Raw genomic sequence first — 72,089 nt, forward strand, 5'->3', positions numbered from 1 at the left:
GTTCACTTTTGGGGAGCTATAGAAATAATAAAATAAAATCATCCAACTTTAAATAAAATGTATGGTCATCATCAGAAACTACAGGTGTCGCTCAAACAACCAGGACTGAAGGTTGCCCACCTTAATTCAGTGCATAACTCAATTAAATGTCCATATTTAGTTTTCATCAATGGAAATGTCTTAACTACTTACAAACAACTATTTCATATGTATTTTATTATTGCATCACTTAACTTTTCATAGGCTCAAAATGTCCCTGGAAAACAACTGACATCATCAGACCGCAGCTGTACTTTATGTGTTGTGCAAGTTGCCAAATGTTAGCACGCTAAACAGAGATTGCGGACGTGGTTAACATTAAACCTGCTTAACAATAGCATGCTAGCAATGCCACTTGAGAGCATGTTAGCATGCTGGTGTTAGCATTTCGGTCTGAGAGTCCACTGTGTTGAAACACAGAAACAGGGCAGCTGGAAGGGCCTGAGACTCTTCACAGGCTTGTGGACTCTCCAAAGGTCAAACACCAGTCGCACTCATTTTTGAATGTCATTTACAACATATTAACCAAGGAGCACACATGCAAACTCTCTCTGAAGCAGCTAAGAAACAAGTGCTCTGTTCATAGCAAGATGGTGTTTTTCCCCCCTCCCTTATCTTCCTACCATTCCATCCTTTCTGGCTATTCAGAATCCATGTTGTTGTTTTTCAAACGCTTACCTCTCTTTGCCACATGGAGCTGCCAATATTTAAATGTGCCTTGAACAGCTTTAAATATTTTTTTTCCTGTGCGGTATATTTTGATGTTGCATAATCAAATGCACCCCCCCCCTCCCCCTCCAGTCATTTGCATAAAGTATTTCAGCAGGGACATACAGAAAAATTCTAAAGCGCTCGCCAGACACCCAACCTCACATTGTTAACATCCTCAATGGGAAGAAATAGGCAATACTGAGCAGTGAAAAGCTTATAAATTAGATATGAAAGGATGATCCTGATAACATGTATAAAATCCCTATGTAATCATCCCTTGAGGGGGTAGCAGTGACCTTGACGGGCTAAAAATTCTTTTGTGAAAACTCAATTTGCTGCACACACAATGTTGCTGGAAATAATAGAGGAAAATGCACAGTGTTTGCAGAGAATCTCGCTATCTTGCCTCTTTGCAGTCAGACAGCTCCTTGCCACAGGGTAAAACGGTATTATATGTAGTGTTTGTTACAGCCAGACTGTGTTTTTTCATCACGATAGTTTCACGTTATGATGTAAAGAGGGAGTTTGCCTGTTGGAATAAGAATTAGGCTATTTTTTTCTTACCATCTCTTGATATTAGCAAGTCTAATCTCCTCTGCTTCTTCAAGGTGTTTTTTTCCAATTCATCCCGTGGCTAAAATATTGTTTTATTCATATACTGTTTTGGAGAGTTTAGTTTTGAGACTGCAGGATTTTTGCATAATCCACAATGTGGCCTTCAATCTGAACCGTCGTTTAAATTGTCACAGCACTTTCTATACAACTCCTATAACGATTAAGATGTATCAATATCTTTCTCTCAAATATTGAACCAACCCTCTCATTTGAGATTCTTAAATTGATGTGCTGCCACTCTGACTGAGCATTCGTACAGTGGCAAATTAAACTTTTACATCTGAGAAAGATTTGTATATTTTTAGCCTGAAAACGCTCTGTCACCATCAAACAATGTCATGTCATACTCAACTCTTCCCTCGTACTCAGACAGGTTTCTATTAGCTTGATATTACAGTTGCAGGCTGATGAAAGGATGTGCTCGGTGAAAGAGAGCAAACTCTCCTCACACATTTATGTGAAATATAAAATTCAAAAATATCTCAAAATGAAGAAAAAAAACAGCTCGTCAGATGCATTTTTGAGAAACAAGACGGATCTTTGAGCAGACACATTTTATTCCACTTTGATGTAACGCTGAGGGGTTCAATAACATTTATTATCAGTCTTTCATGTGAAAATTTAGACTAGGAACCTGTAATATTCCTTTTGGATTAGCAAGACACCGATGGGACTGCTCCTCTAGCACACACTTCACGAATTTCAGGTTGTTTCTGGGGGAAAAAAAGGGTTATAATATTAATCACACATATCTGAAACAGCAGGGATCTGTTTCCATGGTGATTTTATGACATTTATTTCAAACCCCAGTCGTCTCTCAGGGTGATGATTGTTCCTCAGATACAAACCCTCCTCCTCTTTCTCTTATGTCATGATGAGTCAGAGATCAAATCCTGCTTGCAAACACCTTGACATCAAGGTAAAACAGCCGAGAGAGGAAAAGTGAGGACTGGAGGAACACATACAGTATGTAAACTGAAATTCACCGACTGATTTACAGAGGAGGGGCGTGGGATATATAGTTGCTTCAGCAGGAATCTAAAGAAAGTTTTTACTGCCTGGTGCGTCACGGACCCCCTCCTGGACTGAGGTGCTGAGAGAGGCATTAACAGATTGCTGCCTGAAAAAAACCCATATCCAAAATAGAAGTGTTGCCCCCCCCCGTCACCAGTATTCCAGACATAGAGTGCCAGCCTTGAGTACAAGCGGAGTGCCAAGGCCGAGCCTTGATATCTTAGACCCACTGTTAAGTGGACTCATGGGACACTTGCTCTGCAGGGTCAGTTGTGGCTTGTTGTTGGTGGTTTGGAGAGACAGAAGCTGTCAAGATGTCGTCATCGTTCATCTCGGGCTCAGCGTTTTAATTTCCATTACTGTCTTAGCTGTAACTCTGGCAAAGTGAAACCTATTTTTAAAAGCATTTAAACAGGGGTCGTGATGAGGGAACAGACCTGTGAAATTAATGAAATTGATGGTTAAGATATGAATGCTGCCAAAGTTGAATTATTACTGTGCAGCCAGGCGCTTTAGTTTGTCTTGCAGACAGAAACATGCCTAATCTGCCATCTCATTAGACACCCTTGAGCTTTTAAAGTAACCTAGATCTGGGATCCTGCAACTTTGATGTACTTATCCTATCAGAAGCATTTTTGTCTTAAGGCCGCCACTTTCAGAATTTTTAAGCCCAATTATTCCTCATGATCTGTGAAACAACTTATTATATTTATCTCAGCCTCACTGGTTCTGTAAACCATCTGAATAATGCACTATTCCCCTGCTGAAATCCAACATTCTCTCCTTTGCCTGAGGCAAACCCTACAGAAATCAAGAAGCTGTGCACAAAGCAAGGTTGCATGACTGTAGCTTCCATGTGCGGGTGCTTGTGAGTGTGTGTTTATGTAATTCAAATTAAACTGTTTGTTCTAAAGTGCATTATTTCCACTGCTTTGTGAAGGTGTGGGATTTAGAAACGCTTAGTGGTTGTGTGTTCACAGTATAGAGGAGAATGCACACATGTAAAATAGCTTGATACCTTAAAAAAGCATTGTAGAAGGATTCAGTGACGAACAAGTGCCCCCAGATATGTGTCGAAATTACCATGATTTTACTTCTCCTGAGGATTCAGATCACAAGCTGCCGCTCTTTAAACAGTTTAGAGTCCCCACTCTTGAAACTGTGACTTTCTTAACACTATGCTGCTGGTGTTGCATGATATGAAATAATGAGAATGTACAAATTAATTTACATAATTGTTGTTTAATTGCAGAAGCCAACGGCGATATGGCTCCAGCAGCCCCTGCTGGTAAGTGCCTTGATGACATCTAATCTAAGGCCACAAGCTGTGCTTCAAAAATCCAATTTATTTTTGAGTTAGACGTCCACTAATCAGCAATTATACAGTTAAACTATAATAACCACAGCAATACAAATGTTTGAATAAAAGCTTCCCATAAAGGGTGTTTAATTTGCTGATACATTTTTCTTGTTTCTGTCATTTTCAGAAACGAAGGGTAAGAAAAACACACTTCAATCAGTCTCTGTGTTTGTGTGTGTGTGTGTGTCCCATTGATGTTACTGTCTGTACGTCACCATCATCTTCATCATCATCCTCATCATCTTGTGCAAAATAATGTGTCTTTCCCCTTATCCAGAGAATCCAGCAGAGGAGGAGGGTAAGATGTAGAGAGTGAAACAAACACAGAAGCAGTGAACTTCTGTGGTGATGGAACTGTGTGTGGAGATGCATGATCCCACCTGTGTCACTGCCGCACACACACACACACACGTTTTTTTTGTTCTTTTATTGGCATCGAGAACATGTTATAGGTTTATTTTAAGCACCAGAGATGATAATTAAATTAAGCGCTAGGAGCCAAATAGAAGGTGTTTAATTTATGGGTAAGCACCGGGGTGTAGGAACACATATCATACGTGTGTATTTGACTTTGAAGTAAGAGCAGATCGGGTGCCATCAAATCTGTGAATGCATACTGTAACACAAATTAATCTTTTTGTACTTCAGCTCCTTAAAAATGACGAGAGCTGAGGGTTTTGTCCGGTGAATCCCTTTCTTTACAAAACAAGAGTTGTTTATCACTTTGAGACAAGGTAATCGATTTACAGAGTACGTTTTACTCATCTTATCATTTGACCATTAAACTCACACCAGATTGCACACACTCAGATTTTTTTCATCAAGATCCATTATTTATTTTCTGAGAAATCAACAAATAATGCTCACCATGTTAAAGAAATCCGCACCAAAATTGTAAGAGTTCATTCTTGACCCTTTACCACATCAGTGATAATCTGTACATCTGTATATTTGGTTAAATCTTGAACTTATAAACAAACCAACAAGCGGAAGGTTATTTGAGAAAAAGTTGAAGTAAATAAAATGACTATTAAAAGTAAATGCATTCAAACCCTAATGTTAGTAATAATGCAGAAATAGTTGCTATGAATGTATAAAAGGTAAAGTCACAGGCAGGAGAATGATCCCTGTCAGTGTGATGTTATATCATTGACTTATTACCGATGCATGTGTTTGCAGCATGAAGCAGCAGCAGCAGCATTTCTGCCGACTAAAGACAAGACAGTTAACTTCTAATCAGTTTGTCGATGAGGTTCAGTGTGTTACTCAACCTGGTGAAGGTTCGGAAATTATGCGGTTTTGTGAATGTGAGGGAGAGGTCTGAGACAGAGTGAGGACGGCACATTTTCTCTCTCATTTCAGTTTCCACTGTGCCTGAAAAATATTGACCTTTCATGTCCCGATCCATAGTTGAGGGTAATGCATTCAGCTAAATGTTTGAAAGGATGCTGCGTGGGTTTAGCATCCCACAGCAGAGTATAGCTCCGTGATATGTGAGCCATGTACATACATCGCACATGTATGGATGAGGCAGAATCACGTACCGCACTGCAATGCTGCATGTTTTCAATTTGTCAGGCATTAAAATACAACATATTAACGTTTATGTAGATTTCTTCTGCCAGAAGCTTGTTAAAGTTATAGGCAACGAGTCCCCTGTGAATTTATTTTGTTGTACATTAATGTGCAAAGTGTATTTGTTGGAATAAATCAGTTCATAGTTTGGAGCAACTGCGTGAGCAAGAAAGTTGTACACGTGTTTCTGTGTGTGTGTGTGTGTGTGTGTGTGTGTGTGTGTCGCTGTCAGTAATTTTTGTGGAATTATTGCATAAACTTTATGTGGCTCACTGATTAAATGTGTGCGTGTGTATCTGCAGGTGCAATTAGGAGGTAGAGCAGTGAGTTATACCAAAGCTGAAACTCAAGTTGTCTTTGAAGGGGAAAAGTGGCAAAAGCACAGAAACGCCCCCCCACCTCACGGAAATTTATGATGGACCAAGTATCAAGGACAAAAACAAAAAGCCAACACCTGACCTGAAAAAACATGGCCGACAAGATATTAGTTCGTCACAGCTCATCTCATGTTTCAATGACGACCTAATCAGGCACTTTGCCAACATTTGTAAATCCTCATATAAAAGTGCCTGTTGTGTTTCAATAACTTCACTTTCTTCAGGGAGAGTCAAGAGCACGTTTGTGTGAAAGACACCTAACATGGTGGGGGGAGCATATTGAGAAAATTGAGGAAAACTAATTCTGAGACTTCTTGAAAAAGGCCACAATATTATGAGATTATTGACATGATTAAGAAGAAAGTAAAAATAGGTTTTATTAATGTAAAATTACAACTTATGAAATCAATACAATTTGTTTTTCACTTATTATTATTTTATTTTATTCTTGTAATATTACAAAAGTTATTCCTGAAAAGTGGATGGCCTGAATGCTGCTTTGTAACATTGCGTTGTTACTTCCAAGAAAGTATCTATTTTGAGAGAAAAATGTACCTGAAAATCTGTGCACCAGTCTCAAAAGTAACATTGCTTATTCAATTTTCTTACAACACACATCATTTAGACTGATTTTATTGTTAAAATTTCTTTTATATATTTTTTTAATTGCTGCTGTTTCCCTTTCACATTACATCACTTTCAATGGGGTAGATGCAGTTGGTTGTAGAGAGTGAGCGCTGCCCTGTGGCTTAACCGTTTTGTCAGTGTGTGTATGTGTGTGTGTGTACGTGTGTGTGTGTGTGTGTGTGTGTGTGTGTGTGTGTGTGTGTGTGTGTATGTGTGTGTGTGTGTGTGTGTGTGTATGCGTGTGTGGGTGTGTGTGTGCGGGTATGTGCTCATTGTAGCTTTACTCATCTGTTAAACTAACCTGCATCGATTTATCTCTAAAAGGATCAATATACCTCACAGAGCAAGTGCTGGTTCATGAAGCTGAGTGTTATTCTGTCATACATGAGTGTGTGTTTATGTGCCGTGTGTACACATGAACGCTTGTGTATCAAATGCATGCAGAACATTAAACTCATGTTGTCCAGTCTATCTGCTTAACCTGTGCTTAGTCTTCATTAGCAGAGGCCCAGGCTGCTGTAGGTGAGGGCTTTGCTTTGTCAGTAGAGTGTTTGTACTGTGTGTGTGTGTGTGTGTGTGTGTGTGTGTGTGTGTGTGTGTGTGTGTGTGTATGTGTGTGTATGTGTACATGAGAGAGAGAGTGTGTCTGTGTATGAAGATATTGCAGTTGTACATATAATTGGACTTAAACACTGTCTTTAATCAAATCTTTGTTTAACAGCTTTTTCATTCATAATACAACACACACACACACACACACACACACACACACACACACACACACACACACACACACACACACTAACACACACACACACACACAGGAAACCACAGAACTACTATGGGAAGAGTTTTAACCCTCCATTGACTGATTTCCATATGCCGACTTTCTTTTCATTCAGAGAACAATGACCCTAGGGATGGTAAGAAAAAGACATAAATCATTATTTCCCAGCCTGCTTGTGCTTTCCATTTTTCTGCCTGCAACTCATGTGTTTGGGCATCTGATGGTCTGAAACTCTTCCTTCCTGAAGCCTGGGATTGCTCTGGTGACGGCCAGTACTTAGATCATCTTCTACTGCGCTGATTTAGTAATTATGAGGATAATCATATTTGCAGGGACATTGATTTCTGGACATCGAGAGCATAAATAACCACAAAATTAACTTTATTTTGGTAACAAACAAATGTGACAGAGTGCATTGCAGCAAATAGATGAAGGGAAGTAGAAGAAAAGGATGAAGGCAACACAAACACACAACTTAAAAGCAACTCAAGTCAAAGTCAAATGAACTGTCACATGAAACAAGTCGACAGTAACATAAATACATAAAATACAAATATAACACACAACAGAGTAGCCTGTGACAGCGACTTGCAATTAAAAATAAAGCTTTCAAAGCGATTAAAAGTAAAGTGATTTAATTGGTTTCACCAAAGCATCCAAGGGTACGTTTGAGTGTTTTAAATGGGAAATGAACTGATGACGTCTGGTTTATGAAAAAAAGGAGATATATCCTGACTTGTGTAGGGTATATATCATGTTTGTGTTGTGTGGATTGAGCCTGACTGACTGTCAATCAGCCAATACGACACTTTTCACATACATATTGGTGTCTGCATTGGATTTTTCTGTTATCAAAAAATATTTTTTAAAGAATTAACAATGCAGAAAAAAGGTGCATTCAGGCATAAAATGTATTAATGTTGTGATATATAAATATATCGGCTGATATATTGGTGTCTGAATTTGACTGGGAATCTATATTGGCTGTGCTCAACATGTGGATTTACTACATCATCTTACTGCTGGAGAATATAGCAGCTCAGTGTAAGACTGCAGATTTTTTCATTCATCATTTATAACCTAACGTGATTGAGGGAATTTGAGACCCAGTGTTTCCTATCTTCTGGTGCTCTGATGATAAATTGATGATATACTGAATAAGTAATAACTGTGAAATTATATTACTATACATTCTATGTATAGGACTATCATTTATGGATGGAATGGGTAGATGTTACTATTTCAATACCGCAATACCCAGCGTGGGGGTTAAGTATTAAATTACCTGGTATTTAACAGATTTTCTGAGTCCATGAATTTCTGATCTTTTCCTAATAATTTCCTAGAAGCAGCTGTGTAATTTGGATTTAATTATAAGTCAAATACAGCGTTTAAACAGTAACCAGACAAATAATCAATTTCAATTACATGCTGAGTTAGTGCATCCAAGATTGTTTTAGTCAGTAAACATGCAATTCGTGCATGTACATTTCATATGTAGCTCTACGTGAAGAAAAAGAAGATAATGTTTTTTGGGGAGCATAAATGTTCTTGAAAATTTCCCCTCAAATCAGCGACTGCTTTTAAACTAGCTAAAAGTAATTTTAAATGATTTTTCTGGTCAGATAACCCTTTCAGCGGCTGGTGACACGCACCATACCTGTCATGTATAAAGTGATGGTGCTGTGGTTATGATCAGTCAGTAGATGATAAGTTTAGGCCCCAAACTGGGCAAGGGGAAGAAGCAGCTGTGTAATTTGGATTTACACAGCTGCTTCTGTGTAAATCCAGAATCCAAAATAAGTTGGTTAAATAAACCTTAACCAACTTATTTTGACCCATGATTTGGGTCAAAATAAGTTGGTTAAGGTTTGGATTAAACATTGTGGTTAGGATTTGAATGACCATCTCATTCAGGTTAGGATTTGAATGACCATCTCATTCAGGTTAGGACCTTCATCATTATATAATCATAATCATTTAACCTGACTTTTCCACATGCTGTAGGAGGGTTTCGTCTCTTGAACATAGACAGTATGTTGTTCTTGGGCATTTGCTTTTGCTGCACTGAGGAAGTCAAATTCCAATTAACTCCAAACTTGGTCTCTGTTTTCCGCAAAAATAGAATTACTTCTGAAAGTTTCTTGAATGGATCACTATATTTTGGGAAATTAATGATCCCATAAAAATAAAGCTTTCCCACTTAGTTTTTTTTGTGGGTTGTTACAAATCACCCGAAATATGAATAACGTTTGCACAGGGTTTCAGTCAATTAGTCTGGGTGGGCTTGTCCAAAAAAGCCAAACGTTCCCAGAGCCAAGGACAGCGGAGTTAAATTCACTTAGCAACCCTCAGCCAGAACACAGCCAGTGTCCAATGTGACATAAATAAATAAGAGTGCAAACATTCAAAAGTGCCCCCCGGATACCATTCCATGATCAGCTTCACCCACTTAGCATTCTAACTGAAACCTTTTAAATCATCCTGAACATCTGAACTTGGATCTGTCCTCAGGGGCACTTTTGATTAAAAGATCAAATTAACTGAGCCCATAAAAGCAGAGAGAGAGAGAGAGAGAGAGAGGAAGAGGCGCAGACAGTGTGGCTCTCTGAATTTATGGAGGTGCATGACCTTATTTGACATGTGACCCTGGATCCATTCTCTCAGAAACTGTGCGTGTCCAATGGATGTCCACCCGGGGTGCTACTCACTCTACTTGATTGGTGGTTCAATGTGGCATTATTTTGTACCTATTGCTTGAGTATAAACACTTTGTTATGAAACTCTATGTATAAAAGAAACAAGAGAAAACAGAAAGACTGCAAACCTCCGCCACGGCCCAACAGTCCCCTTGTGAAACCACATTTAAATTCACTGTATCTGGATTTTTATTTTATGAACACAGTCATAGATATCAGGCCCTTAAATATGCCAGACTTTTTTTCATCCAGATACATTTATTATTTTTGGAGAAATCAATGAATCAACAAAAAAAATCTGAATCCGCACCCTGATCCCGATCCGCACAAACATTCAAAGAGTGGAAGGCCGTGCTGTAGTTTTAGCATAAATCCTTCAAACTCATAATCTCCTTGGCGGAGGTAAAAATTCATGTAAGTTACAAACTCGTGAATTCAGCGCAGACTAAGTGATATCTGAACACAATGTTTGAAGATGTTTCCAATTAACAGTTGTGTGGTTTCTTTTTGGTAAAAGGAAAAAACAGGATTTGTTAATTGGAGTTGGAGGAGTGTTTTTTGGAGTGTGAGAGCACGTTGATGGAACGTGTGAGTGTTCCTCACCTCAAGTCAAGACCATCATTGGGCCAATTAATGTTTAACAGCGCAGCACAGTTACTGCACAGACTGACGTGTTCCCCCGCTCTCTCTCTCTGTCTTTCTTTTTTTCCCCCTTGCGATGCAGAGTTGCCTCCTGATGGTAAGAGAAATTGATACGTTAGCGTTTTGTCTGTAAAGCATCTCAACTGACAAGCAAACACCTTACAGAGGTTTCATCAATTTACTTGCAACAGAAACAAGTGAACGGATAAAAGAGCTGCTCGTTTTTTTTCATCGTCAAGATAAGAGTGTACAGCTTCAGCGTATTCTGTCAGGGTGGCAGCAGATTGCCGAGTCATCTCTAATGTGATGTCTTCAGAGGTGATCTGAGGAGTTTCTTTATTCCCTGGGGCCAGTCTGTTCCAGCGGCTTCCTTAGTCGCCTATCACACGTCAGATGGTCCCAAATGGTTTATACAATGAAACAGCAAAGGCCTTACGTAGACACGCTGTATGGTTGTGCCTCATGGAAAGACTGTTGCTCAGTTTCATTGTTAAATAACTATGCAAAATAAATAGATCCCTGTGCTCAGAGGGTAGGATTTAGTGATTTAAGACTTCTCGTTTTCAAATAACACTTTTTCCCTAACGATCAGCAAGTGTCTATTTTAAATGTTAAAGCACCAGGGTTGAGAAAACTGCTGATTTGGTGGTTTGCTTGATCGCCTCGTCTTCTGTTGTATTTTTCAATCTGTTTGTCGTGTCTTTATCTTGGTGTTGAACCAGATTGTGTTTTTCTTGCTTTAATTTGTCCCCTGTAATCCCTCCATATAACACACATGTTACAGAGCTTGTACCGGGGGAGGAACCTCAGACGGGCGAGCAGACCGGCTTGTTTGTGTTGAAGCCGGAGACCATCACGGCAACAAAAGGTGATCTGCCGTAAAAATCCTGAATTATTTCCAAAATGAAGGGAGTGGCTGACTTCAGGCCAAATAGTAGCTGGAATTAAGACAGTTAATCAATTTTAATTAATCGCTGCATTTCATTACTGTTCTTGGCAGGCAAGGACATCACGTTTGTTGCTAAAGTGGACTCCACCAAATTAACAAGGAAGCCGACGATGAAATGGCTGAAGGGGAAGTGGCTCGACCTTGGTAGCAAAGCTGGAAAGCACCTGAAGTTTAAAGAGACTTATGACAGGAACACCAAGGTGGGCATGTTCGCACTGAATGTGTGTCTGTGCATTCACTGCTACACGTAGATGTAAGGCTGTGCGAGCTGTGTGGCTTTGTGGATGGCAATGTGTGTGCAGATCAGTTGGTCCACCACTGGGTCCAGACAACAGACTGCATTTAAAGATGGACAATATGAAAGCTCTAATACACGAGTGAGGCAGAAAATATCTTGCGGGCTAGCTGCAGTGTTCGCCTCCTCCATGTTAGCAGATAAGATGGGATATGACATTTAAAAAAAATCACACAGTGTTTTTGTATCACACTGATGTATGTTCAACTGTTTGGTTTAAAGATGAACAACAGCTAAAGACGGCAGCACCTGTATCTGAACAGTAAGAGGAAGTAGAGACATGTTGTCCATCTTTGTAAACTGATACACTTTGTTGGTACAGCAAGAAAAAATACATTTAATGAATTGTCATGAACCTTTGTCCTATAAGGATGTCACCCTAGAGCAAGAAAAGGACCCAGATGCAAACTTCACCTGTAGAGAGATCCTAAAAACAGTCTAAATAGAGAGTCAGTCCAGACAAGCAGAGGTATCCGAAACAAAAGGGGTAAAAAGGCGAGATCAAAAAACAACAGTGGGTCATAACCTTACTCAGGATAACACAGAGAAACTGCTGTGTCGCTGACAGAGAAGTGACGCGGCGAGAAGAGAAGAGAAACACAGAGTAAACTAGATAGAGGTGAAACTAATGGAGGTGGGCAGGTAATCAATAAAGGGTGGGAATGCAACGACAGGTAGTGAAGTTCACTGAAATGAAACACGGAAAGTAACAAAATAAAACAGGAACAAACTGTAAATGTACAAAAACAGAAAAGAAAACACAACTTAACTCGGACTCGACAGGATGAATCTTACCGACCTTTTTCTGACATCACCTAAAGGTCAAGGATTTGCACATCCTCAGGGAAATGGTTTTAAAGTTTGTTAAATAATCAGGAAAATTTGATGGTTTCCCAGTTAGCATGCTGAAATTAGAATTATGAGCCATTGTGCTGCAGCCTCATAGAGCAGTAATTATGGCTTTAGGCTATTCATCTTTTTGTTTTGGGATTTCTTTAACTGAAGCTGAAATTCTTCGGCTCAACAGTGTATTCATCTCTGCAGTTTTTTCAACAACGCAAATGCCAAGTATTATTGTTTGAAATACAAAAAGGTTTCTGAAACCACATTGCCACAAATGCAGAGTTCCTCGTCAAAGCCAAAAGGATATTCTAATATTGCATTCATGTATGCTTGTGCAGAATTTCTTCAAAATGAGAAGAGAAAATGGGAATCGATAAACAAGGACTTTCCCAGACAGCTAATATAGTGTAATTGAACAACTGTACAGCTAATGAATCTCACAAACAAAATAATTGATTTTACTATGGCACTAAGAACCATCTAGATTTTGTAATTATATTAGTCAATATTTGTATATAGAACCTCAAACTAAATATAAGAATACAAAAACAGTAGGATTTTATTAACCATTTTCCTGTCCACCACAAGAGCTGCTTAACATACAATAACATACACTTTATCACACTTAAACAAAAAGATACTCCCCCTCCAACCATCTTGTATTTATAAACACACACGTTAAAAGATTTGCTGAATTGTAAAAAAGTACATTCATAAAGATGCAGATGCCTATTTTCTTGTTTTTGCATTGAATTTCGAGAAGAATGGTCGAAAGTAAAATGGAGGGAATGATGAATACATAATCAAACAAGCTGCAACGACCGTCCTGCTGACTGAGCCATGTTGGAAGAATGGCCAAAGTTGCTCCTATGCCTTAATCAGCAAAACATTATCAGTCAATCTGTGTTGCCTTTATAAAACTGCACATGTTTGTGAGCACGTACCGCATATCTCTCCATGTACTGTATGAGAGTGTGTGTGTGTATGGGTGTTGATGGAATAACATCCTATTCTCTTTCCGTCAGATCTACACTTACGAAATGAGCATCATCAAAATCGTGGATGGAGACGCAGGTGGCTACCGCTGCGAGGTCGGCGCCAAAGACAAGTGCGACGTCTGCTACTTCGACATCGCCGTGCAGGGTAGGTCCTGAGACAGACACTTAATCCCATCGTTGTCATCTTCCATTCAGCATTTCCGCCATTACTACGTAACTTGCGTTGTCAGCCAAGAAGTCAGTGAGTGCGATACACATTAGGTCCTATCATTTAGTGGCCTAGCCAGGTCGTCAGTCCATTATTCCCTTGCTGCTCAAGCCTGCTGTGTAATGAATTAACCTAGCCGCATTCTCACCAGCCTTTGTCCTTCTGTGTGGTTTCAGCTGCACAAGAGGAGCAGCAGGACAACATCTTGGAGTCGTTTAAGCGATCGTGAGTGTCAGTGCTGGCGAGGGCCAACTCCACATGTCACCCGTCACACTGTCTCCCTTATGCTCCTCTGTAGATCGCTGCCTCTGGGCATCTGTCAGTCTCAACGAGTCTCTGCGCATGTGTTTGTCTATCCCTCAGTTGTAGCTGACTTTGTACGAGTCAGACTGTCTGCCATCTTTCTCTGTCTGTCACGTCTGGGTGCGTCTCCCGCCTTGCTGGTTTGCTTCACCTGGAGTCCCTCATGGTTTATGTCTGGTGTATTTCATCACATCTTGGCGACAGTCTCTGAAGGGACTTTTTTTTTTTTTTATATGTATCTGTTTCACTCTGTTTCAGTCTATTTCTGTCTCTGCTTCTCCCTGTGCAAAAGTGTCTCTATATGTTTCCTGGGACTGTGTAGCTTTTTATTTTTTTTTATTTTGAAACATATATTTATTGGTTTTATACTGTTTTATACATTTACATCAATTTACATACATACATGAACCTTCCCCAACCTGAACATATGGCAGTATCAAATGTCAGTAAATAATACAAATATCACAAAAATGGCTAAATTATGATTAAAACATCAATTCAAGGACAAAGAATTACAATGAAAATACTTATTTAGTTTAAACTAAATTAAAACAAAATTAAATATAAATATATATATATATATATATATAAGTAAAATAAAATATAGTCACAAACTTGGAACAGAGCACAGCGCACATTCCTCACACCAGATTAGTCACTTCACATTTCCAATGCCTCTTCAATGTCACCATTCTTAAGTCCAAAAACATCTCCCAGATACAGTAAATTTGAGAAGCTTTCTTCCTAACTACATATGTTACTGTGTAGCTTTTTAATTAGTTTTTTTATTTTAGCTGTTATGTACTGTACCGTGTGCTGTGTGATCGTAAATCAGCCGACAGCTTCGCACTGACAGCTCGAGTCTCCATATTTGTAATTTGTGTTTAAAAATATTATTTCCTTTCCTCATTAGAGCTTGATCATATGGGCACAGGTAAGATGAGAAAAAAACAATATGCAACAAGACAGCATCATATTGTGCTTTGGACAGGATGTCAGTGTGCGTATGTGCAGAGTGCTGGTATGAGGGAGAGAGGGAGAGAGATGAGGTCGGTGTGATAAATGAAAAGTGAAAAGTTGGTTAAAACTCCAATATGTTGCTGGAGAGAGAACTGATGAGTGTGTTAAACACCTCTTATGTGGAGGTCATGCAGCTCAGTCTCCATATGGTAAGTATGAAGGTTCTTTTTTCCAATTTGGAAATAAATCCAACATCTTTGTGTTTATTCTAAAATGTATTATAGCAGTATAACCAAATACATGTGGTCTGACACCATTCTTTACGACAGTGATTCCTAACAGGGGCTACTTGTACCCCACACACCGTATATATGTAGTTGCCAGGGGGTGTGTGGATAGATCGTGAATAATTTGACAAAGTAGAAATATTCTATGTAAAAGATATACTCGTATTGAATTAGATGTAACACTATCTGTTGCGATTAAGAGAAATGTAGCAAGTAATCAGACTAAATCTAAATGTTAAGGACATAAAAAAAAGTTTGAAATATATCATTAAATTAACAGATGAATTGTTAAAAGCATAGGATGATTAAAGGTTTCCATAGCTAAAAGTAATGGATACATATTTAAAAGAGACGTAAAGGGTTGATGCTTAATATATATAGCTAAAATGGTATAGAAATCTAAGATAATGGATATATTGGATCTTTTTTTGTTTGAGCGTGTGAAATGTAACAGACAGCTAAAGGTAATAGGGTCGAACTTGTTAGCTAAAAGTAACAGCAGAATAGGTTAGCAAAAAACAGAGAGTAAATAATTGACGCATATCATGTATAAATTATTGAATGCTAACGTAAAGGATACATTATTGAAATGAAGAAGTACTGGGTAATCTGTCAAAAAATCTAAATTTAACACATACATGGGTGAAGGACATAAAAGGTAGTTAAAGGTAATATGTTCAGAGTAATTAGGTCAGTAAGTAAAGTAACAGCAAAAGAAGTTGGGTAAAAAGGGCAACATAGAAGTAAAAGATAGATTCAATAGTTAAAAGTAATGATTGAAGAAAAACAAGAGTAAATGTAGGGTTAAATCAATGTTGAATAAGTGATTGAAATAGACAACAAAAGTATGGATCTGTGATTGTGATGGTTCATTGGAAGGGCTGGATCAGACAGGTTGGGAACCACTGCTTTATACATACAGCTTATTCACTCATTATTCATCTGAGGTCTTTCAAATCCAGCCTTTAATGTATATGTCTCATGTCTGAAATAGCCCAAGCTCTCCGTCTCATGCCTGGGGCATATTGGGCTATTTTCTCCTCTTCTTGTTGTTGTTTCTCTGACTGGTTGTGGTGGAAAAGGCTTCAAAGGGAAATAGAAAATATTCTGTGGACTACATAGCATTCTTTGGCACTCGTCTGTTCATTTCTCCCAAAGTGTTTAGAGCTGTGTTTTTGAAAAAGTATGCATTGAGTTGTGAGTATGCTTGCAGGCTTGTTAAAGAACATGCAGGATTTAAACTTTAACAGTCTTACGCACGGATAAATGCCAAAAAAAAGGAAACACAAAGTGGTAATCATGTGGGAGCCATTGTGTAGACAACTACTGGAGTCAGCAAAGGCTGCAGTCAATACACTCAACCATTTGATGAAGTGAACCATGTGAGCGAGAGCATTATCTCCCTGGGAATGTTTACTTCAATCTGCATGGCAAGGATAACATGGAGGGATGTTATCCTTGGGTGAACCCTTCTACCATAGAACAAACATGATCACTCAGAAATGGCTTTGAATTTAATGGCATTTATCCTGCTCTCTCCGAGGGGTTCAATGAGCCTCAACCAGGCAGGGGAAATACATTCTATACTGTAAAGGCGCTGCCAAGCCTGTTCACAGTGGAAATCAACAATCACTCGAGCCTGTAGACCTTTATTGGTGTGTGCCACATATAGTAGTTGTCACCTTGATGAGTACGAGAGGATGACTGATGACGTAAATTTTCCCCCATCAGTTGCAAACGTGCATGTGAGGGAAACGTCTTATGCAGAGAAACTCAACTGTATCCCCTCCCCACCCGTCTGTTAAGTTCTTCTCTTGTTATTCAGCATGTAACTGTAATCTTTTCCCTTTAATCAATGGGGGGTCCTTCCCATGCACTGATGCACATATAACATCACCTTGGGCGACATCTGTGCTAACACACTTCCCACTTCAGCCATCTTTAAAAAAATTGCAGAGTCAGATTGCATTTCACTCACAAAGAGTCACTGAGATCTTTTGGATTTGAACCATAGCAGCCAAAACACAGGGGTGCCACAGTACGTCTGAGGATTTTTATACACAATGCTAATCATAACGAAATGTTACTTTCCTATACACACGCTTTCATGAGGAAGTGTTTTTTTTAAATGTCCTGTATCTCTCATATTTAAGTTTCTGTTCAAACATGTTTCTTATGGCTTATTTCTGTTATGTCTGTTGCTTACGTGTTGCTTTTCTGTTGGGATCTCTGTCACTTGAATTTAGGGCATGATGGTAACTTCATCAAATGCTGTGCTCTGTGTTCTCACACATGCTATTTTTGCATCTATCTGAAATAGATGATGAAAAAGGGGTAGGCATTAACAATAGGCACTGATTCTTGAGAAGACAACTGTGTGCTCTTGTATCTGCTCATGTTGCTTTTGTTGGTGTTATAATTGTGTATTGTAATTTCTGTGCCTATTGATAGGTATGTGGAATCAAATGGAAATCGTTACTGGAAGTACATTATCAATGCTGCTTTATTACTCCCTATAAAAATACCATGCTAATCTCCCAAATCATTCTTTTTTTAACTCCAGTGGAAATGCAGATGAGGATGCTGGTGATCTTGACTTCAGTGCGTTGCTCAAGAAAAGGTAAAGTCATTAACTTTTTCCGAGAGGCATCTTTTATCCTGAACTGTCTTATTAAATGGGATTTCATTCACATTATCAGGAAGGAGAAAGATCAGGGGCCCAAAGAGGAAGTGGATGTTTGGGAAATCCTAAAGGACGCCAAGCCCTGTGACTACGAGAAGATTGCCTTTCAGTACGGCATCACAGACCTGAGGGGCATGCTGAGCAGGCTGAAGAAAATGAAGAAGGCGGTGGAGCCCAAGAAGAGTGACGGTGAGGATTGAGGGAAGAGACAAGAGAGGGGTTATGAGGCAAAAGCAGACTGTGTACTAGGAGTGAGGCGGCAGACATGAAAGGAAAGCTCTCAGTGTTTAAAGGCCTCGGGGGACAAGTTTTATAGCTGGGACGACAGGTGGAATGTGTGCTTGCATATGCTCGCTGCTGGGTTGGCACTTACGGATTATTTGGCTATAAAAGCAGTGGTTGAACTACACTAACTTGATACTTTACTGTCAGCTTTCATCAGGAAGCTGGAACCAGCCTACTCAGTGCTCAAGGGCAAGAGGATCCAGATCAGTGTGGACCTGGCTGACCCCAACGCTTCAGTCAAGTGGCTGAAAAATGGAACGGAAATCAAGCCATCAGCCAAGTGAGCCAATTACTACTGTTTGGGAGGTGTATATGTAGTGTGTATGTGGAATGTGTTTGTGTAGTGGACCATGATGGTACGGAAGTATGTGGGCATGTTCTATTTAACAAGCAGCCTCAGTGATTGGGTACATGGTTGCAGACTGACAGCCAACTGTCCAAATCCAGCGTTTCACGAACTTAACTCCCTGATAGCCTTAATATAAATCTAAACCACTTAATGCACAGTATAAAAAATCAAGACAATGATATAAAAGTTCCTGTCCATGAATAATGATGACTTTGTGAACATGGAAATAAATGACTAGTTCATCCATCTATTCAACTAAACGCTCTCCTCTAAAGTGTCTTTCCTCCAACTTTCTAGTCATGATCTTTGCCATCTTAAAACTACAATCCTTCAGTCTGGTCCGTTCCTCAGACATGGCTGGAAGTAACTGTGTCCAATTAGCTCACTCATTGGCTTAATTTTTCTGTCGAGCTGTGATCTGCAAAAGTCTAGGACTTGTGGTAAAGCGTGTTCCTTTAAAAAATAAAACACAACAAAAACAACTTTCCTAAACTTAACTGTTTAACTGTGTATCAGTTATACATTATTTCCAAATGTAATTGCTAAATGATAACGCTAACACAGGCTAATGGCTAACCATGCTTGACATTGATAATTTAGCAAGTTAGCTTCATGATTTGATTATGTAGCTAATGTTATACCGAAAAATGCAACTAGTCATTTGTTGGACTATAAGTTGTATTAGAGAAAAACGTATGTGTCAATATGCCATGAAACTTTACAGTGACTTAACAGTGCTGTGTAAATGGTTTATTAAAGCTCTGACTTTGGTATATGACAAACGGGAGATATATATGTTAGAGCGTCTTTAGCTTGCTGAGCTCTTACCAGAGTCTGTGTCATCCGCCTCTTTGCTCTTTCCCCCTCCTCCTTCAAAGGCAACCATTGGTGTTTTATTGAAGAGAGTACAGCTGTCGCAATTGGCATTTTTTTCAGTGACTCCGCCATCTGCCATTTTGAGGCGCTTCATGCTGTTCATTGAAGTGAGGCAGGCCTCTTCCTGTTTTGATTAAGACAGTTACTATGGCAGAGGGGTCTTTTCTTGCCCTGAATGGAGCCTCAAAGGAGGAGCTTCCAGGCTTTGCACTGCGACCATCCAGCTCTAACTAATCAAATGTTCTAGGTTACAGACAGAGACAGTGGTTTAATGATTTCAATTCCCTAAAATGAGCATAGAGACAGAATTATACAATCCTGGTCTTTGTAGTTTAATTTCAAACAGAAAACTTTGGGATACGTGTTTGTTTAAGACAATAAAATACGTATGAATATGGTCCAAAAATACTTTCTATACACTTTAGATCTACTGTTTTGTTATTAATACTGAAGCTCACCTTAGACCGATGTAACTTTTGAGGAGTGTCCCATTCTAATAAGTCGGTTTCCAATGCAATTTCTCCCATTTTACTTATACTGATAAAAAAAACTATTCCATTGACAATTCTTCTACTGGTAATTTCTACCCAGTAGTTGAGTTAAACTGCCTTGTGGATGAAGTAGGTGCCAAAATTGTTACATTCGTAAATGTCTGTTTAGTAAAAAGAAGATGCACATGCATGCACAAACGTGGATGCTCTGACTTACGACAGTCTTTTACAGGGTCTAAGCTAGAGTGGCACTTAAATGTCTACCTCTACTAAGGCCGAACAATCTCCATCCGCACCAAATTGCTCACACGCTTAAATCAGTTTAGTCAATTTGCATAAACCTTCCGACAAATAAACCAACAAACAGACATGGGTGAAAATATATCATCCTTTTACAAAACAACTCAACTGTAGCTCAGCCTTAAAGCAGTTAACATTAAGTTTCATACAATTGTGTTCTCTGATATGAAAGCTTGTAAAGAGCGTAACCATGGAAATCGTTCCCATCACTACCTTTGTGAAGAGAGAAAGGCACTACTGTAGTCTTTTGATATTTGTTCACTATGTGTGTTCAAAAGCAAAAGCACCACATACAGTGCTTGTGTGTTCTGAAGCTCTGTGTGAATGTGTGGATTCTCTGTCTTGGTCTAAAACTATGAGTCACTCTGTTGTCGACAGGCCCTTTGTGAATGATTGTGACTCGGATTTACAGCAGTTATTCTCTCTCTCTCTCTCTCTCTTCTCATTTGGTCTTTATCATCCTCATGTAATCTTCCTCCATCATCCCTGTGCGTCCAGGTATGTGTTTGAGAGCGTGGGCAACAAGCGGACACTGACTATCAACAAGTGCAACCTTTCGGATGACGCCATGTACGAGTGCGTGGTCGGGGAGGAGAAGTGCATCACGGAGGTTTTTGTCAAAGGTATATGAGTCACTGTCTTTGGAGGAATCCTCCTTTCAGGAGCAAAGGTTTTTTTTTCTGCTCGGTTTAGCAAATGCTGTCATTTGAGCGCTGAGAGGTTGACAGCTCTGTTCCCTTCTTGTGTCTGTGTTTGTCATCTATTTTTTTCAATGCTTTCATACCACTCAGTAGCATGCGGCGCTCTGTTGTCTGCTCACTCCTTTTTAATGGACATGTGGCGTGTGAAATTGTTACGTTTTGATTATTGTCATGTATCACTGTCATTGTGCTGTATCTATTAATATGCTGTCTCATTTATTTGAGTTTGACTGGATTGCATGTTTTCAAAGGCCAATTTTAATATTGCTCAATTTAAATATTAATATTTTGCTGTCAAATTTTATTTATTTTAGTTTGTTATTATATATTATATATAAGTTCGTCCTATTCTGTTAAGTTATGTTTGAGTTTTATTGGAAAATATTCAACCGCTCCAAAAGATTAAGGGAACACTTAATCGTCACAGTATTAACACCAAGTCAGTAAAACTTCAGTTACAATCAGATATCAATCTGTGCATGTAGGAAAAACAAGGGATTGAGAATAAATTTCACCTGCTTTGTGCAAAGGAAAATGACAACAGGCACAATGAAGAGACACCTGCCAAAAAGGGAATGGATTTACATGTGGTTGCCACAGACAGCTGCTCTCTCCTTATCTTTCCTGACAGATTATTCTCTAGTTTTGTGTCACTACTGGTAGCATGAGGCGATACCTGCAACCCGATCAGGTTGAACAGTCCAGCTTTATTAGGATGGACCAACCATTTGATTGTCGCAAGATGGTTTGCTGTGTCTCCCAGCACAGTCTCAAGAACATGAAGGAGACACCAGGAGAACGTCTGTTACATGAGGAGAGCTGGACAGGACCATAGAAGGGCATCAACCCAGAAGCAGGATCGGTATCTGCTCCTTTGTGCCAAGAGGATCAGGAGGGGCACTGCCAGAGCCCTATATAATGACCTCCAGCAGGCTACTGGTGTGCATATTACAGACCTGTTCTATAACAAACACCATGAGGGTAGCATGAGGGCCTGATGTCCTCTTGTGGGACATGTGCTCACAGCCCAGGACCCAGCAGCTTAATTGGCCAGGGAACACAAAAATCAGCAGACTGCCACCGTTGCCTATTCTCTTCACAGATGAGAGCAGGTTCACACTAAGCACATGTGACAAGCTTGAGCCTGGCAATATAATGGTGAACATATTGCCTGTAACATCATCCAGCATGACCGGCTTGTCGGTGGATCAGTGATGGTCTGGGGAGGCATATCGTTGGGGGGTCACACAGACCTCCATGTCATAACCAGTGGCACCCTCACTGCTGTAAGGTACCAGGATGAAACCTCAGAATGATTTTCAGACATTATGCTGGTGCAGTGTGTCATGAGTTCTTCCTGGTGCAGGACAATGCCCGGCCTCATGTGGTCATGAGTGTGTCGTTAGCTCCTCTTCATCAAGATCTAATGTATGATTTAAGTGTTCCCTACATTTTTTTGGAGCAGTGTATATAAAAACAGTAACACTATTACTTTTGGTGAAATTATTTTAATACGTAAATTATATTATATTATATATGACACATATGGCCTACAGTATGTTAACAAACTAACTGTGTGTATGTGTATTGTTAATGATGTATCTGTCTCTGGTTGGTCTCTTTTTTTGTGAGTGGGTTTTAATAGATGTAATTGGGTCTACTGCTGCTATATTAATCCCATGCTTTACTCTGTGTGCTCACTGCTGCCAATCCTGCTTTTACACGATCAGAGGGTAAACTCTTCACCACAGGCACTACTCCCATGCAGCTACGGCCTCTATCTGTGTTTGTGTCTGTGAAGATATCATTCACGTTGCTGTTTGCAAACATCCACATCAGTACCTTTTATTGCTGATTCATCTTGACATTACCGAGGGCATTGGAGGGTTCACCTTATGACAGCTTGACAAAACTAGCAGTCATCGCCCTCAGACATGAATACTTGGACATGAAGCTGGGGCTTTTAAGCTGATGTGTTGTGAAGTGATTCTTGGCTGACAAGTCTTTCACCACATGTCATCGAATGCTCACAAAGCTTTGTGGAATGAGTCGTAAATGTCAGCTATAGATTCTTGTGATATGTTCCTGCATTAACTAGTCTTTATCTAAATACATTGCAGGACTGTTTCCAAAAGTTAGCCTTTATTGATAATAACCCTTTAATAATTACTAATTAAATTTCTTGCTAAGAGCTTGATACCAACCTCCAAAACAGCTACCTTGTCAAAACAAAATTGGTTGATGAGAATCTCTAAGTGTCATTGATTACAATATACCTCATTTGTTACAAAACTCAGGTATACGATGAAGAAATGTTTTGGTTTTTCAGACGATAATGTGCAGGACTTGATCTGCTTCATGTGCAGGGACATTCTCGAGTAAGAAGTTGTTACCCAACTTTTTGTGCTGACTTCAGGAAGTCACAATAGCCAAGCAAAGAAAAAACAAGGGGATTGTTGGCAGCCTTGCCACATTTGGATTAGCCAGACTAACTGTTATCTCATTTTCCGTCTTTGTGCGAAGCAGTGCTACACTGCCTCGAATACATATATACATGTTTTAACTTACTACATGAATATAAAGCAATAAGTCGTTGGAACACATGTTTTGGTTTAAATTGACGATCCATCCTTCCATCCATTCCAATATCTTTACCGCTAATCCTTTGAGGGTCACGGGGAACTAGAGCCAATCCTGACATTGAACGAGAGGCAGGGTACACCTGGACACGTCCCCAGTGTCTGCAGTAACAAACAACCATTCATACTTACAATCACACCTACAGTTTATCTATAATCTCCATTTAACCTAATGTCTTTGGACTCTGAAAACAAGCAGGAGCTACCCAGAGAAAACTCTTGCGGATACGGGAGAACAGATTTACTCTACACAGACCCCATCCGAGCTGGGATTTAAACAGGGAACTGTCCTTAAAATGATGATGTCATTCATATTAGAAAACATTTCAGGTATTTAGGTCACATCAGAGCTGAAAGTAAACTTTCATTCCATGTACCCACTGTTTTCTTTCCACTGCTTTCTTTTCCAGTTGTGTCTCCTTCCCGTATTCCTGAGGGGAATGAATTCCTCATAGTTTTCTCTAACGCAGAAAAGCCCCGAATTACACTGTAGAACTCATTTCACAAAACTTTTGTGAGGCCCGCTGTCAATTTGTGCATGTGACTGCGGTGCTGTGACTGTGGCTCAGAGAGCTTCGGGGCGCACCAGCTGAGGTTGGAGAGAATTGAGACATCCGGAGGGGGACTGGATGGTGACGATGACAAATAGCTGAGGCTAGCGGAGCATCAGGCATCACGCCATGTGGTTACACAATGTGACTCGCACCACCCCAGGAGACGCGAAATACCTTCCACCTCTACGAGACAGGTGCGGTAGGTGGCATTGATAAGGACTTCAGGGGCGTATCATGCCATTATTCAACCTCAGAAGACTGCGCGCACATGTTGTGTGTGTTTTCTGCTCATTGAGAACACTAATATACATGCCATCCACCACCCATCTACAGCCGGGGAGAGAGAATACCTGGAGTTTGTGCTTTTACAAAGCCAACAGTGCTCGTATGGAAGAACTATCAAATTAAATTGAAGCTGTAGCTACTCCTCGATGGAAAGCTTGAAATCAATATCACAGAATTAAAATATGTATTTTTCCAATGAAATTAACAAATTGATGCTCTGACTAATTCTAATTGATTATCATCAATGTAGATGTTAAAGTAACCGTTTCATTGCTAGAAACGGTTACTTTAACATCTACAACAACGGCAACTTCACATACCAAACAAAAATACAACTGTATTACTTTCATAGTCTTCAAGTTGTTAACTGGACAGAAACTATGTGTCCACTACCACTAAAAATTCATCGTAGTAAGTTTACTGTGTTTGACTATAGACAGTCGATAGTTAAGTCCCAACTTAGCCCCAGGATCAAACATTTACAGGACTTGCTGTTTTGTCAGGCCGTGTATAAATGCATGACTCACTCTGCACAAGTGCTGATGCCTTACAGCTCTGTTTTTCCCATGTGCACCAGACTTTTATTTTATCCTCCACTCATGTTCTTAGTCATCATAGCTCTGCTGATTTAGGTACAGTACAGTGGGTCATTTTGACAATAAAGTGTAGTACAACTGACTCAACACCTTACTGCTGTTTTGGGGGTGTGACCTAAGGCTTTCTGTTTCTCCGCAGAGCCTCCAATTACCATCACCAAGCATCTGGATGATGTCCATGCTGTGGTGGATGACAAGGTGGAGTTTGAGGTGGAGGTGTCTGAGGAAGGAGCCAACGTCAAATGGTGAGCTGCTGTGCCCCGTTGTTTAATTACACATCAGAAATGCATTAGTCACTGTGGCAAGGGACGATGCCTCGGGGGTCTACCAACTACAGCCAGGGACCAACCACACACTTTCTAAATATTTTACTGAGGTAAATGTTACAACAAACATAAATGGTCAGGCACATGAATTTTCTGGTAGCAGCTCAGTTCAGTTCTCTGGCTCAGTCTCCCCTCTCCGTGTGTGTCAGCCTCTTATGTGTTTCTCCCTCATGTGGCAGCTCTCTTCTGCCTTTATAACCAGGGAAGTAATCAGCCACCTCCATGCCCACAGGCCACAGTCATTTAATAATATTTTGCTAAAGGTTCAGAACTTTTCCTCAATAAAAGGAATAAACATAAGCCGTTTTCAGAAATGGCACAATGCGGCGGGAGGTTGTACGGATCCTATGGACCTAATGCAGACTTTATAGTAGGGGACCAGGCGGAGAAACTCTGCAGATAATCTGGACGCTAACACTCGGACATTTGCATTCACATGCGCGCTTCCTCCGGTGAGATTGCAGAGGATCTCTTGGGTTCAGTGTATGTCTGAAAGCATCTACAAAGACAAAGGTTTGCCAATAAGGTCCTTCGGTCCGAAGAATTTTATTGGTTGAAGTTTTCACTAAATATTATGAGAGTGAAATAATTGTTTGTTTTTACTCCTGGTGGGTCTGTCTTGCATTTTAGAGTGTCATTACCTTATTAATACCAATTTAACCTTATCCAAAAAAAGTGTAAAAATGCAACAAAGGTGATTGTCCCGTTAATGTGCCAGATTTTTTCTCATCAAGATGCATACATTTTCCTCTGAGAAATCAACAAAACTGTAAAAATGCCCAATCATGCAATGTTAAAGAAAGTGAAAAATGACTCCTCAATCTGAGGCCAAATACTGCATTGCAATAACATGCAGAGGTTATTGCATTATCTTGCTTATAATCAAACCAACAAATGGACAAGGGTTAAACAACCTCCTTCACAGAGATAATAAAATAGATCTAGACAAGAACTAGGGATGCATGTATTTTGCATTGGGAGCAGCTGTTCCTCTTTGACAACTATATTGCATGTTCTGAATTATTTAAGAGCACAACATTCAAACCTTGTCTGTGAGTTTTAGGATATATATACAAGTTTGGAAAAAGTTTGATGGACTAGAAAAGTGTCTTCATTTAAAATTATCTTTGAGCATGACATGCTTCCATTCACACATTTTTACATGCTCATAAATGTATATCAAAAACATTATTTTTCTCCCAAAATTTTTTTTTTTCTTTTTCTGCCGAAAGTGAATTTTTCAGAACTATTTATTACAGTAGCACTCACTGTATATTAGAAGGACTGATCATTTAAACACTTAATGTCCAGAAGACAGACAAGGACTGAGGCATAAGAAAATCCAGCGCAAAAGCAGACAGGGGTCACAAGGACAAATATCAATGTTGAAAGAAACTGAAGTATAAGGAAACTGAAACACAAGGACAAGGCCATAGATGTGAGCAGACAAAGTGACAGAGGAGAGGCAGGGATAACTGAACTCAGGTGTGACACGATAGAGTATATCAATATGCAGGGAAATCAGACAGACTAGGAGAGAAGTTTCAAAGTAAAACAGAAAATAATTAACTCAAGACGCAAACAAAGATAAAAACTAAAGGTCCAAATACAAAAGGTCACCTTTTCCACCATTTTTTTAATGTTCCAAAACCTTGTGATCCTGGAGGCTATATAGCCAAGTAGCACAGAGCAGACCATTCAATCAGCTCTTTCTCACCTCTGTTTGTCTGGGTCACCACAACGTATATGTCTGTGTTTTCTCCTCAGGATGAAAGATGGAGTTGAGCTGAACAAAGAAACTGCAGGTTCAAGATACAGGTTTAAGAAAGATGGAAAGAGGCACATTTTGATCATAAATGAAGCTACGAAGGAGGATATTGGGTCGTACTCTGTCTTCACCAACGGTGACGAGTCGAAGGCAGAAATGGATGTTGAAGGTAATTTCTCTTTGTGTAGCGTCCCTGCCAGTGATCAACATGTGTTTTGATGCCGTGCTTCCTATTAGAAATCATAACACTGAAAATCAACCTGTGATTCAAGAAGGTAATAACATCAAACCAAGATTGAAGAATCAAAATTCATCGAATGACCTGACTTTTTCTAAAAACTATTGAATAATTCTGTATATTTAAATGCTCAAACATGATGTATGTGTTTATGAAGTGCAAAACATAACGGCACATCACAAAACACAATAAAAGAAACACAACAATACAAAAGGGCGTAAACATCTACTGGAAAATGCTGATTGGAGCCACCGTAGGGCAGTGAACATAGAAAATCAATACTCTTATAAATCCAAAGCTAGATCTAACAGTAACAGAGGCTTAATGTTCCAAACATCAGCTGGTCTATCAAGTTTTTCAGACATGGTTCCTTAATTAGGACCTTAAAGAAAATTCACACATCAGCGCATCTTGATGTTTTCCATTTTGACAAGCATGAAAAGCAATAAATTAGTCATTACTCATGTCAAAATTAATATTACTTCATTAATCCCTTGTATCAGTTGTTCATCACCCTATTCGTCATGCTAATTTGCTTTAGCACCTCGAAAACTGATGGCGGCGCCTCATCTCTCGCTTGTTCAGCTGTCTAAGTTGCTGCAAACCTGCGAGCCAGACGAATCTCCTAAATTGATTAGAATGTGAAAAGAAATCTGTCTGGACTCCCCAGTCATAGTTGGAGTGCACCAGGTGGCAGATTTAACCAGAGTGTTCCAACCTAAATGGCTAAATAGAACGCCTGCATAGGGGGAACCACAAGTGTCTAAAAGGACAGTGTGTCATGTTGTGCCTGAAATCTACAGGAGTCAAGAAAACTTGCTGGAGGGAAACTGCTGCAAGTAATACTCTCACAATTAGTGAAAATAGAAATGTTTTCAAAGCTTGAAGTATGTTTTAAAGAATATTTGAAGATTTGAAGATGTGCTCGGTTGATTTCTTATCAAGAATGTCATGAATGATACCAGTTTTGCCAGCAGCCTTCTTAGCTTAGCTTAGCACAATAAAGGCTGGCTCCATGAAAAAAACATGTATTTCCATCAAGATTCACACATCTCTGAGAAATCAATGAAAATGTTAAAAAATCTTCCTCTTTCGCGATGTTAGAAAGTGAAAAAAAGAGAAATCCTAGATCTGCCCCAAACAAACAAAACAGTAGCTGAAAACAACCTCCTTGGTGTAGGAGGTAGCATTTGAATTAGTGTTAACTTTGGACAGAACAAAACAATAGGTTTCCAGTCTTTGTGCTCAGCCAAATGAAGTGTGTGCCAACAAGTGCAAAAATTGAGTTAATATATTCTCAATTAATATGTACAACTCAGTTCTGTAAATAAAATTACTGTAGTGAAAACCTGTACCCACGCATTCATGACACTGGTCAAATGTAACATTTCATTGTGTAAATGCTGCACTATCTATCTATGTTGTTGTTTTTGCTACAGATAAGGAGCTGCAGATTCTGCAGAGCATAAGTGACCTGACAGTGAAGGCCGCTGAACAGGCTGTGTTCAAGTGCGAAGTGTCTGATGAGAAAGTGACGGGGAAATGGTTCAAGGACGGGGTGGAAGTCCAGTCCAGTGATCGCATCAAAATATCGCACATCGGAAGGTAATTTAACTTCACTTGTGGGGGTCCAAGTATGAACGTCAGAAAGCATTTGCCTTGAGCTCTCGCTCCCGGCCGTCACGCACAGATACAGACACACAATCACGTACAGACATGCACGCACACAGACTCACAAAATCATATCACAGTAAGCAGTGTCTGTCACATAGCTTGGCAAACTATTACGAAACGCTTTTCTTAGTCGTTTGACCCAATTTTTGGATTCTGTAAAGCTCTAAGGTCCAAACACACACGCACACAGACACAACACACACACTCCCCGAGGGCCTGGTGTTTCTCTCAGTAATCCCTCAGTCAGAGCTGCCGATGGTAGGAGGCAGCAGCGGTCACACAAGGTGAAAGCCATTTTGCACGTTTCTCCCTCTGCACTGTTGCCTCATGAAGTATGTTGCCTGGGCAACTGTCTTTTGCATAATTGTGGATCACAATAAGTGTTGTCTCCTTGCTTACATCTGGCAACGTGTACCCAGGATCCACAAGCTAACGGTTGACGACGTGGTTCCTGAGGACGCCGGAGATTATACTTTTGTCCCTGATGGCTACGCTATTTCTCTCTCAGCAAAACTCAACTTCCTGGGTGAGAGCGACCCGACAACCAAAATGAGAAGCATTTGATACATTTTCTGGATATCAGCTAACAATGTTTACATTTCTATATTTTTCTCCCCAGAAATCATCATTGAATATGTTCCCCTCGAAGGTTAGTGTTGTTGTCTTATTTTATAGACCTGTAATTAACAGTAGACAGCGCTGAAGAGCAGGACACCTATTGCCATCACAGATGTTATCTTTAACCTTTTACTCTGAAGCTTTAACTCTGTAAAACCTGTGAGGTAATTTCCCATACCTACAAAGCAGACAAACACCATTCAGTGTTTTACTTGCGGCTATAAGTCCACCTTGTAGAGTGATGTCACACACTTAAGGCCAATTTATGCTTGAGCGTATTTTGTAAAACGGATAGATAAGACCGCCCTATCCGTCGTGAAACGCCCTCTCCGAGCGCTACGGAGAGCTTTTCGTACAGGTCGGATTTTTCTAACTTCTCCGTGTTGTGTCGGAGAGCCCACGGACAGCTCTTGGCTGTGATTGGTCCGCGAACGACATCATTTCCGTATGTCGTCATTTCCGTACGACGTCATTTCTGTTCGACGTCATTTCCTGACCTGTAACTTCCTGATTCACAATAAATACATACACAACTACGATTCTACGATTAATGTGACGTGTGTGTTAAGCCAGGGGAGTTGTCCGGCTGACGGTGGCTCGTTAGAGCACTGACGACATATGTGCACGGTCACAGACGGTTAGAACGAGCTTTCAAAACGGCCCTAGCAGGCTAGGCTAGCGGGCTAGGCTAGCCACCATGCTAACTGCGGTGGTAACAGTGCATAACCCCGCCGTCACGACTTTAATTCCACTTCTATCATGACACTGTTTCTATAATACCGTCAGGTTAGAAGCAAACACTGGGTAGTAGTTAGTGTCGGGAGTCCCTGCTGACTGTGTGTGGAAGCTGGGGGGAAAGCTAGCTGGGAGGGGAGCTAGCTAGCTACATGTAGCCTCAAGCAGATTCAAGCTGTGGAATCAGCAACACAGTTCGGAAACAAGACCGGGGAACCGCTGCGCTAAGAAACGATTACATCAGCATCTTGACACGCTGGGTGTCACTTTATTTAGTTCTGTTAGTTGCCATGGTTCAGTGTTTGGGAGGCAGGCTAACATGTAAACAGAGACACGTGGACTTCTTCTTCCCAAATGGGGTAGGCTTCTCTGAGCTCGTCTTCCGTTGCGCCACCTATGGGTTTGGCGGTGAATTTTTTCCGACGTAGAGTGTCGGAGAAGTAAAAATCAAAAAGACTCTTTGCCCCCCGCTGAGACCTCTCCGAGAAACGGACACGTAGTAGTATATAAGAGCCTTTACATGCCCTGTACACTATGAAGTGCTGATGACATACATAAGTTATGTATTGAAATCTGTTGCACTTCACCCTAGTGGGCACTGGAGTGTAGATACCTGACAAAGGCCAGCTTTGGACACATTTTATAAAGAGGTAATCTGGGTTGGATCAGGTCGGTCACATTGGCTGGGGATATTTTTGACACTGCACATGTGTGTAGTCGGGGGAAACAAGTAATAACGATGTGTATCAGGGACAGAGTAACACAAAGTCAGTTCAACTTACATAAACTGCATTGGGCTTTGGTCATGTTTGGTCACAAAAGCAAAAATGTCTTTCAGGTTTGGGTCATGTAGGGTTTGTTTCCTCTTGGGCTGAGACAGGTTGGGACAGAAAACCAAGCCATCTAGTGGACACACACCCTAACTTGCTTGTTTAGCATTACCCACTTCAACAAGATGCTAATCCCAAAAAATCATCCATGTGACGCAACAAAGCAAAATCATGTTGGTGTATTATCTCAAACTTGGTATCTTTCTAACCTGAATGCCTTTTCATGAAAGAGCCTCCCAAGATCCACCTGGACACCAGCGGCATCGGCAACCAGAACCTCATCACCGTGGTGGCTGGAAACAAACTTCGCCTTGACGTTGAGATCACGGGAGAGCCAGCCCCCACAGTGTGCTGGATGAAGGGAGACCAGGTAGGGAAACGTCTAAGAGCAGATCCTCACAATTCACCTCATAAAGGCTGGAACACACGTCAGATACTTTCTACCTTTGTGCATCAACCAGCCGTTAGTCACTGAACAGCACAAAGGAAGAGTGAAACATGAACTAGAGTGGGATGGTTGAATCACCTGTCATTGAAGCAGCTGTGCCGTCATCGCTCCCTTCAACAGTTTCCTTTTTCCTGTCCGACTCTCTCTTGCTCTGTCCTGATCTGTCTGGTAGGTGGTGGCTGCAAATGAGGGACGAGTTCGTGTAGAGACGGAGAAAACCACCAGCAGCTTTGTAATGGAGGCGGCGGAGATAAGCGACGAGGGCCCCTACTTCATCACAGTGACTAACCCTTTTGGAGAGGACAAGGTTGAACTCTTCATCAAGGTCGTGGGTCAGTGGCTGGTTCTTGCTTTGTCCTTTTTCACTTGATTTTTATTTCTTTGGTTGCTCCCATACTATTTTCCATGGCTCAATTAGAGCTGCAGGATGTTGATGTGAGAGTGTGAAATGGTTCTGTCAAAAAATATGGACATAAATAAGCGAAAATCATAGAAAACTACAATAGGACTCAAAACAGTGTATATCTCGGCCAAGGCCCAAGTTCCTTTAAATTCAATCGAGGCTCTCCAAATTTCACACACTCATAGAAATTAGTCTCTTAAATATCATCTTTCATCTTGATCCATTAATTATTCTCTGGGAAATTGCTAAGAACATCTCAAAACTCTCATAGCGAAAAAAAAAGGGACTACTCCTGAATCTTCAGATAGAAATAAAAATCATGTCATAGTCTGCTTTTATTGCTTTGAAAGATGGGCAGTAAGAGTTACCCTGAAATCATGGCAAGTGTATTTCATTTAATTAAAATTAATTAAATTAATTAGGTTTTCATAAAAACAGAACTCATTTTTAAATGATTCCTCATCATCCTTGTGAATAAAAGATTGTTATAATTATACCACAGCAAATCCACTTGACATGAAAATTAACTAATGGCCTGAATGAAAAACAAATTATCTATAGTACTAAAGAATGCTTTTTACATTATAAGCACCGGGACTGAAAATAGTGCCTTAGTATGTATATGATTTAATGTACGAATATAAGTTTTCCAAGTCGTGAATCTGTGGCGTTTTAAAATACTGTATGGCTAAAAAAGATCTGCCATCTTGTCCTCTCTCAAACTCACGACTTCTCCCATTTCTCGCTCTTTTTCATCTTTCCTCCCCTTCCATTTCCAACTGTAACCTGCCTCTCCAGATGTGCCCAATGCTCCTGAGAATGTCAGATGCTTATCAGTTGGCGAGGACTCTGGCACGATCACATGGGATCCTCCTGCATTTGATGGCGGAGTTCCCATTAAAGGTACCCCTGGAACACACAGCGTCTTATGTTCACATCTGATGTCGTCCTCCCAGGAGAAAACAGCAGTTTAGAAGGCTCTCTGTTTGTCGCAGTGCAATGTTTTTGAACTCCCTTCCGAAGAAGACTGAGCTGTTTTTTAATGACTTCCCCGTGTGTTGATACTGCTTTCTCCAGGGTACCTGATAGAGAGGAGGAAGGTTGGCTCGACCAGATGGACCAAGCTCAACTTTGAACCTTACGAGTCCACCACGTACGAAACTAAGAAGATGATTGAAGGTGTTCTTTATGAGATGAGAGTGTCTACAGTCAACGGCATCGGCGTCTCGCAGCCCAGTGGAAACTCAAAGCCCTTCATGCCCATCGGTGCGTTGCCATTTGTCAGCAGCAGAATGGTTAATTAACAGAGGTTTCTCACACAATGCTCATGGAGGCAGCTTAACCTGCCTCCCATCCAATTTACACTGGGCATTAACGTATTAATTAGCTCCTGTCTCTCTCAGCCCCCACCAGCGCGCCCACTCGTCTCATGGTGGATGATTTGACAGACACTACCTGTTCACTCAAGTGGCTTCCTCCAGACAGAATCGGAGCGGGTGGCATCGATGGTTACATCATTGAGTACTGCAAGGAAGGAAGTAAGTACATGCAGAAATATGTACCACTTAATACTGAGTTGTTATTGAGGGTTATGGTAAGATTAAATCCATTGGGTGGTTGGTTGTTCATTTACAGCATAACTTTAAGGGGCTTTTCGGTGTAAGTACCATTTATAGCCATTTGAAAAGATGTTGTGATACTGCAAAGGTTGTTTGTGGAAACTCAATCATACAGTAGCTTAGTAATCCTAAATTTTGTTTAATGATATGTTGAAGTTTAAAAAGTTTATATATTGACTTTTTTTTCTTAATTCTTAAAACCAAACACACAAGAACAAAAGTGTCAGAAAGGATGTAGATTTTCTATAAAAGTTGCAAACATTATCTTATCTGTCCAACTTTCCAACTAACAATAGAGACCAAGTTTTACTTTCAAGGACACCACTAACTAGCACTCAGTACAGTCTCCTTTAATTCAATGAACAAAACCAAACACAAAATCATCAGTCCCCTGAATATACCTGATTGATTTCATCACGATTCATAAATTATTGATGCAGAAATTATAAAAATGACAAAAAATGTCTTATTTCGCAATAATTTCTATCTTTACGTCCAAATATGCACAAAATTTAAATGGGTTCTTTCTTGACCCATGCCCAAATCCTTCCAACGAGTTTTGTAGAAATCTGTTCAATGTTTTTTCTGAAATCCTTCCAACAACAACAGTTAAACAAGGGTGAAAACAGAACCTCCCTGGCAGATAGAATTATTATTACCTCATGGAGCTAATAACTATACATCAGTCTACGAAGTTAAAGGGAAAGACTTTGAAGACTTACAACCAGCACATTCATTTTGCATTATTTCAATTATTACTGGTGCCCCCACAATGGTTTCGTATTAATATTGTCATCTTAATTAGCAAAGTCAACTAGGAATCCAACTTTTATCGACTTCTGTCAAAAAGAAAGGACCAATAGTTTTGTGACTAGAATCAGGAGTGGTAAATTTGCCACCATTGTCATGGAAAGAAGGGAAATGTGGTGTGGCTTGGCAACCAGTCAAATAGTGAACATTGTTATTATGTAATGTTATTACAGAATTATACACCCGATGAGTTTCCCAACTTTATCCTGACATCTTTGGATTGGTTGTGTTTTTCTGATCTGTTCCTTGCTCGCCTCTTCACTCATCCCTCAGGTGACCAGTGGGTGCAAGCTAATAACGCGAAAGTGGAAAATAACCACTACAAGGTGAAGGATCTCCCAACGGGGGAGAAGATGCTGTTCAGGGTAGTGGCAGTCAACATTGCAGGCCGCAGCCTCCCTGCCACTCTCGCCCAGGCTGTCATCATCAAAGAGCTCTTGGGTCAGTTATTTGTTTGAAGTCTTTTTATCACAGAAATTCAACAGATGTAAAGTGGACCACAGTGCTTTTGGTGCAAAATCTTTTTGAACTCTAAGACTCATATGCCATTGCTATTTTCCGCCATTGCTAAAGAATAGTGCTGCTTGCTGAAAAAAAAAAAAAACATTTATCAAGCTTACCACTAGGTCTTAGTTATAATATAATAATCACTGTAAATCTTCTCAAGGATTATTTCTTAAACATTTGCTGCATTTGAGAAGGAATGATTCCACTCTGTATTTTCCTGCCTCAATAATTTATACTTCTGGCACACACATCCTTGCTCATTAACATGACATATTAACTGTACATTTTGTACATTTTAAATGTCCACACTCTTCCACACCACCCACACATCCACAACTTCTACTCATCTCTTCCTTTGATGTTTCTCCTTTGTCAACCACACAGAGCGTCCAAAGATCCGCCTGCCGCGCCAACTGAGAACCAAACTCATAAGGGTTGTGGGCGATAAGGTCAACTTGGTCATCCCCTTCCAGGTTAGTTAAGGGTGGCCAAACTCTGGCTTTTTTTCTCTCAGTTAAATTGTGGTTACGATTAATAATACAGGCTAGGTTTGTAATAGCAGAATAAAGTGTTATAGGTATGGAAACGTTTGGAAACGATGATGTAAACACTCACAATTGCTTTCTGATTTGGTGTTTTCGGTCACAACGTATCCTAGCCAGTCAGTAACAGTTCCACCTTGTCATTGGTCCAGGTCCAAGCAAAGCAATCCTTGCTCTTATCTGTTTGTCGCTATGGACGATACGGAGCTGAAACGCTTGTGTGGATGTTGTAGTTTTCAAAATGAAATCAACTTTTTAGTTTGTTTTATTTGAAAAGTTTACAAAAAAAATACCATTTGGCTCGAAGCCTAAAAATTCTCTCCTTGCTGCTGATAAAACAGTTATTCACAGAGGGGATTCATGTGATCTCCTGAGTGACTTATTTCAAGTATAAACTCAACTGGCCTAAGAAGACAGGCAAAAAATATGTTTAAAACACCCTATTTTGAGGTTTGGGTTTCCCATTCTGGGACATCCGCTGGCACTTTGTCTGCATTTTTAGTGATGGAAATAAGACATCTGTTTTGGTGGAAAACTACCCCTGCAGTTTGTTTTGTGTTGCTGTTATAGAGGCATTTCAGGAATCTGCCTTTCAGATCTCAGCACAATGCTGAGGGAATTTCTTCAAATTTGGCACAAACAATTAATTACTTAGACGTTGGTGGCAAAAGATCAAGACCTCCCAAAAGAGCTTTTTTTTTTACCATAATTTAAGAAGTCAAAGGATAGTAATCATAAAAATAAACGGAATACCTTTTATCAAATTCCTTCAAAGTCTCCCCTATATGGATGTGAATTTCATTTTGACTGGTGTGCAGAGGCTTCCAGCTGCGAGGTGGAAATTCTAGTTTCTTCTGAAATGTAAATCCGATATGTAAACTTTGCTAGCAGCAGAGAGAGTGAGCACTCAAAGGGCACAAGAATCATCACAGCATTTGACAGTAGCTTGCAAATGATTGTAATGGGGAAAATAAGCTAACCTCAAGTAGCAAAGGGGAAGCAACTGTTATAAATAAAAACAGACAACAAAAAGTGAGACTCAGCGCTGTCTGCTTTTGAAGAAATGGATGAAAAGCATGTTCTGAGACAGAGGACGTGACTACACGTTATTCCCCTGGGAGGGAAAGAGTACCCACCGTAGAATTCTGTGGACAGACTCGATTCCAATGGTTGTTTCATCACTGATGGGGTATATTTTCTAACAGCAGCTGAGACAATTAAAGAGGATGGTGTGCCGAGTTGAGATGAATTTCATAACACAAACAACTGAAAAAAGGCTACGGTCCCAAATCAGAGAACATCATCACGTTTCTTGAGGGCCTTTTTCTTTGAAATCTTTTCCTTATTGGATTTTTTCGTCCCTCTAACCACAGGGTAAGCCTCGCCCTGTTGTGACCTGGTTCAAAGAAGGTGTTCTCCTGGAGGACAAGACGGTGGGAACTCGTACCAGTGAAGTGGACACCATCCTCTTCATCCGCACAGCAGAAAGAATCCACTCCGGAAAGTACACACTGTCTGTCCAGATCGAGGACATGGTGGACAGCGCTGACATATTCATTCAGGTTGTAGGTCAGTCCCGCCCCAGCACCTACAACCTCTCAGCTTCAACTGGAAACACTCCTGTTGCATGTTCTCTCTTTAGGATTAGAACCCCGTGCATGGTTCATACTTAACAAGGTAAATGCTTAATAACCTGTGTGAACGGGATGAGGGCTTGAGCCCAAATCTCTGACATGTCACAAGTTTTTTCAAATTTGATGATAATTCCTAATTTCATACTGCTAAGGATCGGTGACTTTAAGAAGCAAATCATCAAAGCGCTGATTCCACTCTCTCTAGCATAATCCTGACTCCAGCACTGCCACCGTGGCCGCCAGCTCATTCCTCAGCTTATGGCCTGTCTCCCTGGGTCAGGCTACTGGTTGGATTATTTGACAGGGGGGGCTCCGCTGGGATTATTTGCGTTTAGACTGGGATTAGGTTCGGATTTTGAGGGCTACTCTGTCACTTCTTCTGCTGAGAAGGTTGAGCTAATGAGAGGCTGCGACTCCTCGGATCAGGCCCCCCTCAGCTGATCTGTCACCCTACTGTTTCGGCAAGAGATACTACATGAAGGATTAACGTGCAGAAAGCTGTTGCGCTGCACACACTTTGTACTGTACTCCACAGAGAGCACTCCGAGCAAGATTAATGACGAATACATGACTATGTTGTACAGTATTTCTGTACTGCACTGTCTATGATGCAGGCCACACAGAGGGCCTGATGATAAACACACTGCATTTTTCTGCTCTATGTACTTTGTCACTTCTATGCCAACACAGTTTTTCTATGAATACATACAGCTATCACCTACTTTCCTTGAACCTTTGTCTTCTGCTCTGCTAATCTGTCAGTCTCCCCCACGACTGTTGATTCCTTTCCCTCTATGGGACTTCCCTGCTCCAGATCTGTTCATCACCACCCCTCTTTCTCTACTTCTAATAGCGTACCTACATTTCTACCCAGGCAGAGAAACAGAGTTAGTTAACTCAACTAACTCTTCAGTCTCTTCTTTTCTGCTCATAATTGTCTAATAACTCATTTTGCTCCTAGTTTCGTGAAAAATCCTCTCCATTTCTATCCCAAACGTTGTCTCTTCTCACATTCCCACCAGATAAACCCGGGCCTCCCACTGATGTGCATGTCACAGACGTCTGGGGCTTCAACGCTGCGCTGGAGTGGAAGCCGCCCAAAGACGACGGCAACTCTGAGATTATCGGCTACACCATTCAGAAGGCTGACAAGAAGACTAAGGTATGCACGAAGAGATGTGTATGGGAATAAAGATGTGGGGTTCAGGTGAGGCAACTCCCTGGCTGCCATATTGGAGGTCTGCAATAATGACTCTGACACAAAAATAAATAAATAACTACAGTGCTTAACAGAATAAAAAAGGTTCATGTTTGTGCAGACTCGCCTTCTTCATTTAGTTCGAAAGTCATTAAAGGCCGGCGCATGCTTCTGCAACGGCGTCTGCGGCTTTTCACGCCGCTGTGTCGACGGACTCGTTTTCATTTATAGTTCCCCAAGGGTTGCGCTTGATGCGAAGCAATTCACTGCCAGACCACTAGGCGGAGTAATGTTTTTTGTCAAAGTCGGCTCTTCTTCGTGTGTGGCAGTCTTCGTCGACTGTTTATGTACATCGCCACGGCGGCTCCTCAATAGCCTTTTTCTGGCAGACAAATCCGCCAGTCAGTGACGGGTTATACTAGTGGTCATAGTTTCCGATCTCTTCTGCCAAGTGCTCTTCTATCTGGTCCATATTCGTTCTTCTAAATCTTCTGTGGTTTCTGCCGGTATTATGGGGCATGAAACCAGAAATGCGACTCCGGAAAGGATGTACTTAGCAGACCAATTACAGCCTAGCGGAGCTTCGTGAGGCTTGCGGAGCTTTGACGTCTAGTTAGAAAAATTGGGTTACACACGTAAGCACGTAAGAAGGGATACGTAAGCACGTAAGGGGCCCGGAAGGGCTCTTGCACTTGCGGGCCCCTGAAAACGCAGAAGCCTTTAGTCTGTTTCATGTCACCATGCTGGTCTGCTATCTGCTTATTAGTTGTATCTAATATGGTCAGATGTTAGTTATCACAATAATTTCAGATTTTATATAATCGTACGTGGAATATGTGGAACACATGAAATTTGGGGACATTTTCATGGTTTAATGTGTGAGACTCATCAGTGTCCAAATGTATCTACTTCTTAACTGGACATGCGTGTTTCCTTCATGTGATCACCATATACTATAAAGACGACACGTCTTCACCTCCTCTCTCAATACAGAGATGGAGCCAGAATATCCTGCATACAAACGCTACCATCTTACACATTGAGAGCCAGAGTCTGCGCAGTAGTGTTAAACGGATGGAGGTTTGGTGACACACAGGCTCGAGTTGCGAGTCAGTCTCAGCTGTCACAGCGTTTTATAGCATCAAATAACTAATTAAAACCAAACTTATCAGAAACATTTAAACTTTAACAAACACCAGTGAGATAAAACGACCTACAATGACAGAAAACATCTTTCAATGTATTTGTATAATACATTTTAATCTTATTTGTGTGTTAGATGGATAGAAATAGAGCTGCATTACATTGCACAATTGAAGCTGAAACTATGAGCTCTGACTGTCTGCGAGGATGGTAAAAACTTTATGGACCATAGCAGTAGCGCGCAGTAGCACATGGAAGCACACGCGATAGCAAGGTGGCGCAAGCGAGCACACAAACCATGCACAAGACAAAGAGATGTCTTATGTTAGAGTAAAACATGTTTTGGTTCATAATGAAAGTGTGGCGGCACCAATTAGAATGGCGGGCCGCCACGGTCTAGATAATTATTGGGAAACATTGTGATTATATGCTTAGAACATCCTGCCACTTCTCTCCATGTTGTTTTAGAGAAGACAATATTTATAGCCGCATACTGACAGGGTAAGAGGGACAGTGGATTTAAGAAATGATTGTGAGTCTGATGAAATCTGGTATTTTTGAGTTTTTTATTTTAAATAAAAAAGGAACAACCTGGTTGTTGTATTGAGCAGAAACTTGCATGATTGCTATTTTCCAACATCTTTAAGTGTCCAGTGGACTTTCAGGATGGTTATATTTGTGCTCCTGCTTATAGTTTTGTCACGTAGCTGCAAAAGCCTCACTATACTGTCACGGTCATTATGTTTCATGCTTCGACAGGAAGGTGGACTAGAGGAACATGGATGGCAGGGATAGGAGATTCTTCAGCTTATACACATCTCAACCTCAGCTATAAGCCTTTTTCAACCTTTGCCTCTCCTCTGTCTCTCTTTTTGTTTGTCTATCTGTCTCTCTCACATCAGGAGTGGTTCATGGTCTTTGAGCACAACCGCAGGCCCAGCTGCACTGTGTCTGACCTGGTCATGGGGAACGAGTATTACTTTCGAGTGTACAGCGAAAACATCTGCGGCCTCAGTGAAAATCCTGGCGTGAGCAAGAACACCGCCATCATTACCAAATCAGGTAATGAAATCCCCGCAGAGCACGGTGCAGCATAACACAATGGCGTGGCTTTTCATGCCAAGAGGCATCTAATGCACGCTGAGCTGTAGGCCACAGTGTATTCAGATAAAACATAAACTGAGCATTATGAAAAGAGGAAGTTATCAGGGAGGGTGATTAACATTTCACATTCAAAAATGACTAAAAATACAAACTCTAATAAGACTTTTAAGTATAGAACACAGTAATAACATCCAAGCAAGTTGAGATAAATTGCCGGCCGTGATTAATTGCTTGAATCTAATTTAAAAGAAAATTAATTCACTCTGATTATGCTAAACAGAAATATTCTTTGACAGAGTGTTAAATAAAATGTAATACTGGCCGCGGATTATGAAAGCAACTAGGCTGGGAAATTAACACCTGCCACCAGCCAAATGCTGCCTCTGTTGTCGTGTTGTTGCATTTGCTTACTCTCCCAGAAAACTTGGCAGTCAACCAGCCAATCTTGTTTGTGGGAATTGTTGATCACGGTGCCCACCTGACCTCAGGATGAAACAAAAGTCAGCTCTCTGTCTCCATAATTGAAATGGTAATCGGCAAATTAAAACAATTTGCTAGTGTAACAGAATGTGGTATGGCTATTAAAGGCAAGACAATACACTGGGTTATTAATTAAGCCTTTCAGTAGAATGTTTCACACAGTCCTCGATTAGAGGCGGCTTCAGAGGTGTGACACAAACCAGCCAAGTACTTCGGTGAAGGTTAATTTAAGTCATGTCCATCAAAATTAAGACAAATATTGTCCTCAGTGCCCAAAAATCGTTTGCCATCTTTTGCTTGATCAGGTCAAGTCATCAATCTCCGGCTAGTTTCCAGTCTGGAGAGTTTCAAGGGACCTTGGGGGCCCAATGCCAAAGAGACCATGGGGGCAGGGGGGGAATAAACCAAATCTTTTTGTAAGGATTTTCTGAAATTTCAATGGATGGGAAATTTACTTCTAGAAACAGAGCCATTCTAAAAGTGGGTAGTGACATGCTCCTCAGAAGTTTCAATTTCGTGAGTTGTAAAAATGGTTGATCTAACGAAATTGACACACACACAAAGACATTGACATCTCTTTCCAATATTAACATAATAACAAAGAGCAAGGACTGAGAGATGGACAATTTAAAAGGGACTGTTTTGCGTAAAATCATGTTGATTAGTTTATGGTTGATGATTCGCAGCTCTACAACTTCAGTGCAAGAATTTTCTCAGACTTTCCAAGTTGTTCCAGCTTGAGTTGGCATTCACACAAATTCTCCAAGTCTTAGACTCATTTTTCTTATTATTCCAACACCACAGGAACACACAAACTGTATAAAACTTGCCTCCACAACATGTGCAACATTTAGCTAGCCTGCAAGCCAAGTGGTCTCAACCATATCACACACAGCGTGGTATCTAATTTGCCGCTGGAAGCAGCTCGTTTCACATATTCATGAATTTTTTTAATCTTCTTTGAGATAATCCTAACCTGTCTTTTTGTTATGTTAAGAGTACAAGTGGCATTTCTAATTTATTCCTGTGTGCTCTCTTTCCTAATATAATTAGCATGCTAATATATCTTAACATCATGAGCTACAATCACTTACTTACCGGGGTATCAAGGTTCACAGTTGTTGTTCCTCAATAATGAACTTCAACCCAGACTTTAGCTTTGATTTCAGCTTGAAAACTTTTCTATGACTGAACCGTGGAGGAACCGAGCAAAAAAAAAAAACGCAGCCAAAGCATATCAAAGATTGTTTGGCGAGAGGGATGGTCACTCAGAGCGCTTTCTTTTCATACTGAGGTCAGGTAAACCTGTAACTATCGACCTCCTTTTAAAGGACCAGCAACATTAAATCAATTTGGGTTTACACCTTACACACATGTTTCGATGTGAAACAAAACTTTTCAGAATATTCTCTTGACTCATCAATTGCTAAAAATAGGTTTAATATTCATTCACACAAGGAAGCTCATGTTTTATTCTCCCAAACTCACATACCCTGTGTAAGGAAAGTAGCAATGTACCTGAAAACATTTGGTGCATTAAGTTGTGTGTGTGCATTTTGTTGGAATAAATAAGAAATAACTTGAGATATCACTTCTCCATCTGTCCAGGCTTGAACTATGAACCTCCACCCTTCAAAGAGAAGGATACATCTGCATCCCCAAAATTCACAGCGCCCCTGGTGAACAGATGTGTGGTTGCAGGTTACGCCACCGCCATCAGCTGTGCCGTCCGCGGCTACCCCAAGGTATTTACATCTATCGCAAAACAGTGCGTGTGTGTTTGTTTGAAAAGGTGATTTAGTTTTCACTTTACTATATTAAAGTAATTCAGTTAAGGCAGAAATAAATATTTGATTTTTAAAAATAATATATTATATTATGTCAATATTTTTTTTAAAGAAGTGTCTCATTTAGCTTAAAAATCTGTGGAATATACAGTCGGTAATGTCCCAGTTTTACCTTACAAATGAACTATAAACTACAGAGCAAGAACCTCTCAGCTTTTGCACACTTTACTGATGTAGCTCTGCTGCAAGGGTGTGCCAGATATTTTATGCTTTGTGTTTTTTCAGAGTGAGCGTACAAGTTTGGAGTGTCAAACAGTGAGTGTAGAACAGTCAGAGAGGATTTTGATGCCTTTGCAGCAGGGGTATATTTTTTATGTCTGAAGATAGAACAAGAGGTGGAGCAAAAAGATCTTTGAACACCTTTTTTTCCCCTCTCCCGACGAATCAGCAAAGATTTGTCAAGTCGAAATGTTGACCTAATTTCACCTCTCCCTCTCCCCTCCTCCCTCTGCTCTCCCACCCTCCCCCACATCCCCGCTCTGTTCTGCCTCTCCCTCCTCCTTCTCTTTCCTCTCATCCATCCCGCCAATTTTGCATCTTCCTCCAACACACTGTTCCTCAGCCAAAGATCATTTGGATGAAGAACAACATGATCATCGGTGAAGACCCCAAGTTCCTGATGCAGAACAACCAGGGCGTATTGACTCTAAAGATCCGCAGGCCAAGCATGTTCGATGGGGGCAAATACACCTGCAGGGCCATCAACGACCTTGGTCAAGACGAGGTGGACTGCAAGCTGGAGGTTCGAGGTACGCTGTCTGCACTCCCTCTCCCATAATGCCATAGATCCAAAGCACTAAGTCTCGCTGACAGCCTTCAATGAAGCTCAGCTTGACAAATCTCCATCTCCTCAACCCTTTGACTGATCTCTTGTTGTGAAACATCAGTTGAAATTCTCGCCGCTTTGCTCTAAAAATAAATCACCTTATTGTATTTGTCAGTTAAAGTTTGGGAGCCACAGATGACTCCGAGTTTCTTGAAACGGGATGATCTCCCGGCCTCTCATGCTGATTCAAATGTCTCTTTTTTCCCCTCAGCATTCGTACAAGAGAAAGGAGAGGAGGCGAAGAAATGAGCGACAGCACGAAACAGCAGAGGATACAGTTGAACAGGAATAGTACTGGATTATGTATAATGGGATAGTCATGAATAAATATGATTAGAATAGATCACTGGTGAGGCTTTAAAGCCAATCCCCCCCCTTACGCTTGCCTTTCACCACTGCTATGATGAACGCCAAGTCTGTTATATGCCATAAATTCTAGATTCTTACAGCAAGCTGCCACCTTGTCACTGCCTGACTGAGAGATGCCACGGAATAGAGTAGTAGCGCTGCCCCGCTGTGACCACACACAGATGGATCCTTCTTATCTGTGAAGTGGACCTGTCACTGAGCACACTTATAAAACAGCCTTTCATCCATTACGGCTCCCCGTGTTGTCTGTTTTGTGTCCGGGACGTTTTTATAGGCCGGGATGAATTTATGATTGTGATGCAGCTGTTGCACCGAAACCAGGGCGGTGTGACCGGTCGGTCTTCTGCACACCTCGGCCTTCTCGCCGTGGCGTTCGGTGTGGTGATGTGTGAGCAGGGCCCCGTCGGCCCTGTGATGGTTGAATGGAGGGATCAGCCTTCAGCCAGGCATGGCCGACATCATGGAGCCACTGGGATTAGAGGGGTTCTTATACACAGATATAGACCTGCTGTGTCCTTCACGCACACACACACACAGAGGACACACGCCGACTCCCAGACCAACTCCCTCCGTCTTCACCGCTCTCACGCTACATTCCTAATGGCATGACCTATAGTGGTAGGCCTTTACAGATACATGGCTTACACTCATGCACATGCAAACACAAACACACACTCCAAATCAGGGTCTCATTAGCATCACTCACTAGAGACTAATTAATGCACCCATCAACACTGCCCTAATTAGCTCTCCCACGTCATTACTGAGCAAACGAATTACCGCTAATTTACACACCCGCAAAACAAACACAGCCCCGTCTCTGCTGGGAGAGTCGGCCGCGGCTCGCCTCGCACACTAAATTAAAGCCTCACCGATGTGCTGCATCCCGGGCTGACGTCCCAGGTGACCCCGGCCTCCCTCACACGCACCCCCCCCCCCAACGCCACCATCTGACTGAAGAGGGTTTGGAGTCCGAGACCAAGAAAAGCAGAAGTTCCGACAGAACTCATCAAGCGTTTTTTCCAGCTGCAGAACAAATAACATCAGCCTCCTCTGGGGACGTGACGGCTCTTTGGTCTCCAGGCCTGTTCCAACCACTGACTAGGTCTTGATCTCATGTCTCTCCAGCAGAGGGGGTAAGAGAACAGTGACAAGGACCACGACTGACCATCATTAGGGTCTGTGGTGTAATTGTGAGTGGCAGATTATTAAGACTTATTACATTAGCACTACTTCACCGACTCGAGCTCTGAACCTGAAGGCTTCGAAAACACGCCGGCCCAGTCTCATCTCTTGCCACCTGCCCTGAAACATTTAGCACGTCAGAGTACAAACTAGAAACTTTACTCCTTTACACTGCAGCGTGTTGTGAGAGATGAGTTGAAATGGGGTGAGGCCAGAAAATGTCCAGATAAAGCAGGGGGAAATCCTCCAGATACCTGAAAGTAGGCCACGATTGGCTGCACAGTAGACCTGCAGTGCAGCACAAAGCTTACATTTTGAACCCTGTCGAGCAGGAAATTACTCCGCAAGAGTGTGTGGCAGTGTGTGGATTATGTGTGGTGTTGATATAATCTTATTGTCGGTTAACCCCGAGACGCAACGTGGCGTGTTGCTCTTCTGATTGACACATGAAAGCGGCGCTGAAGGTACGCTGCACGCTACTTTGCATGAAAGTTTTGGGAAAAACAGATTCTTCAGAAAAAGAGAAAAAAAAAAAGTGTGTAACCTGGATACTTCACCTGAGCATTGCCCTCTGTTCCCGCTCTCGCAATTGACGCTCAGTTGCTAAGCAATCAAACTAATTGTGTCTACTGGCATCATCCGCAAGTCTTAAGAAACTTTCAAAACATGAGATAGAGCAGGTTTACAGTGCTGCTGTCAGTGTGTGTGTTTGTGTGTGTGTCCTCCCTCCCTGTTTCAGGAAGCTTTAAGTATAGGGAGCCAGAAACAAAAAAAAAAAGCACAAAATAACAATAGAGCATTTTGTTTTCCCCCCTCATTCCCTGTGACACACCTTAAGGCTCTTTAAGTTTGTGATGCCAGAATGAATAATTAATGAGGACGCATGGCAGCCCAGGAGTAAACCATCAGCCTCCTCATGCACACTGTATCTGCTCGGCTGTCTTTCCAATATTAGAACAGGCCCGCCTCAGACAGAGACGAGACAAAAGAGAGTGACAAGACACGTCTTACCACCGGGCGAACGGGAGGCAGAGATGGTGGGGGTGGGTGCGGGCACTCTCATGTCTGTGTGCAGGGCATATTGTGTGTGTGTGCTCGAGAAAAGAAAGACAAGTGATACCAGAGAGACAGAAACAGACCTCCTGAAACAGTAGGATGGAGGGAACTATAATTATGCAAGTAATTATACATGAAATCACAGACTTTGGAGTGAGAGAGGAAGAGACAGAGGGAGAGAGGAAGAGCACTGGAGGGAAAAGAGCCTCGCAGTGAGTCTCATCCGTGTAATTACAGTATGAGAACTAAACGAAACAGAGGGAGGCCACACACACGAGTCATATAGGAAGATTTACCTGTTTTCTTCTGTCTGTCCATCATCACCACACACACACACACACATACAGTAACCATTTTGTGTTCATCGTGTGATGCTCTCATTTTGGTTCCCATGATTTAATCTGTTGAATACTTGAACCCACAGACTGTGTATAAAGACCGACGGTGTGACAGCTCCTCAAAAGTGAAGCCAAATTGACTTGATTGCCCCCTGGTGGCTGGCTGAAGTATAGGTCATAAACCCTGCGTCGTCCAAGCTAGAAGATAGGAGATGGACCAAACTACACATCTACACATGTAGATGTGTAGACTGAAACGTATTTGTCAAGCATGTGCAACTGGGATTTTGCTACCATAGCTCCACTCCACGATCATTATTGTATCCAAACAATGTCTTAGCTGCAAGAGAGATAGAAGGATTGATTTATTTGTCCATTTGGAACCACCTTTATTGATGGGATAGATGTAACCCTACCCCAACATTTTATTTACTTCTTTCTTGACCCATCCTTCCATCAAGTTTTTACGAAACGTTGAAAAAAACAAGATAACCAACCAACCAACAAATGAACAGGGGCGAAAACATAACCTCTTTAGTGAAATTTCTTCTGTGCACAGTTTATGAGGGACATCTTTACAAAATGCTGCTCTGGCTCAGCATGATTGGAGTTATGGAATTACATTGGGGGAGGGATTGTCAAATCCAAACCCCAACTCAAGTCCACAGCTGTGATTTCTTCTCAGTATTTTGCTTTTATAGACAGAAAGAGAGTAGGTGGGACACGATAGTGGTTTCCGAGCTGGAGCTGAACCACGCACTCTGTGATTAAATGATGAGCGTCTCAGACCCCAAGGCCACGGGGACAACATGTCAAACTTTTGTTTATTAGTTTTTGTGGTGTCCCGAGATAGACATGACATGAACAAGAAACAGAGGCTGTGGTACAGTTAAATACAGAATGAGATGAAAATGAAAATGTTTTCCATAATTGTTCTCAGTATATCATCCATTTTCTGGCGCTTTTAATAGTCCAGGTCAAGTGGGGATTAAAGGCTGAAGCAATTTACCCCGGACGTCCTTCTGCACAGCCTTCTCCCTGTTTCCGCTTCTCCTGCTATGAGGCGTTCTCAGGTGAATAATCCCTCCTGTGTGTTCTGGGTCTTTGCTGGAGTCTCCTTCTTGTTTAAAATGAGTGGAAATTTACCACAGTAAGACATTCAGGGGAGACTTCCAAACCATTCACTAAGGCGCAGCTCAGATCCTAAAAAGTTCATTCACTTCAGCTACTTGTATCCATGACACGTGTATGAAAAGGATTATACGCTGCTGTTATCATTCCTTCTATGCACATTGTCCAAACAGAGATAATTTCTTTAGCAGCACAGAGTAAACTGCTTAAACTGTCTCATTTAGGGTCCAAAAGACCATTAAGTACCGCTGCATTGAGGTGTGGATACCATGTGACTGAAAGCTAGTAGCGTCCAATGAGTGCAGGTGGCAGGTGTGGGTGGGCGTGCAGTGTCCTCAAGCTCTCAGTCAAGCTCCACCTCCCACTCCTCCAAATATGGTAACTTCTGGTTACAGAAAACCAAGATGGCGCTGGATTAAATGCCAAACCAGAGACTTCACAAACCAATGGGTTTACTGTTATGAGTATGTCTGCTGAATAAAAGAAAATATGTTGATATGATTTTAAGAAAGAACGACCCACAGAATTAGAGTTTAACCCTTTGAGTTGCGACTATGAGTTTGGGGAAAACACAGTCACCAGGAGGTTCTCGTAAGTGACGCGTGTGAGTGCACAAGTGTGTGCGTCTGTGTGTAGGAGTTTAATGTTTTGGCACACACAAGTGAGTCACACATTGCGCATGTAAATCCATCTGCGTAGTGTGAAAGGAATAGCAGTGTGAAAATCACCCAAAATGTAAGCAAAACACTGATAAACTGCTCTGATAAAGACGAAGAGTGGTTGAGACAGACACTTAATAGGATGGCGCCTGCACAGTACAAACAGCCAGCCTGAAATATTACCACATAATAAACTCATCCACCACGGCTTAGTCGCAGAGAAAAAATATATACGATGAGCTTAACAAATATTCAGATGAGGAGAGAAGGATGGTTAACAAACGCAAACTGCAGTCACAGAAATAAAGCTTTTGTTGTTCTCTGTTGGAGAAAGACAGAGAACCCCTTCAGTGTGCGTGGTTGACCGTGACATGACACTGGATGTGGAGCAGTAACTATGGTCAGTTCTCTACTGGAATTACCTCTGATGATTGATCTGCATGATCATGTAACACTGCTCCATCATGATGTCTCCACTCATGACGCAACTACCCACACACACACACTTAGGGAAAATTAAAATACTGCTTACTGAGAGCCGACCTGTGAGTATATACCGTATGTCACTCCAGTGCAGACAGGTTTCCGTCCTGATCACTAAAGGCTGCTGTATACGTCCGTGCAGGATTGTTGCAGAGGCTACAACAAGAGGGCTACGCCATAGTGAGCATTTAAACCATGGACAGTAAATAGAGATGGACGACGCATCTCCACTTCCTCCCACGTTACAGAAATGAGCCAAAAAAATTATCCTGCAAACGAACACTGCCTACTTGCGTACTTGAACACCATAGCGATCGGGAGATGGAGCCAAGGTAACCAGGTCCGGTCCATACATGAACTTGACCAATCAATCTCCACTGTCAATCGTGACGTTTCACTTCCTTTTTATATAGTAAAAATTAAAAAACATAAATTAGCACTTGCACATCTAAAATGAAAGAAACCATCTTTTAAAAAAAAAATTGGGGGGGACGTTTACTATTAGATTAACATAGAGGAGGTGGGATTTATGACCAATACCGTAACCAACCATCGGGGGGTTATCCAGACACTCTAACTTCACTTTTGACCATCTTTATATATACAGTCTGTGAATGATACTTGTGAGCTGATCTGGCTGTGTCGCTTAACATAATGTCCAAAACACTAGTTGCTTCGATGCCACTATGTTGATTTTTTTTTTGTCCTGCAATCAATGGCAACTGAAACTGAGCAAGTGATGGTGGAGCAAGAACTACCTCTCTAAATACTGCAATGCAGAGGAGATGGTGAGCACAAGGCTGATATCCAGCCCTGTCCAACACTTTGTTCCAACGCACTTTAGATGAAACCATGCACAGTTCTATACGATGGAAGCCTCAACAAAACAACAAACTCTGGACCATGACCCCGTACTGTCAAGACTGGAACAGGTGAAGAGCCTAACACCAGGACAGTTACAAAGAACTGTCTTTAATCTGATTTACAGAAAGGCAGTCAGATCAGGCAGAGGTATCCAAATCACTTAAGGCAAGGTACAAAAAAACTCAGGGAATAAACACTTACAGGAAACTGACGCAACAAACTGGCACTGACTAAATACACCAGTGAAACTAAGGAAAGGTAGGCCCAGTAATCACAAAGGGCGGGAAGGCAGACAAAGGAAGTGGAGTGCTCAGAGATGAGAAACACAGGTAAGTACAAAATAAAAAGTAATAAACTCAAATTGCAAATAATCCAAAAACCAAACACAGGGAATCCAACCAGAATGACGGCCGTCACGGCACAACAATCCCTTTATGAAACTGCTTTTTCACAAGATACCGCTTTTTATTTAGATTTTCACCAAATCACACACGCTCATAAATATCAGTCAGATTTGTTTAATCAAGATCCATAAATTTTTCTCTGAGAAATTTTGTAATTGGTTCTTTTCCTGACATACCACATCTCTTCCTCAAATGTTGTGCTCATCCTACTTACAGACACAGATGAAAACATAACCTCCTTGGCAGAAGTAATAATTAATAATGATTCATTTTTAATCATCAGTGCTTAATAAGATTTCGTTTAAAATTGGGTGATTAAAGTGTGACTGGACTGTCGGAGAATATCAGTCAGAAAAGGTCTGGGAGCGACTTCATCAAAAAAAAGGGCACGAAACCGTTCATGGTACTTTGACACCAATTCAAGGGTTTGATTCCCAGTGAGACACATGACCGTGCTCACTCCATGACAGTGGTAGAATAAGTTGAATCTGTTCTAGACAATAACAATATTTTTCTGGGTGAATCAAGACGTCTGGACATCCCTGTCCCGGGAAACAAGAGGGTTTGAAGGAGAATTCATGAGCGGCAGCAGCAGCAGCAGCTCAGCCTCAGCATCGTCTGAGATCTATCACTGAGCTTTTCCTTTTTTACATTCTCACGCCCCCCCCCCCTTGTCCCTCATAGGACGAGAGGTTTCCTGACTTGAAAGACGCTTCACAACCCCTCCACTCGCAGTCTGAGAGTCGGCTTTAAAGCGTCGCAGGGAGAGAGAGGGGCTGCAGAGGGCCGGCCGTCCTGCTTATGAGCTGCTTGATTTTCACATATTGTTTCGGATGCTTCTTCACGTTTGTGTTCTGCGTGTGTTTGATCATAACGTCCTCACCTCCGCCCGGTTCCTCCTTATTAACTCCCAAGAATCCTGCAACTGTTGAAGTCATCTCTGCAGTCTGTCACAGCACGAACTCCACCCTCCCCAATAAACACACACACACACACACAGACGCACACACACACTCCCCAGAGAAGACGAAACTGGCACGACTAACAACTAATCTCTGCACTTGGGGAGTTTTCTTCCTCTGCAGTGGAGAAACCCTCAGTGTTGAATTAGATTTGCTTACTCGTGCTCACCCGTCTTCAAAGGGCTCAGATAACTGAATATACCTTTTATTCATTTCACGGCACCGCAATTGTTTTTTTTCCCCCCACTGAGCAAATCCCGAGCAGGTCTTTGGGGAATAGACTTGTGTATATGGCTGCGCTTTCATCTGCATTATGTTTAGTAATTGTATTATTATTATTTGAGGGGATTGTTTTAGCTCTTTCTCCTAAAAAATACTATTTGTTACATCTTTCTGCTTTCGCCGCCGTTTGCGTCCTCTCTGATTTTTGCAGAGTCGTCAGTTGAAAGAGACTCATCCGGGATCACAGTGTGGAGAAGAGAAAATGCCCTGAGGTCTTCCCCCCATTAAAACAATTAAGCTAATTTCACTTTGCTTGCCAAGAAAAAAATAAATGGAAGTGCTTTATTTTAAAGAATCTAAGGTTGGACAAAAGTACAGTACATCCAAATAAGAGAGAGGACAAGCGGAGTGGAAGATTGTCACGGTTCAAGATAAAAGTGATTATCGCATGATGTGTGTTCACGGACTTCTTTGATGAAGACAATAAGGGCAACTTCGAGATCTCTCTCCACTTCCTCCCTTATCATTAAGGCTGGAGATTATTCTATCGGCCCAGTTCCGTGTAAAGTGTGATGTTATTAGTTTCCATGTGCTTGTATGACCACAGCCTCACAATTAGATCTTTCTGATAAAATCAAAGCCTATTGACGCATCAGAGCTGTGGAGAGATATTAATTATTACCGACAGATCTAAAATAGGGCAGATTAAATTTCACAGATTTGGCACTTTTTTTTTTCTTACTCCCCCCTTTTCCTCTTTGACACAAAAGAAAAGTCACACAAAGCATTATTAGTTGAGATTCTGTATAAACGCTTTCTTCACATCTCTTGTCTCAGTCAGCGCACTGTCACATTCAAAGCCTCGGTGTTAAAGAAGCCGCTCCGATAGGGACCTCAAAAAATAGAAATAAACAACTTTTAATAGCTCTCTGATGAGAAGTCAGATCCAGCTCACTGTCGTTGAGGAGTCCAGTCAAGTTGTGAGTCCCTCTGGTCGGTACATGAAAACTTTTTACTTTGAAAAAATGTATTATTACACAACAGAAGCAGAGTACACGCTGCAGAAAGTTTCATGCTGCAGATATTCTCGACCATCATACTTCACTCCTGTCTCATCTGAGGAAGGGGGATCTATCAGGGTTGGTAAATGAGGCAGTAAATATGTTTGACTAGACAGTCAGCTGTGAACGCCGCTTCGACTGAAATGTCTACGCTTTATGTCCTCCGTTGTAAAGTGAGCTTTGCCCTTCCACTGGAACGACACAGTCAGTTTCTCATGCAAAATAGTGAAACTTCAGCCTTTAGTGTGTTCACAGATCCGGAGAAAATACAAAATCAGAGTCGCTGTAAAAAACCTAGAAACCGTATAACAGTAAGTGAACATAGCACCATCTACATATTCAACATCAAACTCATAACAGGCACAGTGCCATGAGCAAACCCATACAGATGATATTTGATTGATCACCACAAAAGTTGGTGTGAGGATGAGGTACGGAAGATAATATTTCAAGGTGGGCTGATATTTATAAATTAATAAAGTTTCTAAGATTTATGATCTAATTAAAAATCAGCATCTAGTTAATTTCAATCTGTTGGACTGTTGGGCCTTGATGGAGGTATACACTACTAAGTTGTGTATATATATATCAGTATACTTCACTTCTCTTTTGTTGTGCAGAATTCAGAAATATTATCATTTTAAACTTGATAGTATCTCATATAAAGTGTTGTGCTCTAAATCACATTACAAAATGTTTTACAAAGTTAATTGGGATGACAAAGGAAGAGCGGATGCTATTTAAAGGCTACAGTCATTAGACATTCACCACACCCACTGCAGCTTTACAATGAGAACTGAATCTAACTTTCCCTGGTGGCTGGAGGCCGGCGCCGGCAGCAGGGCCGGACCCGGGCAGAGGCCGGCTGCCGTGACCGTCGTTCACTTCAGTCTTACTCCAGTTCACATCATCCCGGGGGAGGAGACAGAGTTTGACAGACAGGCGTGCAGCGGAAACACTTGAGAGAGGACAAGCTGAAGGTAAGTAGTGCAGGAGGAGAAAGGAGGCTTAGGCATAAGGCACTCGGCCCGTAATCATGTTTGGTTCTTGCAGAGAGTGCACAAGGAGAGGGCGCAGAACATGCACGGACCCACACACGCGTGTTAAAGACAATCGGCTCACAAAGCCACACGGCCAAAACCTAGCAAAGCTCAAATCCGTCAAATCCATGCATGAAGTGTACACAGGTGCAGACACGGCATGTTGAGCTGCATAAAAAGTTCACTGCATCTCTAACACATGCACACACAGGATGTTAATGTAAAGTATAAATATATGTATGCATGTTTAGTTCAACTGCAACAACAGTCTTGTCTATATTGAGGAGGAGAGAAGGGCGAGAGTGAAGATGGTGTGAGGCGGAGGGAGAAAAGAGGTAGAGCGAGGGGACGAGTGCAGTAGTCCTGAAAGCGTTTGGCTCTGTTCGCAGAGTTGCCATGGTTTCGAGATGTTTCCATGGAAATGCTAGCTGCCAATAAAATGAATTTGAGGAGGATCTTTGCGGCAGGTTGGCAGGAAGGTGAGAGCGATGCGGGAGAAGGGGACGACAGGAGAGGCAGGAGAGGCAGAGAGGGGAGAGAGGAACGGGGGAGAAAGAGAGATCCAGAGAGAGAGAGAGAGAGGGAGAGAGAGATGGAGAGAGAGAGAGAGAGAGAGAGAGAGAGAGAGAGAGAGAGAGAGAGAGAGAGTGGGAGGCCACTTCACTCGTTCCCCTAATGCACCAGTCACTTGCATGGGCGGATGACAAGGAGAAGAATTTAAGGAAAACAAGGTGAGGGGGGAAACATGCCACGCAACGGAAAGCAAAAGGCACAGAGACTATTTCAGTCTGGATGGTTGCCATAGTTACCATGGCCTCACAACACAGGGAGCAGGTAAATACATAGGAGCCTGGCTGGTCACTGATTAACATGCGTGCAATCACAACTATGTGTATGTATGTGTGTGTGTGTGTGTGATAGAACGAAGGTGAAGAAGAGTCTCGGCAAGCTTGTGCATTGAGAGTGTGTTTGTGAGTTTGTGTGTCTCTGCACGCACAAACTCACTCAAAACACTTTACACTAACTCTCTTTCATGGAAGCGGAGCCGGTGAAGGGAGATGAATGCATTAGAGGAGGGGAGGGGGAGGGGGGGGGGCCGACTCTGACGCACATTTGTTTATGTGTGTACACAAGTGTGTAAAATCACAATGTTTCATACTTTAGTTGCTCCTTCAAGGGCTAAACAAGGCTTTTAATGTGCGCTCAGCCAGTGAGTGATGTCTGCCCCCCTTCCCCTGTACCTCCCCCTCTACCTCCCTCCCTCCCTCCCTTCCTTCCTTCCTTCCTTCCTTCCTCCCTTCCTTCCTTCCTTCCTTCCTTCCTTCCTTCCTTCCTTCCTTCCTTCCTTCCTTCCTTCTTCCCTTCCTTCCTTTCCTTATGTCTGCTCCCCTTCCACCTGCATCTTCTGTCCACCTATACTTCCGCCCTCCCTCCCTTCCTTTCTTCCTTCCTTCCCTTCCTTCCTTATGTGTGCTCCCCTTCTCCTGCATCTTTTGCCCCCCCCCACCTTCCTTCCTTCCTTCATCTCATACCACCTATTCCTATTCCATCTCTCTCTTTTGCTTTCCCTCTCTCTCTCTCTCTCTCTGAAGGACAGAGGTATTCCCACATTTCTCGGTCACCATGGCAACGCTGCAGCAAGAAAGAAAGAGGCCGCAAGAGGAAGGGGGTGGTGGGGACGCGGGGGGGTGGGGTGTTGGGGTGGGGGGGGGGGTGGAGGCAAGGCTGGGGATGTGTGAACAATGCTAATGCTACTTTACTTATCAGTGGTTTTGTGTGTGTGTGTGTCAGCCCTTCGCCATCCTACCCTCACCCCCTCACCCACCCACACCAAAACCAATCCCCCGGCACAACAACCCCCCCCCCCCCCTCCTCCCGCCAACAGTTCTATCCCTCTTTTCAATCGTATCGCTCTCCTTCCATCCTCATTACTCGCACGCTCCAGACTGCGTCCTTCTCCCTGTGGTTTTAAAAACTCGTTCTCCACATAGTGCTGTCATTGTTATCGTTATTATTACTGTATCATTTAGCTGGCAACGTTGGTATCCACGGCAACCTAGGCTAGTGTCACGGGCTCCTTGGTGAATACCAATACAGACAAGCATCCATCAATATCCCAATGACTCATTATCAGTCTAATGGCGAAGCCGCTGCCTTCACACCGGACTATAAATAATGTTGTCTCATTAGGCGCCACAGCCACCGCTGCTGGGCCGTGCATGAATAGGTCTGATGTGTCGTGTGGGCGCAGAGGTGAGGCGCCCCCTGCGTGGTCAAAGATGTTTGCACGTGCACAAGCGTGCGCCTTTGTGGCTGGGCTCGCTCGCCAGGGGCATGAATGCGGCCATGGTCCGGTGACACGGTGGAGGCAGCCGAGCCAAGCGGCCTGCAGGGGTGGACTCAATAAACCAGGTCCTGGAGTAAATAAGGCTCTCGCACTCCCTCGCAAAGGTGTGCACGACGACACGCTCTGCCCCCGTGTCTGCTGTCTCTATCCCCATTTCTTGTTCACACTTGCGGGATAACACACACAGACACACACACACACACACACACACACCGGCAATCCTGCAGGACCGCAGTGGCTGCTGCCTGTCAGTGCTCCCCTGTAGCTAATCGATGGATTGAAGACGCTGATGAGACTGAGAGAGAAAGAGAGAGAGAGTGAGAGAGAGAGAGATTCACCTCAACCATCGCCTCTCTGCCTCAAGTCATTACCGCGACTACTTGAATCGTTTAGCACTGCAGCATAGGGGTGGAAGTAAGTGGTGGCAGCAGTGGCCATGTGCACAAGTGAAGGTTGCACGCCATACAGTACACGGCTTTTAAAATGTACTACAAGTGCGCAATCACGTCCCGGGGAACACACCATCGAGCCCGTCAGATCACATCGGAAAAGCGAACACTGCACCTTTATGTAACCAGCAGACACAGGGAGAAGATTAAGAGCTAGTTGGGGGTGAGGGCGGGAGGGTTGAAGTGAGGCTGACTCTACACAAGCCGCTGCTGTTTGCATGTCAATCATCTCCAATGTGTAAGAAACCTGAGAGGACTGCTAATGCCGCAGGGTTGCACGACAAGTCCTTTGCGTGTTGATTGCCTGTCTGCAGGATGGTAAATGCATTTGTAATCACATCGTGCTTGTTTGTACAGATTGTCTCTAATACGGAATGCTGAATATCACAGATAATTATCCGGGATCGAGGGCTGTGGTCCGACCGCCCGAAACCCTCTCAACTCCATTCGTCAGACTCCTGGAGTCCAAACTGGAGCCAATGATAGCGTCATGTCACAAGTCGACACGCTGAAGAAAACGCTACGCATCACAGAGGAGGCTCTGGCACCTTCTTACAGAGCTGTTCGTACTGCGCACACACTCACACATGTTGGCTGGTGGACTGGTGATACATCGGAGCCTCCACCGGTGTCTCACAGAACATATGCTCGCTCTCAGGGAAAAAAAAAAAGACATCTCTTCATGGATAGCTGTGCATGAAATAGTGTCCCTGGGTAAATCCTTGTTATAAATTACATCTTGTGTTGTTTGCTGGATTTTTTTTTTTACCTTCTCCTGGGATGACATTCTCTGCTTGGTCTCACTGCAAACTGCTGGTGTCATACCTGCCCTTGTACGTGAGCCACTTGTGGCCCAAAGTGTGTAGGTTTTTTCCATTATGCTACATTGTGTTTAACAGTGCGGTAAAAATGTGTCACTGCCAGGTGGAAAATTGTGTCTCCCATGAGCCGCCTTTCTGGGACATAAATAAACGGGATTGTTTTCAGCTTGACCAACATGCATAGCCTGGAAAAGCCAATCCGAAACTTTGATCTCGGTTTTTTCAACAGCATTTCTGTCTGAAAAAGGTCCTCTGGGAATCGATTGAGCTCGGCAGCTTAGACTGAGAGAAATAAGCAAATGTTGTAAAGTGTTTTATTCGATAATGACCACCAGCAGCAGTGAATTTAAAGTTTGAGGGCCAACTCAACGCATGTTAGCTTCCAAACACATGATCATCAACCTACCAATTCCAGAAATCTCTGTCTGTAGAACACATATCCCGAGAACTGTACATATTTCTCCTTATATTTTTAAGGGCCCAGGCAAGTGCAGCGTTTAATTTGGTGCCTAAGATTCAGTATTTATAAACTGAGAATTAAGAGATGACCACGCAAAGACTTATTGTCCAGGTCGAGGTTCTGCGTACTGAGTTGAGCTTCAGTGAACTTTGAATAAACAGGTGAACAGCTCTTTGTGGACTGAGGGCTGCAGCTGAGCTTTCGTTGCTGCAGTTCAATTACTGCAGGTCACTTTAACAGTTTCAGAAAGAAAGCCGCAACCAGTACTAACACAGGCCAAGGAAACAATCCATCCAACAGGCAGGTTTATAGAACGGTCATTGCAGTATACTCCTTCAAGCTACAGCTGCGGTAAACAGCTGTTTTTTCCCCAATCTTTTCAGGAATTATATTGAAGGTTGATTTAGGTGAGATTTGCCAACATTGTAAAAACCAGCTGTGATGATTTCGGTTTCCTAAATTTATTCTAAAAAAAGTGTGTTGATCCCAACTTTATTTTTAGATTCATTTTGGAAGGGTTAATCACCTGCTGAAAATGCCACGGAAAAAAGCGAATCAAAAATATAATTAAATCAGTATAAGTGGAGCAAAATCTGTCTTTACGAGCCTGTAGCGGAGGGTCGATTTTTCCGCAGCATGCATCCACGAAATCTGTTGAACATTAGGATCCAACAAATCTGAATTGCAAAGATGTTCACACCGCAGCGATGCTTGGTGTCACCTTTAAGCGTGTGCATGTAACAACATGTACACACCACATTGCAAGTCTGTTAAACCGGCACGCCGCCTTGATACAGTGTGCAGGATGTGTCATTAGTGGTACGTGTTATCCGGGTCCTTCGCTCTCTCCCTCTCTCTCTCTCCGCGTTGCATTACCTCTCCCCTGCAACCTGCTTTCTAATCAATAACTCATCTCTCGATGTCGATTCCCCTCTACCCCCACAGGAAAACAAACGTCCTTCCACAGGACAAACAAAGAGAGGGGAGGGGAGGAGGGAGGGGAGGGGAGGTAAAGAGGCAGGCAGATAATTGAGAAAATACTGTAAAGCCCAATGAAATGACCGAAGTCGCCTGTTGCGGAAGAAGAGGAAGGGAGATGTTGGGGGGGACGAGCTGGAGGGAGAAGGATTGAAAGGGTAGCTGGGATGGATGATTAGCCCCTGTCTCCAAGGTTACACTTTACGACTGTATCACCGCAGAGTGGGAGAGCGGCGATGTAGAGGAAGAGCGAGCAGGTGTGGGGGGGGGGGGGCGGCTCGGACCGTTCATCACACCAGACTGAATCAAAGAAGACAGAGGCACCTTTTCTCCGGCTCTGACCTTCACATCCAGGACTAATGCCAGCCCTGACCTCCAGACGATGCATGCACACTCCCCCCCCCCCCCCCCCCCGATGCCTGCCCGGAGTAAACTACACTGACGACGACGCTGCCAACGCCAACACAGCAGGAGCACCGGAGCAGAAAAGCAGAGACAAATGGCAGCGGGGGGAGAGAGTGACATGCCACAGGCCCCAGAAGGGGAGAGGAAGGGGGACAAATCACTTAGATTCCAGCCAAGTGCAAGAATTGGCCTTTTCATGAGAAGGAGAGAGGCAGAGAAACGGAAACTTGTTTGCGGCTCATCATTAGGACTACCCTCCCCTTCTCTTTTCCCCCTCTTCCTCCTCCTGCTTCTCAACCCTCCGTCCCTGTCCTTCTATCAACTTCTGTTTTTTCCTTCACAGTTCCCCCAGTTGACCTCGCTCCCCCTCTGCCCCCCCTTCAATCACAACTACTTCAATGTTACTAAGAGCTAAAGGAGAAATCGAGTCTTGTGATTAGGGTCGCAAGGGCGGAACGTTTCCGGTAAATGTCTGGAAACTTTCCATGGGAAGATAAGCTTGGGAATTTGGGGAATTTTGAAAAAAAAAAAAAATAAGCAAATTAAACGCTGAGCAATAAAAACATCATTCAAAACTCTATTTTAAAGATGTATGGAATGCAGCACACGCTGCACGTTGAATTTCAACCCTCCACTGTGCATTCTTCCATCACATGCACAGATAATTCCCAGCATCCTTCACACTACAGCAGGGCTATTGAGGCCTGCTGTAGTGTGCAGGACTAGTCAGGTAAGTTTCGATGATATTACTGGGGAAAATATATTAGCATGCTGATTGAGGATTGTTCATCTGTTCATCTAGCCTATTTCCATTCATTTATCCATCAATTGTTAAATATTTTTACAGACGATTCCAATTGTTTGGCTAACTATTTATATCTCTGGCATTGCATTAGTGTTTTTTTACAAACTTTCTTCTCATCTTATTCTACAGAACAATGCCACGTGCACTATCTCATGTGTGGAGACATTTCACCCCATCCAATGTAGAAGGAAAGGCTGTATACATTTGCAAATACTGTGCAAATACCTATGTTAAGAATGACACAACGATGCAAAAGCATATTAAGTCAAGTGCCCAAAGTTTCCTCAGGGCTCAAATCAGTCTATGACAAAACAAAATGTTTATATTTATGTCTGTATATGACAAGGTAAATACAGTTAGTATCAATTACCTACAACATTTCCAGTTTATTCCCGGTAATTCCCGTTAATTCCCGTTAATTCCCATGGAAAGTTTCCAAGTTTGAATATTCCCGGAATTTTGCAACCCTACTTGTGATTGAGTTGCCTTACTTCTCTGTCACCTATAAATCGCTATGGATTCCATGCAGTCTGTTCTAATCCTGAGTGCATACTTGCTAGTCTACCCTCAGGTCATGTAGATACTAGTGCTGCTGTGGTGGAAATTATAATTTTTGGGGCTGTTTCGCATAATCGACTCAGTGGCACCATGGCAGCATCCTGGATAGCATGTTGTGCGAAACACAGAGGGATGTCGCATCAGCATTTTGAACTTCCGACGCAGGACCAATAACCTTCTACTGTTCATGTTCCCATGTAAACAGTGTGTCACGCTCCTTTTTAAACGTTATTACCGATCACATGACGGTCCTGCGATTCAAACCTGTGAGCTTTATCGTGGATCGTGCTGAGACGTCACGCAAAGGAGGACAGAGCTTGTTTGCATTTTTTTTTTTTTTTTGCTGCTGCTGCTGCTCCTCATGCACACACCCACACAAAGGCTGGAGGAGTAATACATGTGTAACTGGATTACAATAATCTGATTACAGAATTTTCTGAATCTTTGGAGAAAAAAAATAGAAAAGCTAAATTGCTAGATTACCAGCTTTAAGAAGACGAATAAATACTTTCTAGTTCACATGTTAAAGCTGTTTGAGGGGAGAGACAGTGCATCGGGACAATATGCAGGATTTTTTTTTTAAATAGTTGCAGGTAACACATTTCAGTACATTTATAATTGGATTAAGTGTGAGAAAACGTCATGCCTTGGATAACTGAATAGATTATGCATATTTTTGGCGTGTGACGTTTCAGAGTGCTGTGACTACATCCACACGGAGTAACCAGGAGGAAATGTAAGAGCTGAGCTGTTTCGAAGTCTTTTAAAACAAATGTAAGTGTCAGAGTAAGTATCAAGTCCTCAAGGGGAAGTCCAAGATACATGTCCAGTTGACAAATTATATTTATTATAAAGTCTCTCAGGTCTGAAAGTAAATTTATTTCAATGTTTTCCTCACAAAGACGATTAAACAAGCTGATATCGCTCTAAGGAAAACAATGTCAATTCACCAATTTGGTCCAATCTCAAATACCTCAACAATTATGTTTGTTTGTTTGCCATGAAGTTGTTTGAAGACATTCTTCATCCCCAGAGGATGAATCACAATGACTTTGGTATTGATCACTGCTTTTTTCATGATAAAATTACACCCGAAGCACCAACTACCTACAGAAACACGTGTATTTGTCAACCTCAGATTAGCATTGAATTCTGTGCTAAATAGCAAATGTTATTATTAGCAAGCTAGCTTTGTTAACAGGAGTCATAGACTATAAATAACCATGGACGACATCCCCAAAAGTGAAGCCAAAGCCTTGCGATCACCCTCTAGTGGCTGCATGCAGTATAGGTCATACTCTCCACCTCTTCCATGTTAACAGACAGGCCATGGTCCAACTCAAAAGTCAAAGTAAGCCAACATCACTTCATCTTAGGTGGTTTTTATCACAGTTATATATGTTCAAGTTTTCTGATAAATTTGGTTTTAATAAGGAATTTGATGGTATCAAAATTGTTGTGAACCATTTGATTGACGTCTGAGACTGACTCGCTATTGGTCGAGATTGTGTATCGTCAGGACCACACACACACACACACACAGTATATCTGTTATCCATCACTGGTTGTGCTCAGCTGTCAGCAGCAAACTTTAGTGATAGGTTTGGAAGGCACTTCACTGAAATCACGTCTAACACTTTCTGAACTCTGCGCCTTTGTTGCCGATGGACAGCCAGTTAACTGCCAGAGCTCTGATAGTAAAATAGGTGAATGAAACAATTTCTTCCTCAAACGAAACAGGAGAAACTCTGTTAAAATGTGGCAAATCAATGTTAACCCACCCAAACACCCCCTATCCCTGCACCCCCACACACACAGGTAAACACACGCACACACAAACATACGCTGTAAGCCAATAATTGTAACCCTCACTCGGTGGCTGACCTCCTGGCAAACCCCCAGCCAGCACAAGCTAAGTGTTCACTGCAGGCTAAACATCCCACGAACAACGTTTTCACACAAACAGACACACACTCACACCCCTGCACCCACATGAATACAAACGCACACATACAGGCAGACGTGAGTCGCAGGCGTAGGTCAGCAGCTTGGGTCACAATACACACCCTGCAGCCAGCCGGTCCACAGCCTCAGTCTCAAATCGGCTTTAACACAAACACACAGACACACACACAGACACACACACACACACACACACACACACACACACACACACACACACACACACACACACACACACACACACACACACACACACACACACACTCTGCATCAGTGCTGCAGCACAAATTATGTCGACAGAAGGAAGAGGAGCTTTGGATAAATAACAGACATGGAAGATCATGCACATTAATAAGTATTAGGGAAAAACAGGATTAATATGAAATTCAGTCACATACACACATGCAGGTGAAAGAACCTGCAGACAAACACCTTTTTCCTGCTGCTGTGTTCTAGTGATGGGTCACACAGGGCAGTCCGCTTGATTTCTGCCTGTATGATTTCAGTTGACGGACCTACAGTGGAAAATAAGCACCACAATTGCACTTTGAATTTTGTGAAAAAACGTTATTTTTATTTCATAAATTTCTCGGTATGGCACATGAACAGAGATTGAATGTTCTGAAAAAGATTTGGCACAGAACCTTGAAGCAGAACAAACCCACCCTCCAGCTCGCACACTCACATTCGCTACAGAACACACCCACCCACACACATACACACACACAGACACGCACGCACACACACGTGACATGTTTCTCCAGTGTTAATATTCACATGTGTGGTTATAACAGGTTAAAACACAGTCTTTAAGAAACAATCACAAGAACAACCATAGTCAATATTGCAGAAGAAAAGTTGAAGCGAAACAAAGAAGCAGATGGAGGCCATGTTTAATTGAACAGAGGGAAGGAAATATCAGAAGCCTTGGTTTGTTGTTGGGTTTGTTTTCCATTTTCCTGAGAGAGAATTGGAGTGGTGCAGGGAGCGAACAGGTGCATGAGAGTGAGTGTGTGTGTGTGTGTGTGTGTGTGTGTGTGTGTGTGTGTGTGTGTGTGTGTGTGTGTGTGTGTGTGTGTGTGTCGGATCAAGGGGTTAATGCAGAATCTCAAATTGACTTCTAACTGCAGGAGAGGGGGGAGGCGTGAAAAATGGCCCAAGGAGAGGATGGGGGGGGTGGCATAGGAAGCATGAGGTAGATTGAGAGGAGCGGAGGGGAGAGGGGGTGAGATACATGAGAGGAGCAAAGGGGGGGATAATGAGACGTCCTTCTTCTGAGAGAGAGAGCGAGCATAGGTGTGTGTGGGCGGGGGGGGGACTCAGAGAGAGAGAGAGAGAGAGGCCGTGACTGAGGCTTTAGCTACATTTCTGAAGGAGAGGGTGAGAATAAAGGCAGAGTAGCAGGAGAAGTCAGCCGTGCTCCTCCCCTGCCTCCCCTGGGTGGGGGGGACAGAGAGGAGTCATTGCCCCCCCGGCGCATGGTGACATATAAGCACCGCGGTGGCCCTTCCTCCTTCATGTCTCTATCTGTGCTGCACACAGACACACAAACACGGAGCACCCGAGTGCACACATGTACACACGCACAAACTCGGACGTATGCATAAATATGCATACTGATGCAACTCGTGCGGATATTACACACACACACACACACACTTGGGGTTTCTCTGTGGGTATGACCTATTCCATCCATGCACACACGCGAACGCACTCCCACGTACAGACTGAACCCTACATAGATGTGGAATGACAAGATGTCTCTCAGTGTCATCTTTAATTCCTCCCGTCATCCCGGTCTCCTCTCACTCCATCTCTCCGTTCTCTTTCTCTATTTCTGTCTGCCCCGCTCTCCCCTGTCACTCTATTTCCTTTGGGCTCAGAGGGTGGGGGGGTGGGGGGGCCTGAGGCGACAGAAGCTGTTGCGAGGAGGTAAGCGGGCTCCACTGAAATGTGGCAGAGCCGCGCCGGGCCACACAGGAAGACGCCGCAGCTCGAGCACAACGCGGCGCCCGGTGTCACGCCTGCTGATTGTCGCTCGTAGCCGTTCATAAAAATATAACCTGTGAGGTCGGTGTCACATGGACCGTGAGCAGACATGAGAGCAGACATGACACGAGGGTACCCAGGGCCAGACTGGATAAATAAATCAGCACCAATGAGAAAAGCAGCATGCCTCAGCTGGCTGACATGTGGGGGTGGAGACACAAAAAGGGTAAAGAAAAATCAATATCTCCAGTAAAAGTTTGTTTCATATTGATGACTGTTTACAACTGTTTCCTGCTTCCTTTTTTTTTTTTTTTGACTTCTTTCACTGGGAGGATGTTTCAGGTCTGATGCAACGCTCAGCTGGGGAGGCTTATCTGGGTCAGCACTGATTTCTGCTCTGGCTTCACCTCTCAAAGTCCAACGAGCTCCTCAGCCTCACTGTGGACGCCTGGTTTGACCTGGTGTCCTCCCGGGCCTCGGCCACCACAGCAGACAGTTGACAGCTCTATTATCAAATCACCATCTTATATCCATATGGCCGCTGCTGTCTCCTCATGTTGCTCCACACCAGACCAGAATTTACACTTCAAAGCGTTGAAATGTACTCTATGGCCCCCGCCCAGCTTCAAACAAATATCCGACACAGCAGAGTGTGATTATGATGCTGAGCCAAGGTGCCCATTAACAGTAAATCTGGGAGTCAGGCTGCTGTGGATGAAGGAGAATGTGCTTTTGGAAACTTAGCAGTGAGCCTGTCCTCGGAGAGGAGCACAGCTGCTGGGTCAGCACATCCTTTAATAGTTACATGTGGTTCAGGACAGTCCAATACAAGTCCCCGATTCTGCACACTTCACAAAACGGGTTTTCCACGGCGCTCCGGGGCATGAAGTTGCTCCAGGATAATGTTTCCAAATCCCAACACGAGCTACAACATCCCAGATTGTTTGACGCTGTGGTGAAAACCCATCGACCCACATGTCGGCTTTTCAGGATCTAACAACAACAGACTGCTTTTCAACTTGCATGCCACACATTTTTTTCTACTAAAAGGCTTTCTCAGCACGTATAGAAAACTGGAACCAATCCACTGATGTTCGAAATTGGAGTTACAAGGTTCTCACATGATATTCGAAAGCATGAGAAGCTCTGTGTAAAGCAGTGCTCCAGCTTTACTATTTCCATTAATCGGTGCTTTACACTTACATGGGCTGTGAGCATGTCCCATTTCAGTATTTCGGTGACTGTGTGGATTTTTGTCAGTTTTCTTCTGAGCTGCAGCTCAGAGGTTCGCTGACCCACAGCTGAGTGACACAGAGGAGATAGTCATCTGGGATGAGACACCACTCATCACTCTCACATCACAGCCCACACATAGTGACAAGCCCCTCTCCGACTCCACACAGCTCAAAGCTCGCAAGACGACTGAAACGGACATCTTGTGACCGCGACGTGGTTACCAAGGCAACAGGGAAATAAGCCATGTGCTAATGAACCGGCCATTCTCAAATTAAGGACACCTTCACAGGGTATGAAGCACACACACGTGTGAATGGCAGCGGTTGGGAGGGTGGTGTCAACCTTCACTGCACTCAGCTGCAAATAGTTTGAGAAAGCTCCACCTCAATCGATAAATCACTCAGACAGTGACAGTCTGTGTGTGTGTGTGTGTGTGTGTGAGTGTTTTGGGGTGTTTTGTGTATGTGTGCATGTCAGTGTGTTTTGTCAGATTTGATAAGTGGCTGCAGGGTAAGGTTTTCACAGTGATGACACAGAGAAATGTCTGTGCACATCTCATCTCCTGCTCCGGCATGAGCAACGTTGCAGTGACAAAAATCAACAACAAAAAAACGCCAACAACTGTCCGCTCCCTCCTAACGTGACTGAGCAGATTGACCCGGGCGTCTGAGAACCGGTGCCATCAAATCGCACTCACACCAGCATGATGGTGATGAAACCGGCCCCTTACTGACAAACATCCCACAGCAGAGACACGGCGGAGCGGGTGAGAGAGGGCCTCGGTGACACAGTGGCACACAAATACCGCCGCACTTTACAGAATCACAGCCGCCATCATGTGAGGAGACAAGCTGCAGCACTTGGATCCTCTCTCACAGAGCGTCTCGCTGGCTTGGGAAAAATAATTGCAATAACGATGCATATATAACTTACAGCAGCCATGATGCTTTTGGCCTCAACAACAGGGTGAAAATTAGCACCGGCGCCTAAGTACATGCACCAATGACACCATGCGTATCAATAATGCATTGAGCTCTGCTGTCGCTTCACTGCAATTCTTAAAGGGAGGGGTGACAGAAAAGAAATTCAGCATTGTGGCGCTCACAGGGGTCTTGCAGTGCCGAGGTTAACACGTGTGCAACACAACGCCCTTGGGGACTGGTGCAAGTGAGGCCGGGGTATCTAAACACCGCTGGCCACAGAGAACAACCCAATGAGCCTGGAACACCCCCCCACTGCAAGAGAGCAGCCTCAAACCATTTAATGTGCATCGTTACGATTATGACGAAAAAGTCAAATTCACAATCAAAGAGATTAACCACAAACACGGCCACTGAAATGACACATTAAAAACCACTTAGGCTGCACCAACAGGTGTTGCTCTCGTGCACAGCTGAGCCAGGGCAAGACAATTACAGACAACCTGCACAATCCGAAAAAAGGGAACACTAACCTCGATTAGTTGGCTAAAGAGATGAGGTAAAGAAGAGCTGCCACTGGCCTCGACCTTTAACCCTCCACGGCTAGAAGTGTCAGATTGACAATGAGCTAAAAGTGGCCGGGGATGTTCTGTCGGAGGGAGAGGTCGGCCTGATTGAACAGACCTTTCATCAGTTGGGCTTATCCCAACATGGAGAGACGGAGCGAGAGAAGAGGAGGTGGTTGGGGGTGGGGGGGCTGCTTAAAGCAACAAAAAAAATCCTGTTTTGACTTGAAGTGTCAGTGAGAGGATCATAAAAATGGCCTGAAGCAGAGGGAGACACACAGAGCTCGTTTTAACTGGGGATTTAAAATGGAGGTCTGACCGCCCCCTCCTCCCTCCTCCCCTCCTTACACAACCTAGCCGGCGTAAGCCCACCTGAACATGCACACGCACACGCCGAAGCAGTATTGCATCAACAATGGCGTAACATCATTTTGCCATAAACAGCGTAGCGCTTCAAAAGTCCTGATTTCTTTGCTTTATACAACACTACAACAGGCATTTTATAATCCACACACACGCACACACACGCACGCACGCACACACACACACTGGTGTTTTTTACCTATTCCCTGAATGGGTGAACGAGCGGGTCCCTTCCTGCACAGTAAACACAGCATTTCCATTAGAGAGTTGGGAGAGTGTTCAGTGCTCTGTGACTCAGACACTGCAGCGCCGTGACTGTGTGTCTCCGGCTCAACCGATGCTCTCTCTCACACCGAGCATCAATAACATGGCCTCTGGTTTGTGCCACTTCACAGGAGCTATAGGGGCTACACAATGCTTTCCAAAGTGATGAGCTACTACAGGCAATAGGCAGGGCACGCAGTATCCAAGGAATTAGGGGTAAATAGCTTTTGTAACAGTCCTTGCTTTCAGCCACTGATGTACACAAAACTGACACACACACACACGTACCCATAAGCATGCCCACATGATAATTTCCCTGTCATTTGCACACAGAGAGGCAGATGAATATGTAAATAACTCGAGAGGGGAATATGGATCCCCTGTGCTGGGAAAGGAATATGTTAATGACCGATGCAGGGTATGAGTGTTAATCACAAGTGTAGGGTGCATAGATGCGTTTAGCAATGGTGTGGGGCCTATGCAAATTAAATGCAGGGGGGACAGAGGCATGTAAATCGCATGGCTCAGTGACAGGAAGTCAGCGGTGCAGGAAATATAGTTGTTGATGTAAACAAATCAAATATATTAACGAGGAACATTATGGGGCGAATTACCTGGCAAAATGGATGCTTGTGCACGTGGATGAAATTCGATACCGTTCTGCTCGTGTCTGTTTAACATTCGCAACTCAAACCAAGACGCTGTGATAAAGGCTGTTGCAGCAGCAACAGTTGCCAGGGAAACCTGATGGCAGGATGCTGAGGGTTGGTGCTGGAGGAGGAGAGATGGGGGGGTGTTTTTTTTATGTGAGGACACGGGTACAATGCTCAGGTTGATTTGCTACCGCTGAAGGAACACTGGCCGACTCGTGGAGATAGGGCACCTCAAAGGAGATACGACTAAGGGGCAACCAGGTGCCTTACGTTGCGCCGATGGTAATGCCGTTTGGCGCATTAGTCTGAGTTTGTAGTCATGGCAACAAGGTGTTGACACGGCGCAATCGCACTATGATGGCGATGACATTCAGGAAAAACACAGAGCGAGTGTGAGTGAGCTTGTAAACCAGAGCAGGGTCTTTCCTATCCCCCTGTGCAGACAAAAAAGGACCCAGTGCCGACCATTTCACATTCGCTGTTCCTCCTCTCGAGCAGAGCCAAAGGGATACATTACTACAATTAAAGTTGATTAGAATAAAAAAAAAAAAAAAAAAAAAAAAATAGCCACCAAATTCCACAGACTTCAACTGCTATTTTATGTGCCAGGTTTTTTTTAATTTTCAAAGTGACCTCTGCTAACAGAACATCTCTCATAATTATAACCAGTGTAATTAGCTAATTATAATAACAATAACAATATTACAATAAAGGTAACACTTGATTTAAAAAAACAGAAAAAGAATCAAAACTAGATAAAAACCCAAAATGAAAAACACTTATAATAGTTTGTTTTTTTAAAAGAGATCTATAAGGTTCTATATTTTTTCTTTTAATTGTCTTTTTCTTTAGAAAAAATTCACCCACCACTGTATACTGTACTTTATGTCACCTTCTTCTTCACCCAACGAGCTGCGCTTACCTTTAAAAATGCTTGGCAATGCCTGTCGTCCATTTAGCTCCCTGTTGCCATGAAATCCACTCATACACGATAACACTGAGACACAGTTGTGAAATTATCCTCTGCAAAGGAGCAGTCTTCATCAAAAGGATCATGTCCTGTCTGTAATGCGTGGTGACATGAGGGGTCCTGACTGCTGGAGACATCGGCGCAGACAAGTCAGTGGGGGCTGGATGGAGGGAGCCATTTTGAGGGCCAGGTTATTTCCTGCAGATGCACGTGGAGTTCACTTAGTGGCACGATGAGTCCGCCCCACTGCTGGTCGCCAGCTGAAGTCCAACAGCATCAGTCATAACACAACTTCAGTGTCAAATACAAATGAAAAAAAATTCCTCAGCTATTTGTATGAACAAGTAGTAGTAATAATAATAGTCATGGGAACGCTAATAATGATAACACAACAATAATATGTCATGTGCCGTAGAGATGGATCTTATATGTTGAAACCGAATGCTGATCAAATCTTGAATTCGTTTTTCGAGCGCATGCTTAAGTTGCATGTGCAAGTTTTTAGTAATATACATAACATACTGTTGATCATTGTGTTGTGTCAATCTTTAAATAACAAAACAAAGCTCAAGCTTGTTATCATTATTACCATTATGATAATTATTATTAATACTGCAGCTGAGCTGGATACCAAATGATGAGGAGCTATAGTTGTAGTTTATATTTTCGTGGTAGTATCACAAAGATCCTATACCCACCAATGACCCTTTTAATGTGAATGACTCGGGTGTGGGGGGGGGGGGGTGGACACTTTGTGCAGCTACAAAAACAGTGGAGACCAAAATAATTTCACTCAAATTTACTTTGCAAGATTTTTAGTTTTGCCTCCATCTCATGAAATACCTCTGTCCCACGTGTGTCCTTTAGCAGTACAGTCTGGGCGGTCATCTTGTTCCAACTTGAGAGGAGTTGTGGGAGGGCCACTACAACATCTGTCTTTTTTCTTTTTTTTTAATATATATTCTTCAGACGTTGTAGTTTTCAGTCTGAAGCTTGATAAGGACTCTTTACAATTTATTTCTTTGAATGAAAATATATTTACGGTATATATAATATGTACTTTCAGTCACATTTTATCTCTTTTATCGCTCATTGTCCTTTTTGCGATGGGATTTTTTCTCCTCCCACGATAAACCCACCAGAGAAGACAGTAGCCAGAAGGGTGTGACCGGGAAAAAAGGGAGAAAGGGAGAGTGAAACCACTCTGTTGTTGATCTGTCTCCCTGCAAACTCCAGGTGTGACACGTGTGTCCCGGACAGAATCACTGCACTGCTCTAATTTTGCTTCCTGGAAACCTGGGGCCCATTCCGTTCATCCAAACCATTCGTTTGTTATTCAGTGTCTCTGACAAACAATAATCTAACAACATGGTCAATGGCCATTATCACATCGCCCTCCAAATACATATACTGAATACGTCTGGAAATATACGAATCTGTATAAAACCTAGAGGATCACTGCACATGTGCACATTGTAGCTTTCCACTCTGATTGTGGACGCATATGGAAATAGTTGGCTTGATCTTAGACTTTGGCAAAGACTTTAGCAGGTTGCACAGGTAACTGAAGGATTCGGATGTGTCTGGTGTATTTTATAAATGTTTGTTTCGTTAAAAATTATGTGCAGAAGCTATTCTGGGCCTAGTGATCAGATATTGTCCTCTGTCTCCTTCAGTCTTTCTATCTGCTTCTCCCACAAAGCAGTGACTATGTGAAATTTCATGTCTGCTGGAACCTGTCCATGAGGACAGAAGGCTACAATCAGTCTCATATACTCACAGACACTTTCTGTGTCATTGTCTCTATCCAGCATCCCTTTCTCCTTAACTCTTACTTCCACTCTCACTTTTACTCAGATTTGAGTCTCTTGCACATTTTCTTTGGAGCCACTCTTAAAAAGCAGTGGCTCATTCTGGCCTTTCCCCATGAGGCCTTTCAGAGAACTGTGGAGACCCAGCTGGGGATGGGGTACAGAGGAGGGTAAGGTGCCACCTGTGATATTTCCCCCACATGTGGAAGTTGGAACCTGGGAACAGGATAAGGATGTGTTCTGAGAGCAGGATGAGGGGTTGTTGTTGTTGTTGAGGCCCATACCGGAGACCGTGCCCATGCCCAGGCCCATCATGTTGTTGTTGAAGTGATGGGTTTTGTAGTAGTGGTTGAGGTGCTCTGACCGAGCCAGGTTTGGCAGGTTGACCATCTCCGGATGGTGCAGCCGGAGGCTCTGTCCTCCTCCGATTCCACTGCTTCCACTCTGCGATACGGTGGAGCCTCCTGAGATGCCGCTGCCTCTGCCAGTCGCCCCGGCCCCAAGCTCATCCTCCACATTGATGATCTCAATGGCACGAGCAGGGCCATGGTGTTTATGCAGCTGGTGCTGCTTCCTCAACTTGTAGAACACCACCAGCATCACCGCTGCCATGAAAGTAATGGCTACAAAGCAGCCAATGATGATCTTGGTGGTCTTCATCACATCATCTAGGCCTGAGAAGCCCGGCTCAGTGAAGGGCGGAGTGAAGCTGGGTCGGGTGGTGCGGGGAGTAGAAGAGGACCAGCCACCTGACAGAGAAGAAGCTGTGGTGGGAAAACCATCTGGCCACAAGTGACCCGAGGGAGTGGGGCCATTGTGAATACGTATGATGGTTTCATTGGTGGCAACCAGCGCAGGCTCCTCATCTCCTATAGTCTCCACTGTTTCCACAGTGACTGTTGTAAAGTAGGTGTAGTTGACACTGGCGTCAGCAGCAGTGACATTGAGGACAGCAGTTGC

The 72,089-nt window shown here is 42.6% G+C and overlaps 2 protein-coding genes across 2 annotated transcripts in view; one reads left to right on the forward strand and one right to left on the reverse strand.

The window, feature by feature from the left end:
- Positions 1-3,645: 3,645 nt before the first annotated feature.
- mybpc2a (myosin binding protein Ca) lies at positions 3,646-44,047 on the forward strand. The gene is made up of 30 exons (XM_061089828.1): positions 3,646-3,667; positions 3,867-3,875; positions 4,017-4,037; positions 5,617-5,629; positions 11,169-11,314; positions 11,447-11,595; positions 13,559-13,676; positions 13,916-13,964; positions 17,853-17,909; positions 17,989-18,161; positions 18,405-18,537; positions 20,772-20,896; positions 25,188-25,293; positions 27,142-27,311; positions 28,820-28,985; positions 29,474-29,580; positions 29,674-29,703; positions 31,468-31,607; positions 31,858-32,017; positions 32,887-32,991; positions 33,166-33,354; positions 33,492-33,626; positions 34,791-34,958; positions 35,409-35,497; positions 36,940-37,135; positions 38,223-38,362; positions 40,444-40,603; positions 42,734-42,870; positions 43,535-43,721; positions 44,010-44,047. The coding sequence occupies exons 1-30, from the start codon at positions 3,646-3,648 to the stop codon at positions 44,045-44,047; spliced, it is 3,438 nt and encodes a 1,145-aa protein (XP_060945811.1).
- Positions 44,048-71,171: 27,124 nt separating this feature from the next.
- Positions 71,172-72,089, reverse strand: part of lrrc4ba (leucine rich repeat containing 4Ba) — a 4,838-nt gene continuing 3,920 nt past the window's right edge. Inside the window, exon 2 of the mRNA XM_061090502.1 lies at positions 71,172-72,089. This exon is cut by the window's right edge and continues 1,041 nt beyond it. Within this exon, the coding sequence (XP_060946485.1) occupies positions 71,172-72,089 (918 nt within the window).

Source organism: Limanda limanda, chromosome 17 (genome assembly GCF_963576545.1).
Source record: "Limanda limanda chromosome 17, fLimLim1.1, whole genome shotgun sequence".
Classification (NCBI taxonomy): domain Eukaryota; kingdom Metazoa; phylum Chordata; class Actinopteri; order Pleuronectiformes; family Pleuronectidae; genus Limanda; species Limanda limanda.

Excerpts from the sequence above, each read along its gene's own strand:
- mybpc2a (XM_061089828.1), top strand. The coding sequence starts at position 3,646 with ATGGCTCCAGCAGCCCCTGCTG. Across the intron at positions 35,498-36,939 it reads ACTTGGTCATCCCCTTCCAG|GGTAAGCCTCGCCCTGTTGT; the intron begins GTTAGTTAAGGG and ends CTCTAACCACAG. Across the intron at positions 42,871-43,534 it reads CCGTCCGCGGCTACCCCAAG|CCAAAGATCATTTGGATGAA; the intron begins GTATTTACATCT and ends ACTGTTCCTCAG.